At 31.7% G+C, this 72,089-nt stretch overlaps 1 protein-coding gene across 1 annotated transcript; it reads right to left on the bottom strand.

Annotated features, from left to right (window-relative positions):
• Nucleotides 1-18,062: 18,062 nt before the first annotated feature.
• LOC130444114 (homeobox protein CHOX-CAD) lies at nt 18,063-64,440 on the bottom strand. The gene is made up of 2 exons (XM_056779125.1): nt 63,618-64,440; nt 18,063-24,539 (listed from the first exon to the last, which is right to left on the bottom strand). Exons 1-2 carry the CDS (start codon nt 64,276-64,278, stop codon nt 24,133-24,135), a joined length of 1,068 nt encoding a protein of 355 aa, XP_056635103.1. The 5' UTR covers nt 64,279-64,440; the 3' UTR covers nt 18,063-24,132.
• Between the last annotated feature and the right edge of the window lie 7,649 nt (nt 64,441-72,089).

The raw sequence follows: 72,089 nt of genomic DNA, 5'->3' as shown, positions 1-72,089 counted from the left end.
ATTGCATAAAAAATAACACCATATTAAAATGCTTCTTTGATCATTTTTTTATTTCAGTACTAGTACAGGTAAAATAGGATTAAACTCGAAATAAAATTGGGCGCTTCTGATTTTCTAGATTCTCAGCGGTTGTAGGTGACTGAATATGCCTAGCAACTCTTAAAAAATTACTGTCACGAGTCCTCGAAATTTGGGAACTTGTAAACTCAACAAAATTTTGAAACACAAATAACTCAAAAACTAAAAGGAATTCGAAAAAACTGCACGAACTAAAAAAATTTTCTGCAAAAAAGATTTCTAATCATTGGAGTCGCTAATTTCTGAGTAAATCTTCCTGAACGCCGAAAGCCGGAGCATCCGTTCGCGAATTCCTGCCAGTGCGAATTCAAGCAAATTTACGTTCTAGGCGAACATGGAAACTGCTCTAACTCTTGGAAAACCACTTCTTTTTCAAAAATGCGTCATGATGGTCAAGATTTATATTTTCAACTAATTTTCAAAAATCTTGCGAGATGAAGAGGTGTATTGGCCACATAAGCACTTGAAGTTTCACGGATTATATTTCATCATTCGTCATAATACAAGCAAATTCAACGAGAAATTTGTTGTTCGTGTTAAAATTTATGAAAAAATAGAAACCTCTTTTTTACAGAATTTTGTGTTCTAAATTTTTTTTCGTGGCAGTATTTTCGAAATCCTCAGAATTTACACCGTAATCTGTGTTCAAGTACTCAAAAACATTTTGAATCGCGAATAACTCGAAATCCATGAGGATTCCGAAAATACTGCCGTGAAAAAAAATTTAGAACACAGTTTTGGCTCCGGCATTTTTTTCGAATTCTACTTAGTTTTCGAGTTATTCGCGATTCAAAATATTTTTAACGTTCAAACCCATTTTATAATGGAAATTTTGAGAATAGGAAAAAATTGAAATCTTTTTTGTACAGAATGTTGTGCTCCACATTTTTTGTCCCGGCAGTTTGTGTCGAAATCGTTATAGTTTTCGAGTTATACGACTCAAAACGTTTTTGAGTACATAAACCGTGAAAATTTTGAGACCAATCTGTAGAGAATTTTGTACTGTAAAATTTTTGCTCTAGCATTTTTACGGATTCCTCGTAGTTTTCGCGATTCAAAATATTTTTGAATATATAAACCCATTTTAAGGTGAAGCTATGGAAGAAACAGAAACTTACTTAAAAACAAAACTCTAAGTAAACAAAACACAATAAAAATGAACAAAACCCTAATAAGACCAGTAATCACGTATGCGAAGAATTTAAAAGAACCAAGAGAAAGATAATGAGAATTATAACAGGTCCAAACATAACACAGGAGGAAGAAAGAGCAAAGAAAAATGAAGAAATAGAGAAAGAGCTGAAGAAGGAAAATATAGTGGGATAGAAGCACAAAGACTCAACTGGGCTGAGTATTCAATGAGAAGAAAACCAATTGAAATGATCAATAGAATAACGCAATGTGGCCAAGGAGAAGGGGCAGACAGAGAAAGACTCTGAGAAACGAAATAGAGGAAGATATAAGAGCACTAAATATTGAGAACTGAAGGACTAAATGCCGGAACCGAAAGGATTGGAAAATAATAACACAAGTAGCTAAGACAAACGATAAATTAAAGAGAAAACAAAAATAGAAAACGAGAAGTAATCCACTTTAAAAAAGGATTTCAAAGCGTTAAAAGCGATAGCCATAATCTAAAGGATTGAAAGGCTAGATGATGAAGATGATTTTGCTCAATTTAGATATAATTTTAAAAGCATTGAGAATTTTTTGGCATTATTGTCATACTATAATAGTGAAAACGAATGGTCACTTTATGCCTGAACTCCATATCAGTTGACAATCAAAATTATAAATTTCTGCCCTCTAATGTCATAGGCTGTTGTTGAATTTTTGTTTGATTTTTTAGAGAATAGGGTACATTTAGTTTTAGATTCAGAGTATTCCATTTCGCGATTCAGCCAAGAATTAATTCTTCTCAATTTAATTGTTATTTCGGGGATATCTCATTAACAAATTTCAACTTAACAAGTTTATTACGAATAACCTATTGGTGTGGATTTTTCTCGGTCCACCTCAAGGGTAACCTTTTTGGTTAATTTGGTTTCTAGCTTCTTTTGGTTTTTCAACTGTATATATTATTCCATTCTATAACGGATTGTTTTTATTTACATTCGATTTTATCAGGATGTTTTTCGATGACGCAGTTCTAGTATAAAATTATTTTCAAACAGTATCGACATTTTACTAATTCCAATAAGTTATCAATTCTGGTAATACTCGGCCGACAAAGAGATCAAAGCTATGAAGTTTTATCTTAATCCTTTTATCATTCGTTCCATATTATTAGCTTCACTTTTATTTAATCATGGTGACAATGAACACATGAAAATATGACAATTTGACAGCTTTTATTATATAATAAAAATTTACGCGAGGAATCACATTTAAGAGTAGTTTGAAATTGGATAATTATTTTCTTTATAGAATATTTTTCAGTTTTCTGCTTCAGATTCATAATACAAGAAGGCCGTTTTTTCCAATTTTCTATGGTAAATAAATCGAAGACGTTATTGATTCGGTTCTTACAACATCTTGAAGCTTTCGATTGGTATAAAACTAAAGAAATAATCTCTGATACCTCAAATATATGATTGGGAATTCACTGTTACAGAAAAACCTATTAAATTAGGAACAATCGAACTTCAATCAATCAATTTTAAACTCCAAGCTGAACTAACAAGACCAAAACAAAATCAAACACCTGCAATGTGGAATATTCCAGGCATTTTCTATCCGTCATACTAACCATAGTAACTTGAGTATTCTTCAAAATAAAAAAATGAATGAAGACGTTGTTATTAAATCATTTGTTAAACAAGTATCAGCAATCTTCACCAATACGTAGAGTGTACTGTAGCATCTTTGACCATTCTATTTCCAATTTTCTACGGCATCCTCGAAATAGTAAGTTTTCAGAACCTCTATCGTTGGGCTGCTTTTTTACTTTGTGTTTGCGACTAATAGACAAATACCCTCGAGGTCTTAATCTTAAACAGGACAACCTAACAGTTCAAAAAGAAACTTTGATGTACGTGCTCGAGATTTTTATTATTATCGTGGTCACTGGACACTTCTTTTCTTTTTGAAGCTGTCAGTTGAATGTTGATAGGTCAATAGCGACTGGACCACCTTATTAAATTTTTTTTAATTTGTATAGTTATTGTAAAATTTTATTCATTTCGTAGTTGCATGACTTGTATGTATACCTTTTAGTAACAATCAAATGCACGAGTTGGTAGAAATTTGAAATATTAATTTTGTCTTATCGTATGCCTAACATACCTTGTGTTGAAGAAAACCACAACTTCATTTTTAATTTACCTTCTCGAAAAATAGTGTCGAATAGATACGTTTATTCCAAAGGAAATAAAATATTTATTGAGGAAAACTAAAGTACAAATCAAATAAGAAAAACGCAGGCACGTCATACCTGACAAAGAGCGTGAGAATATCCTCATCCGTTTTGTTCACTGTATTTTTACTACATTGGCGGGTTTACAAGTTTTCCGTATTCTTATTGTGTAGAACATGTTTTGCTAAATGAAGTGGCAACGTGCGCGGTTTTTGCATGGTTTAAATTAGAAGTTGAACAGAAACGGCCTCGTTTACATGGATACTTTATAATTGGCAGTCTTTTTCCGATGTTGCCCGATTTCAGTAATGAAGTCGGAAAGGAGTAAATATATATATATATATATATATATATATATATATATATATATATATATATATTGCAGGTTGTTTACTCGTCCTGTTTTTTCGGTTTCGATTATTAGTCCTATTTGTAGTTGTTAAGAGTTTTGTTTGTGTTCTGTGTCGTGCTAATATAAGTAACAATTTGTTAAAAAAAAGTTTTAGTATACTTTAATAACAACTTTTAATTAAATTATGTCTCTTAAAAAAGTCGGAAACCAAGGTGTTTATGTACATAGCCAGGGACGAGAAATTGTACATAACGTTAGTAACTTTATGAAAAAAGAAGTAGAGGAAAGAATTACCATTCCTTCAAAAAATTACAAGTGAACACCTAGATTTTTTACACAATACGGCCTTTTTGTAATTAAGTGTGAGGGTGAAAACATAAAATATAATACCTATTTTCCTTTTTACTTGCTAAAAAAAACAGGGCACTTTGCTACTACAACTTGGCCAACTTAAGTATCGTTTTTAAACTGATTTTAGTATATTTTGCGCTTTTTTAAAAGCAAAGCTAAGCTGATCAAGAGGTATTTCAAGTTTTATATTAGCAAATTTTACACTTTACATTACTTTTTCTAAAAAATATGAAATAATATTGCAGAGAAAGGACACTAGCTGCTACAGGAGTGTCCCAATCTACTTATCAAAAAATTAGTAAGGAAGCTCAAAAAATTGAATGGAGTGGGCCAAGTACGTCATTTAAATCGCCGAAGAAGACTCGTGAGGCTAAGAAAAGAAAACTTGATCTAATTTCTATAAAATTGGATTCAGCTAATAAGCATACTTAATTATTTACGTACCAAGTTTAACTTCATAGAAAAAGTTTGGGCGTTAGTAAAAGACTGGGTAGCGGCGCACAACACAACATTTAGGTTGGCGGATGCAGAGGCGCTTGCTAGGCAAAAATTTGCGGTTGTGACGGCACAGGAATGGTCTAGTATTTGTAGACATATAAAAAAAACTCAAGAATGAACTTATACCAAAAAGGAAATCTCTTTTAAGACGCCCTAGATAATTTTAAATTTACGGTGAATACAGGGTCCAAGGAAGAAAGTGAAGGCAGCGTGAATTTGTCAGAGGAGGATGATGATGATCTAAATTGTTTTCCTCTAGTTCTGATGATGATTGAATTTTTTGTAATAATTAATATAATATAATGAAAAGTTTATTATTTTTGACCTATAGCTAGGTCCCCTTCATTTTTATTTTCTTAAATTTGAAGGGCTTTATAAGACCATCTTAAAGCAATATGCTAAAAAATGAAAAGAAAATGATTTTCCCATCTTACCCATTGCTCCTATGTGCGAAAAGGAATCAACTGAAGAATATTTTTTGAAAATGTGGTACATATTACTCTCAAAGTAATAGAGTTTATTGGTAAGATTGCGACTTGTAATTTGTTAATTTGATTATCCGCTTTTGTCATAATCTTTAACCAATTTCAAGCGATCTACCAATTTTATTTGACATAGGCTCAAGTTTACGGTTAACAATGAACTGTTTGAATTTTTATTTGAATTTAATACGCTTTTGGTCTGACTATTCAGTGTAAAAGAGATGGGTATATGATAAAGAGATCGACATTAACTCAATACTGTAATTTGATATTAAACTGGCTTCCATCTTGGTTTTGAAACTAAAAACAAGATGTTGAAGCTAGAGATATGAGCTTAATTCAATACTGAAGTCACTTCTAATTATATTGGAGCTTTATAAAACATTGCGTTGCGTACCTATATCCAATTTTCATTTTCAATAGTATCACTTCTCGTGTTCCTTCTTATCATTAACAGTGAAAGTGTAAGTGAACACATAAAAAAAATTGTTTATTCTCAGTTAACTCAATAACAATTTAAAATATGTAATTGACGACAGAAAAAATTCTTAAGGGGCGATTAATGAACTATAATATCTAATTTGTTATCTTATTCAACAATAAAATGGTTGTTTCGTTCTAAGGATTAAAATCAAAACACAATCAAAATTTCATAGAGACAATTTCTGACAATAGAATCCATTATAACTTGACTTCTAGTTAACTCTAGATTGCGCTTTCTACAATCATTTTTCGCAAAATATGACAGATTAAAACTTCCCACTTGAACTCAGAGAAGTTACATCACTACTATGTGCTCTTTTAAATTTATGAAACCATGTCATATGAGAGCTGGTCTCTTTGTTTGTGTTATGCTCTTCCGCGACGACGTAGGGCCTAACGTTAGATTCCCTTTGTTATTATTGTTATCTGTTCCATCAAATCAACAATAAGTACGCATTTTGCATCTCAAATCATTATTTTCCTTTTGCTCAACTATTGTAATAATAGGTTTTGATCAAATTCCCATTGTTATACCGTGTGAGAAACATTAGTGCTGCTTTTTTTGACTTTCGCTCAACGTTTTTGGACACCCTGTAATTATACTATAAGATAACTAATCGTGTCTTTCAGATCATTTGTAATAGCAAAATTCCTACATTCCTGACCATTTTCGTCTGTTCGACCCTTGCTTGTTTCACAGTATTCACAGTATATATAGTGTACTCATTCTGCGACGAATGTTAGCATCACCACGTCTTTTAGAATGTACTTAGCAAACGAACTAAATATCGATATTCACACTGGTGGGAATATAAGTGATGAAATTAATCGGTTTTTCATCATGAAGTATTGGGGTAACGTCTCGAGTAAACTCTACAATTTTCACCAAATGAGATTTCAGGAATGTCTTGTTAGAATCAAGAAGACCTTTTATTTGGTAAATCATATTTCGAAACCGTTCATTTGTACAACAGGAGATTGAAATAGATACTGCTTGCTGGTCGATACAGCTAGAATACACAATAGATTACTAGAAGAATTATATGGAAACGCTGGTACTACATTGATCGGTGGCATCATTTATACTCTATCCTTCGTAAACGTTATTCTAGTAGTAACAAATCCATATTAGTGACATTATAAGTAGCAGACAATAACAATGAACATATTAATAATGGATAAAACTCAACCGAGTCTTTTCGCTCCTTGTAAATTGTGGTTAGGCTAAGAACCATTTATATATTTGGCACAGAGATTGTGGATGTATCAGATTAGCATATAACAAATATTTTTTTCTAGAATTTAATTCTATTATTCAATATACATAGTTGTCTTTGAGGATAGAAGATTATAGCAGCCATACAGTTTGTTGTAGTAAGATTTTTCTTCAACCGCAAAATAGATTTACGGTTCTTTGAAATTATTCTGGGGACTTTTTGTGTTTTAGTCGGTGACAACCTGTTAAGGGCGACTATTGCGTGCATCGTCCTCGGTCATCATTTCGTTTTGTTTAACCCGTAGTGGTCACACCTCCTAAAAACAAAGTATTGGTTACATGGGGTCAAAATGACCCTACGCATAAAAACAGCTGTTAATTGCGTTCTTTTTAATGTATCGATTCAAATCGGGAAAACAAAAATTAGGATTCATAATCAAATTTTTTTTTCATTTAGTTAACATCCGAAAATTGCTATAAAATTTTTTTTCAAAAATTGTGACTTTTTTACCAAAAAAATTCTTAGAATATCAATTTTTAGAATAAGTTAAAAAAATTTCAGGTTTGTACTCGAGAAATAGAATAGAAAATGCATTTTGAGCTGAAAAATTATTCTTGACCGGCACAATCAGTGCATATATATGCTCGATGTTCATCGCTTGCAAAGACCGCATCTTTTCCTGGTCGGCAACTCGATTCTCTCTTCATCATATACCTGAACATCTTTGTTCCAAATGGTATTGATTCCGGTTCGTAAATTATTTCGGAGCGTAAGCGCCGTGGAACGACGTACCAAATAGCAAACTACTTCTCAACGGTTGATTTTTCTAGAGTGAAACCCAATAATATCTTTTGAATCTAGATTTTTTACCTACATCATAACATCAACGTTCAACTGTCGAATAAATACAAGTGACGATCGGCTAGGTCCCCTCCTATAAAATTACTTCAACAGTCCTATGCACATGCTTTTCAATAACAAACAATATCTACGACGAAGTCTTACTCTCTATTGTGACTTATGGTAGAAGGTATTAGAACGAAAGATTTGAGTTGTACGCATGTCGCACTGATTTAGAGCGACTGCGACTGAATCAGATCTTGGATAAGAGTCAGATGACTGATAGAGGGTTGTAGAAACGATTGCAATTGAAGCTGATAATCAAAATTGTTCTTCACCCAAAGAATAACTGATATTTATGACATTGCTCCCGAAATCCCATAGATACGCTGATGACTGCTGTGGTCTCAGTTTATATCAGAGCCTGTAGACTAACTATAATGATTTTGTTGCCTACCGCCAACCAGAATTTGTAACTTAATATTGTTGTTTGTGTTGTTTTAAACAGCAACTCTAATTTAGCTCAATCAACTTGCTAAATTATCTTAGTGTCGAATTGTCTAACGCCTCTACTTCCTAGATAAATTCTTACTTGGACTTTCTACTTCACTCGAGAGAACGAAAACGTGAATGCTTAGTTCAAAGAGGAGTCAGATCATCAATGCTGCCTGTTGAAGTTGAATACTGCACACAGCAAGCTCTAAACTTTTGGAAAATTCGTTGTTCTTTACGATGAGTCAGAAATTTCTCAATCTCAAGCCCATTGGTATTATCAGATTTTTCAAATAACAAAATACTTGAGTCCAGCGACAAAAGATGCATATTTTATGTAACTAGGAGTTAACGTTCGTGCAAAAATATTATCATCTATCGATTAGATGGTTATTGCTTAACTCGGCCTAGGACAAATTCTTAAGCTGTTGGCCTTTCGCCATCATCAATTTTATGACTAACAATTATGGAGGTTCTGATTGAACTATCTTCTGACTATGACTGAACGAACGATACCAGCTATTTATAATTAGACAGCTGTGTCTTGAGATTTAATAAAGAAGATTCAGCAGCATCTAATCAGTAGAACTTTCCACTTAATCCAAGTGCAGTAGAGAAATATATTTAGCATGATAGGAGCCAAATAAAAAGAGGCTTCTTAGGGTATAGGCATTTCTGAAACAGTTTAGTTTAGTAACCTTCAATAACTGATAAAAGATTCGTTTGAAATCTGACGGTACCGTTTTTAGTACCGTTAGTTAACTTTCCAAAAGCGCATTCTATTCATTATCATTAGACAGATTTTCTAAACTTTTTTATGGTTTCTAATATGGGAAGATTTTAATGGATTTTTTTATGTAAACATAGTTCATGAAGTTGAAACAATTGCGATAAAGTTTATTCAAAATAAAGCGATTTGAGAACCCCTTGCAACTAAACCACCAGTAGTTGCGAACATATATTTTCTATGAACTTGTACTAGGGGATTTCAAAGGAATTTATCCCAAATCTGAAACGGTTACAAACAACACCCTGGGGATATCTCGATGCCGACCCCAACAGACAAACTAGACAGCATTTCTTTTACATTTAGAACAACTTAACAACTTGTTTCACGGGTATGTAGGAGATATTTTTCGTTTGCTTTCTTGTTTTAATAAGTTTCAGAAAATGTTGTGTTGTCCGCAAAAAAATTGGCTTAAAAGGGAGAAATTTTATTATTTGAGATAATGAATAAGGTATTTATTGTACTATGTTTTGAAACATAGAGTGTGGAACTTCAAATATGAAGTAACTTCTCTTTGGTTGTCACAGATTTATAACAAGATTTTTGTATATTACCAGCGACATTACACAGATGAAACTGATATTTTATCATTTGGATTGATTCTATTGTTTCGTATTTGTACTATATCAATTAAGGGGATTAAAATCGATCTTATAAGTGAGAATTCATTTCTCAAAAATCAGTGTTACTTGTAGCTTTAAGCTAGGTTATCTACACTAAAGTATTAATCTGCAATTGCTTCTTCATACTAAAATGTGATGAAAATTATGACTTACCACAGATATAACTCTTTCTTAGCAGATATTTAGATATATTCAAATTAGTATTTCCGATGAACGTATTCAAAGTTCAGTAAGTTGTACAAATTTAACCTACTAAGTCATAAATGAAGTTTAACCATATTATACTATATGAATAATCAAAGAATTTTGAGAGCATTTAGTAAAATTGCGCTCATTAAAGTTGTGGCTAGTCTTAATATCATTCAAAGACAAATTTTTTGCATGGAAGATATTGTCCGAAATTCTGGATAATCGAAAAAAATAGGTAGTACTTATAAAATTGTAAGTACATTTTCTCTTATTTTTTTTTAAATGATTTGACCATTTCTGTCATTAAAAGGTCAATAACAAAATATATGATACAGGTACACTTTCATTTTTACAATTTTCCTGAACTACCTCAAGTTCCTACAGTATTTCTTTGCACACCTGAAAAAAAAACTGACGCGGAGCTTGCACTTGTCTGTGACGCCTCGGACTTCTCAGTTTAAAATAAAAAACCGTCCTTCTGAGATTTCCGCTCTCATTAAAGAAACCGAAGCTCCGACGAGAAGCTAGAAAATTTTTGTCAGGATCTTCTTTGCAGCTGAAACAAATTCAAATACCAGGAACTAGTTACACGATACAGAAGCAAAAACTCGCTCGTACGTCATACAAGAAAAGCTGCCTTCGTATCTATCATCGTTTCTTAGTGATTCGTTCGGCTATTTGTCAAGAAAAATTGGAACTTGCAACGAGTGCCAGCGATCAAAAGTTATCAGACATGTACACGCACCTTTTGGGAGTTTTGTTCCAACGCAAGACTCAAGCACGTGCACATCGATAACATCAGCATATCGCTGAGAGAAAAAGGTACTGATTGATTTATATAGATCGTTTCCTCGTTAGCCAGTAGGTATCTCAACGATTTTTCAGAAAGACTCTTATCTTTTGAAATGGCTAGATCAGTAACTATGGAACACCTCTAAGATTAACCAGGTATAAGGGGAGTCAATTCGAATCAGAATTATTTCGCTAATTTAACCGGTTGACGGGCACTAACCACCTGCACATGACAACATACCTTCCGCAAGCAAACTGTTTATTTTGGAGAATTTAAAAGCATGAAATTATAAAAATGTATGCAAAATCTAACTTCTAATCACTTTCGAAATTCCTAGAGACCTTGTAATCCATCAGGTCTAGTAGGTTTTGTATTGATTTTTATTAAAAATTGGATCAGTAGTATCATTGGAATACCCCGTACAAAAACTTTCGCTCTATTAGTAACCACATCTTTCTGCTTAAGGTACTTTATTTAGAAATGCAGTGTTGTACGAATGTGTATACTTCCGAGTTAAATGAACTTAATACAGACCTGGCACTTAGGAATGACGAGCTAAAAATTGATGTAGGCTGGACACTAGCTGGAGCCACGTGAGCTACGTTATGATAGGTGAACGCAGAAAATCGAAGTCGCTACCCCATTAGGACAGAATTCACAACAAAATGGTTAAAATACTGATTATATTTATATACAGTAGCGACTCGTGAAATGGAGGATTTTAATTAAAAAAGCTTTCAATGTAGAGTATTGCGTTAATGTTAAGTGATAGTATTCAATAAACAAAAATTATCAAAGCTGTAAACGGATGTGAATAATGTACGAGGGTGGTTCAAATGTAAACCGGTATTTTTAAGGAGGGGGGGTATCAACAACAATTTTCATACAGAATAAAAATAATATGGTAACATTTTTGTATATTTAACATAAATATTATTTAGGTATAAATATAAAAAAATGTATAATATTTTATTCCTTGCCATATTTTCTTCACAAGAATTTGTCAAATTACATTTGACACATAAAATGACTTCCAAAATTTCAACTGATGTCTAATATTTGAGCTTTTCCTTATCAATATTTTTTTTACTAATGACACTTTATTAAGAAGATCATTTTCAGGAATATTGTTATTTTGAAAAAGTAGCGCGTAAGATTCTTAGAACGCAAAACAATTATTTTCATAAATATAAAATTTAACTTAATTCTAAATGTCGGAATTTTTAAAAAACGTCTCGGGACGCTGGACAAGTTGTGAAAAATCGGGACTGTCCTGCTAAAAGCGAGACGTCTGGTCACCTTAAGTATTTTGCTATAAAAATATGTATTATTAAGTTACAGAGCTGGGATTTTCTACAGTTTTTCAAATTAGTCTCTGTAATACTTATGCGCAATCTTTCCGGAAGCTTTCGCATGCTTTTTTTGTAAGGGTTTCACCCTGTTTTTTAGGATGTTCATATAATACTGGGCGTTCACAGTTCGTTGTACAGTGGGAAAATTATCCCCAATTACACCTCTCGTGTTCCAAAACGCTTTAACTGGTGCGTTAGCTTTTCTTCCTCCACTTCATAGATGTGCGCTTAATCTCCGGAAATCCTACAATGTTTTAACCAAGTTTCTTCTGGGGTGAATTTCTACTCAAAATTCAGAAGTCTTGGCAACAGTACTGCGCCAATTAACCGATAAAAAATGCACACATTTGTTGAGAAAGACTTTGAGTAATAAGTGATATGTGCAGTAAATCAATTGTTCAAGAAGAATCAGCCCTCGTAATTCACCATATTTATTTTGACACACTTCGTATCATTGGGATGTTTTTGGGTAAATGGTTTATGAATAAGAGAATTACTTAAAACATTGTTTATTGAACTTATAAACGTATGTACACAAAAATTTTAGCTCAGATATTCTAACAATTTAAACTAGCATCAATTTAAATTATTGATTTCTAAAACATAAAAAAATGTTCGTTTCTAATGGATTCGCACAAGAAAATGTAGTTAAAATAATTTTTATTTCCATAAGTTCGCAAAACTAGTAATAACACATCATATTGAAACAATATCACATACAGTTTTTTTCTCGGAATAAATATATATTCTTTCAATTAGTTTTAAAATTATGAAAATCGAACAACATTGGAAGATAGCACTTATCAATAATAAAAAATTTACCCCATTGAAAGTCACTATTATACTAAATTATTCTAAAAAATTGTTTTTTATAAGAAGGCAGTGTTACCATTGGAAGTGTCAGATATAATTCAGAGTAAATCTAATATGAAACCAATGCCATGCGATTTTCAAGAAAATGTAACATAGTATAGTTAGAAATTAAGTATTTCTACAAAAATAATTCGAAAATTTGAAAAAGTATTGGACAAGCTATTTCCAATTTAACAATTTCTTTATTTAAGAATTAAGCTAAAAAATAAGATTTTTTTTTATTGAAAACTGAGTATAATTAAACAATTTCATTCACATCCAAATCAACTCAATTCAATAAGTAGAAATGAAGAAATTATATAAAACCTGAAATATTGATAGTTCAACCCATTAGTGACAAACTGCAATTGAAATTGCGTGTCATTTCAAAATTTCTTGAAAAAACAACTTTAGACAAACTTTTAATGTTAAAGTGAACAGTGAACAGACTAATGATGAAACTGAGTTGCTTTAGGTAACTCTCTTTTTTGCCAGTTACCTGCTTGGCTTGGCATTGTGGGAAAAGGAAAATTATTTTCTTTATAATAGATTATAAATTTTATATTCGTGAATCTCTTCTTTTATTATTGTGAAAAAATGTATGTTCAAATTTTTATGGAACTTAAGATGCTTCTTTTTCAGAAAAAAACTGGAAAACTATAATATACAAACCGAATCCAATTTTACAACGATAATATGTAAAAAATAATTTATATTCTTGATATCTTTAAAAATGATAAAGTCGTTATAGTTTTGATAAATAGTGTTTTAGGGCTCCAAAATCTACTAAAAGGTTTTCTAAAAAGAATCTCGATTCAAATGATTCTGATGGAAAGAACCGATTTGATCGACTTTCCATACCCACATATAAGATTTTTTAATTTTTAATTATACCGTAGAATGAAACAAAAACATATTGAACGAAAGACTTTATTCAATATCTGTTCACTTCTAATTTATGCTTTTTAATTCAATAAATGGACGTAAATTTGTGGTTTAACTAGACTCAGTTTTCAAAAAAGCCGCTTATTTGGATATAGCTCCCCGATTTACTTTCAAAAAGTTGTTTCATATATATCAAGTGTTATCGAAGTGGGATTGTGGCAAAATTAAACACCAAAGTGTACTAACTCTAATATACTCCGAGCATTCGAATACTTAAGTATGCATCGCCATACAAGCTTAATGTCATTCATAAGCTAACCAATCAATATTCAATATCATTCACAACAACCTAACCTTATCTAACCTATAAAAAAATCAACGTCATTCATACTCTAACCAATGAAAATTAATAACGATTTCTATAGTAACCAGAATCGATGATAACCTTAGAAGATATTACAAAATTTATCACATAACAATTGATGTAAGTGATTAAGTACTTAACCATAATTTCAGTCCCAGACGAAGAATAAATAAATATTCGAAAGCTCGGAATATCTTAGAGTTTGAGTTTGTACACTTTGTTTGTTAATTTTGCCACAATCCCACTACAGAAAACTCATCATCTAGCTGACAAAGACTTCGTTTCAATTCATATATATAGCTTGTCCAAAACTTCATTAAAAGAAAATAAGAAGTACAGCTGTTGGCTTAGTAATTTAACTAGTGGCAAAAATATTAGCGCGTAGTTAATCACAAAAATCTCTAAAAATAAATTATATCAAGAATATTTTTTGCCAAAAACTATAAAAAAGTGTTGCAAATATCAATGTATTGAATTAATATATGATTATATTTTTAAATTTACCTCTAGAAGTGAAAAAAAACCATTAATGTTCACTCATTTCTGATTTAGAATTCCCCCATAAAATGTGAAGTTGATAGGGTCATTCATAATAATTTACCTATCGTCCATTAAAGTTATTGTGGCCAATAAAAAAAAGTTGTTTGATATGATTTTAAAAGTTCGACCAAATTATACGGGATACAAGAAAGTTTTAGTTTTGTATTTTATAGTTTATTTTATTGATTTCAAAAGTATCTGCTTATTCATGTATAAAATGATTGTAATAATTTCCACGATACATTTTGAAACTTTTGATTGATACTAATGGTTATTTATGATATAAGCGTTCGGAGGATGAAGCGACTGGAGCAATTTCGCGAGAAAAATAAAATTTTTTTTCGACACAAAGTTTCGATAATAAAAGTAAGATAAGTATTTCAATAAAATTACATTTGGACGTTCATTATTTTTTGTTATTTTCACAATAATTTCTTTCTCGGAATCATTTTATTTACCAACAAACAATATTGTTTGGAAATCTTGCTTTTTATTAAAAGATTTTGTTGTTATTTAATAAGAGTATCATACTATGAAGAATTTCAATTTCTGTTTTATGAAGTGGTGGAAAAGGGTAGCAGAAACACCAGTGAACTAGTCTTTTGAGCATACTTATATTAGTTTTCTGTAATCAAATGGAGTGTGCTAGTTAAGAATGGGATTGTTAAATACTAATATTGAGTTTTCTTTGCGGAAAAAAGTGAAGGTTGTGGTTCCAAAACACCCAAAGCCCCTCGAATGTTAAAACAAATTTAGAATTTTGTTCCAGATCAAAAATACACTGCATTATGCCTTTCCGCTAACGTCCATCCATGTTTTTCCCTGAAATATTCAAATTATGGATGTACTGTGAACGCAGTTCGTATAAATATGTCTGGAAAAATTCCTCTTTAATTATTGAGCTTTTAAACCTACTGGAGCCAAATAAGTACACAGATCGCTGTTTCAGAGCAAATATAATTGAAATACAAAAGCACGAAGGATGGAATATAGTGAGCTGAGTATCACATAGATCGTGAAATGGAAATTAGTGACAGAATTATCCTGACTGAAATCTGCGACGATGTATCTTCATTTCGTGAACTATGGGTGCTGATGCAATGTCACCATAGAGGACGTTTTTTATAACTTGATCACTGGAGAAGAAGAATGGGACCTATATCATAATCCAAAGTGCAAAGTCACATCTGTGTAACCTCATCAAATTAACTATGATTGATAAACTTATTATGGGGTTTACAAAGATAATATGTTACCAGTTTTAGAACTAATTTATGCTAAATTGTTGGATGTTCCTGAAGATAATTATGATTATTCAATGAGTGTCAGTAGATTTAAATACTAGAAATTGGATAATTGATTGGTGATAACGAAATCTCGGCAAATTTATGAATTTAAGAAGCATTTGCGTAAAACAAAAGGGTGATGTGATTAACGCAGAGCTATAATATATAAGTTAATTAGTTAGAGCCTACCGTTGCCATATAGCACGTCTTCCAGGTTGATTTTTTTTGCTAGAAGGATTGGGGATGGTTTTCCATAATCTGATTCTTTGAACTTTTATTTATGAATCGTTCATTTTCAGTAGAATCCGAAAAAAAGTATTTTGATTTGATGAAAAACATTCATTTTCGCGTGACTCTGATCGAATTAATAGATATCGAACCAGTGGCAGTTTCTTTTTCACTGAATATTAGCTCAAATAAGTGGGTGCATGATTGGAAAAAAAAACTAGTGGAAAAGAGCAGATTTCGGAAATACGACAATAACCGAAATATTCGAACAATTTATAGACGACGTTATTCGAGCTTTGTATTTGAATTGCCATCAAAATAATATTATTGATTACAACGATAAGGCATTGAAAATACGCCAATTCCTAAAAATGGTGAAAAAGAGGAGTATTGAGTATTTTATTCCCGAAACCGATCTAGCACATGATAAAAGCATCGTCAAATATTTTGAACGTCATGGTTGCAAGTAGTTGTTAATTCGCGGTAAGTCCATTAAATTCGAGTATAAAATAAGGAACCTCATCGTGAAAGATAGCTATCAAGCAAACTTTACGAGGGCAAGGGCTCAAATGCCAGTCCAGAGTATGAAGAGTTATTTGGCTAGAACTTATAGATGAGTTATTTTAAGAAATAATGAATTTGAAGTATGATTTATCCATGCACTATCTGTTTTATTCTGCAGCCCTATTTTCATTTTTGAGATTTTATTGTTAGCCATTCAATTAATCCCGAAAAACCACAAAAACAAGTCGAAAAGGGAAAATACATGGTTTCTTCTATGAAATATGGATGGAAAAGGTAGTTGTCCCCATCATTTCAACTTCTTGTGGTACCAGGAAAATCGCAAACGTCAAAATCTGGTCCTAACAGAAGAAAACATTATGATTCAGATATTAATTCATGGTAAAAATAGAACTGGTCTCTTAATTTATGTTTACTAGATGTAGCTATACAGAATAATTGGATCCTGTGCAACAAAACAAGAAGAAAAAAAGGTCTCATAACCTGAATTCAAGAGATAACACTATTTTAGAGTAAATAGGAGTTACTAACGAAAACATAAGAAAGGCGGCCATCCTCATTTGCTTCTTTTTTACGTAGTTGAATTTGTGATTCAATAGGGATTGATAGATTCACCATTTTGTGAATGATACAGAAGAGAAGAAGAAGAAAATGTGCACTTGAAGTTAATGTAAATCAATAATAAGAACAATGCAATTGCATTCAATCAAAGTGAAATTTATGATATGATGTGATTACTATGTACAAAAAATAAAAATTTTCCAAATATACTGACAAATTCCTTCTAAAATCCCTAAAATCCTGAGCAGGTATTAGCGTTTCTATTCGTATTTAGCAAGTGCAGGTTCTCCTCTTTTATATATTTTTTTCTCTTTTGAAACTGTATAAAATAGCAGAAAATGAAAAAAAACGATAAAAAGCTTAATTTTGGCTCTAGTGGTTCATAAAATTTTCAACAACTCATTTTACATGCTGTATCTACGGGACTTCAAAAACACAGACAGAATTTCGAAAAATTGGTAATTTTATACTTTCGTCGTCCTCTCGTTTTTTGGCACTAGAAAATCGAAAAATCATCCGATTTCGATAATTTTTTTAAAATCTTTGTTTTTATGGTGGATTTACGAAAAAAATTATGGGAATAAAGAAATTAAAACTCATATTGGTTTTAGGGCTTTAAATGTTCATGAAAATTAACTCATTCACGTATAATTGTTGATAACTCTTTTCCAAATAATCAAATAATTGTTGTTATAATCTTATTCATAATCTACACAAAAAAATGAACAAATTGAAAAAAATCTTCATACAAAAATGTTCATTTATCATGTTTTTACAATTAATTAATTAATAAAACGAGGGGGCCATGAAAGTATAAAGTTACCGAAAAATTCAATCATAGTTACGAAATTTTTATTAAAAACTTCTTTTCTACACCTATGGAATTATAAGGATGGTAAGGGTTAGGTAATTTATAATGAATAACACATTAATTAGAATTGACTAGATCAAGGATAATTGTTATATTATCATCAGTAATGACGTAGTTTAAATTATAGTTTTTTGAATAATACAATTAAGAATTTAAAAATCAACTTATTTATTTAGAATTTATCTGATTGATTAACGCAACACTCTTTATTTTAATAAATTCGTTTATATAAATATACACCTAATATTAAAGTCCACAAACGCACATATCATACATTATATTTATCTTCACGAACATTCATTGTTGTGTCATGAAAGGTGTTATTATAAAAACATCAATTGAGGAAGAAATATTGAATAGTGTTAAAAATCTCATAAACAACGATTAAATTAGAAAAAAATATATTACATCTCAACTTTTTTCGTAATTAATTAAATCTCTATGGTACCTATTCAATATTAATTTACAATACATTCAATATGAATGCGAATCAGTATGATAAGAAGTTCAAGATACTGGCGTTTGTGCAATAATAATCACATTAAAAAATTGCACTGGTAAAAGTAAAAAAGTTTTTTACAAATAAAATAATAATCTACATCTACACTTGGAAGATCCAAATTAACCAATATTCAATTGATCAATTTGGATGTCATTCACAAAAAACATCCTTAAAACAAAGCAGTAATTTTAGATATTAAAAATATAAGCGTTTCACTTTGGAATTTCTATCTTTGATTGTATGTCATCATTGAATTTGTTAAAAGAGACACACAACTAAATCGTCTTTGATTGTATTTCCACTTCTTCCGTTAAAGAATAAAATTCTAATGAAGTCACTAAAATCCAGCACTTTAGCTAAAACTTCAAACGAATATCCCAGAAGATAAAGCAGCTTAAAAATATTATCTGAAAATAGTCCAACAAAATCTGCAGAATCTAATCTATAACGACTACTTTTCATTCTAACCAACTCACTAGAATCCAGCACTGTAACTTTAGCTTCAAACTGATATAACAATGAAGCAGCTTAAAGAAATGATACAGTCGATTCCTCTACAAATGTTTTAAATACTCGTACTCTCAAATCTATGGCGTTGTAACAAATCAAAACAGAAAACATCAGGAAATTTTGTGGGATTTCACTGTATAATTCATCAGGAATCATTGGCATCCAAACATTTGAAACAATTAAAATTGTAAATTTTATAAGGAGCAGAGAACTAAATCACCGACAGTTCAGGCAATTTTTACAAGATTACATTCAAGCTTTCATGTTAGAAAAAGGCAAACCAATTGATTATGACAATGACTGGAGGATTGATCGTGCCTTTTCGGTAGATATGAATAAACACTTGACTGATTTGAATATAAAATTACAGGGTAAAAATCTGATTGTCGCTCAAATGTATTCATATATTTTAGAAATAAGTTGAGGCTGTGGGAAAATCAAACGAAAGATCAAATTTTGAACCATTTCCCTCATTTAAAATCATTTGGCACAAGGAACCACAAAAAATTGGATAAATATCTCAACTTCTGCAAAATTGGATTACGGAATTCAACAATCGTTTTGAAGATTTCACAAAATGAATGAAATGGAATTACCAATTTTCAACAATCCATTCAATTTTGAAGTTTCACAGGCACCAGTTAATTTGCTCATTTGTAAGTAGAGGACAGTATTTTGAAAGAAAATTTTAATGAGATTAATGCTCTTACATTCTATAGAAAATATTACAGAAGTTTGGGTAAGGGCGCACCTACGAATAAAAAATTTAATATATGGCTCTCTGCAAAATTGAGTTTGATACCTCTGCTCTAAATCATATCATATTTTGATTTAGATGACAAACTTATATTTCGTTATATCTAGTAGAACCTGCAAAATTTGTAAGATTTGATTAATCTATACATCATTCGACACTGTTGATTATGCGAAAGATATTTAGGAATTCACAAAGACCAACAGACAATTTATCAATAAAAGTAGCCGATGGAAAAAAGTACTGCTTTGAAAAGTAACCCAATTTCAATATCTGAGGGCAACAATTATAAAAAACCATACAGAAATTCAAGAAGTAGAAAAAATAATGGGAAAAGGAAGCAAGACAGTAGAAACTAAAACAGCAGTGTTAAATTCTACATTTGATTATCAAGAGTAGTAAAAACTAGAGGTATTTGTTCAAAATTTCTCTATGCTTCGAACTATAGATATTATCGGAGGAAACTGCAAATAAACTAGTGATGTGGGAGAGACATTGAGAAGGTCTGGAGAAGAAAGTTAATGATCCACCAACAAACCAGACACAACGAGCTACATGACTGGGACTCCCGAATTAATAATAATAGAAAACCTAAAAGTTATTGAAAGCAAGAAAAGTAGGAAATAGAAAAAGGAAGGAAAAAAGATAAATATAAGGTAATTTGGTATAGAAAGCTGAAAAGAAGAGGCACGGCATCAGATAAACATAGAGACGTGAGACCCGACAAAACATAATATGCTACTTTCTTTATGGTCCAATTGCAGGCTGACGCTGTATCAAGATGTGATATTGTCGAGATTGTCTCTCCTATAATTTTCTTCTTGCGTAACTATAACCAACTAAATACATTAATCGCTTGCATGTTGAATTGCTGACATTCTAAAAGTTTCAGATTTATCTAGATGTGAAGAGAGTAGCGGATAAACTGAGTTCGTGTCATAATTTAAATCCACGATGTACCCAGAAATATTATTCATATAATCTATAACGATAATTCAATATATAAAAGACCAGCTACGAATATTTTTCGCCTGATTTTTGCGATTCCAACTTAATGAATTAAATTTTGACAGTCAATAATCCACATTTAATTTTTATCGATTCCAACAATTGTTTTACATTATTTTTAAGTTCGAAATATATTGATAAATTATTATTTACATTTTATAATCTACAATTCATGTTTCTGAAAATTACACGTATTGTTTAGATACCTTGAACTACAGACGAATGATACATGGATACATTGACTATCGAGACTTTTATATATTTGTATTGTATTCAATCAATGGTGGTCAATTCTCAACAGAACTAGTCAAATTTTATACGAATCTCATGATATTCTCCTTAACTCATATAAAATTGAGCTTTTCTTTGATATACTAACTAGATTGGGTCGAATTTATTGGTTCCTCGGATGATAATGAAGAAAACGGGAAGCCGTAGCAACAGTATGTCTGATGATGAAGAATTATGATGTTCGCATCTTGTTTGTGACAAAGATAAAAACTTTTTTTATTAAAATCACAACGGAACTTTGTGCTCTGTATTGATTTCTACTTTACCAAATTCCCTTTTTTTGATAGTGTACAGTATGAGTATATGTGTTATCACTCAAAATCTAAAGAAATAAGTTCGAAGTTCGCTGCTTTAACTTATATAAGAATCATAGTTAAATTCTTTGATTAAAAATGAAATCAGATTTGCCGCGATATGAGAATATAGATTTGATTGGTAAAAAATTATTCTTCCTAATGGTGTCAATCGTTATAGCGGTTATCGAACTAAAGAGTTATTTGCTGAAAATTGTTATAATTCAATGTATATCCAGTAACTGAGCAAAGGAAAGGACAGCGCGGGAGATTTAACCACATTATTTTTACAGTTTCTTTTTGATTTTGGCTAATTTTTAACTCACAAACTAAATAAATTTCACTGTAACTAACAACTATGATAACCGTTGCCGATATTCATATACATACACAAGAGATCTTGCGTATAGTATGTGTGTATATATAAAAGTCTAACGTTCTAACAGCAGACCGCTTTGGAAAAACTGTATTGAACATGTTATCAAAGAAGAAGATGATCCTCTTCACAACTCTTCATAATTAAATCAAATGATTACTTTAGTTCAGACGATTCTGACTGCCATGATTATTTATAAAGATACTTAAGGATTGAAATGTTTTTTTGTTTTATTTGTAAATAATTTATTTTCCTTTATGGTTTTAGCTTTAAAATTTCGTTTTCCAGAAAAAAAAAACGAATGGGGTACAAAAAGGGTTCAGTTCACGTCTGGCACTCTGTTTAAACCAAACTTTCTTACAGGCAGGTACATTTTAGTCGTCTATTTACGTTTTATCATTTAATATTCAGTTGTAGAAAGTTAACGAGTTATAATAATGTTTTTTTCCAAGTTCTAAATAGGACTACAATTAAATGATCTGTATAAATATACTGTCGTCCAATTTGTAATGATTCGATTGCCTTTTAACGAATACTTTTTCGGTTAAGATATAAATACATATTTTTAAAAGTATTTATAGAAATGATAAATTTATTAAACGAGGTACGATTTCGGTAACACCCTATATATTTAGATATTTCTTCCATTAATTCTATTTTAAATTTTGAAATATCGAAGTTATTAACTTCTCCAAAGGTTTATCTTCTTTTATGTGATTTCCCTTGTCAATTTTTTTCTATTTATATCTTTAAACTCACAAAAATAATGTTTATTCATAAAAAAGTATGATATCGATAATATACTGTATATTTAAATATTTCTCCCATTAGTTCTATTTTAAATTTTTAAACATCGAATGTATTGACATTCTTCAAAGTTTTTATCTTCTTTTATTGCTTTTGTTTGTATTTGGTATTCTTGTTTTTCATAGAAACATAATGTGGTTCCCCTAGACATTTATTTGTTTATCGATTTGTGACGTGAATCACAACGACAGTTTGAAATTTTCTGGCGCGAATTTTTGAAACCTGATATTAAATACGATATACTTGAACATTTATTTATAGTAAATAATCAGAAAATAATCATATTCTTATCATTAAGTGCCTTACAACTTTTGCAGGTACAATCATTTAGATAGAAATTATATTGAATTATACTATGCAACAAAATTCTCAATTACTTTTGAGTTGAGGATGTTTTTTTTAATATATAAATACACGTAATTGGTGTTAAAAGCAACTGTTTTTTTGTACCAATATTATATGGTGAAACAAATCCGCTTAGGTTCAGTATCCACATCATTTTTTATTCACGTAAAGCACAGCATTTCATCACTCACATTTTTTACACATCAAAGTTCTCTTGCAAATACAATGATAAAAACGTTTTGGATATATATAAATTACAAATATTTTTCTGTTTTTAAGTCGAACATTTATGTAATGATATCTTCAAGATGGAATTCGTCTTCTTACAGTGAGATGATAATGATTAGAAAAACAATTTATAAAACGAGATTTTTTTTATTTTTTTTGTTAAATTTTTATATTTTTTTTGGAATTTTTCACTTATTAATATTTTTTTTTTCATTTTTTATACTAGAGGCATTCAAGAAATCCACCAAAAAATCACTATCAAAAATAAGTAGTACTACGATATCAATAACATAATAGTACGACTGACGATAAAGCTTAGTATTACTAATATATTGAACATAAACTATGTTTCTTCAAAATAGGTAAAACGGAGAATTAATAACACCTTTCTACATACAAAAAACATACAAATTTCATCACGATCAATCATCAATTTATTTAGAACAATCAAACCAGACATAAAAAACGAGTGAAGGATGCATCAGATTAGAAAATTCTTTAATTCTCAATGCTATTTTCGTTTAGGCAAACCTAATCAATTATTTGAAAATCTATTAGCTTTTCTTATGGCTTCTACTGAGGTCTCTAAGCAAAAAGGAAGAAAGTGTCAACTGAAGAACGCATACTTTGATAAAAAGTACATCCATTTTCATATTTTCTCAATTCTATATGCGTATTCTCTTAACAAATAATGTTTAATTCATTATTTTTGATCAAATTATTGAAGGAAAAAATTAGGAAGTGTTATCCCACAGACCAGAAGAAAACCCTACATTTTGAGAAGCGATCCATAACGATTGATTACAAATTAAAACTCAATATCAGCTATTTTAACAATGTGGATATGAAAAGACGACGCGGAAAGTCTTAACTCGAAAAAAATTAAAAAATATTTTTAAAAACGACTTATATTGAAGAGGAAAAACTGGATTTTACATTCTACTTCGTATGGTATGAATATGAAAACGCAGTTATTTACCTAATGCATCGATCGGCGTTAATTTGACTGTACTAATTTTAAGCATTCTCACTATTTTCTGATTTCAAGGGATGATTTGTATCGATGTAACGCTGCATCATAATCGAACTAGGTGGGATGTTAGCTAGAACTGGTTGATTATTATGCATATCCAAATGCTGTTGCATTTGGGGAAGTGGGTTCAGCAAATTTTGTTGATATGCACCATTATTCATGTTAAGTTGACCTTTTTCTTCTTCTCTCTTCTTAATTTGTTTTCTTTCTTTCGCCCTTCTATTTTGGAACCAGATTTTTATCTGTCTCTCCGAAAGTCCTAGGTCGGACGCCAGCTCCATTTTTCTTCTTATTGTTATGTATTTGTTAGTGAAAAGAAATTCCTTTTCAAGCTTCACCCTCTGATGATCAGTGTAGACAACTCTATATTTGTCCTTAGTTCTAGTTTTACCTGAAACAAAAACAATTGATTAATATAATATTACGACATTATGTCTAATTTAAACTAATTTTATTTCCAACTTTGTCAGAATAAAATGTTAATTTGCTCCTTGGTGGATTATGGAAACAACTACAAGTTATGGCTCCGATCTCTAGCAACCAATAAACTTTTTGGTGTAAATCCAATATACCTCTAAACGGTGTAAGCAATATAGTAACATGAAACTTGGAAAGTTAATTTATTAAAAAGTTATTTATCAAGTCAATTTTTTTCACGTATACGTGTTTTCAAAGTAGTCAATTACCTGTCCGTGTCCAGGTCGCTCTTCCACGTCAAAAACGGAACATGTTGAAAAGTAATCTGATTATTGGTTGAGGGTATTTGTACGATTTCTAATTATTCAGAAATTGAGAAACGCCAAATTTTCTAAGGCAATTTTAACATACACAAAAATGTATGTCAGTTTTTTATTAGATTTTTACTCATGATCCTAAAACCAAGCCAACTAAGTTCAACTGTACAAGCAATTATGATTTTTTTCGTCACAAAATTGTGTATCTTCACTGGTTTTCCGAAGATCGCGGATCCTCCTTCAAGACAATGCTTTGAGTACCATCCGCTTAATTCTCGAGTTCTTGCGACCTGCGATTTAGATGTATTTTCTAAGTTGAAAGTTACATCAAAAGGAAAATGATTTGAGTCCATTTAAGCTATGGCTGCTGAAGTTGGCAAAAAAATCTTCCAGTAAAGTTTAAAACAATGGTTCTAAGGAATAGAGGAGGAGTATAAATTTAAGCTGATAATCATTCCTTCTGCAAGAAAGCCCAGATCAATTTTACTTAAACCAGATAAATTGGAATATTTACCAGTTTGACATGCCTTAGCAAAGTGAAAATAGGTGAAATGATGACATCAGCTCAATTTGAATCAAATTAGATCATTTGCAAAAAGAGTTATTAATAAGTGAATATATGTGAATTCAAAACAAATTTATTTCATTGCGTCAGTGTTGTTATTTAGTAACCACACAACGTATTGACGTTTAAAAAAATCCTTAATCTATTCATATACATATTAAACGATATGCATTTTCTCGGTATTAGGAAAATTCCACTTTACAAACTATTTGTGACTGACAGACAAGTTTTGTTTTTGTTTCATATTCATGGGGCTCCAGGTATTGGATTGATACATTCCATATCCTATTTATTCATATCATTCGTTTCTTGGCATATATTTTTTATACTCTATTTTATATTCTTTTCTGTATTTTCTCATTTCATCATCCTCAAAGTATTCCTCTTGGCTTTTTGATTGGCTTACCTACTTTCAGTATTTTCTTAGCTATTCTTTATTGGGTTATTCTTATTATCGGCCCATACCATTTGATATGTTTCTTTAATTGTTTTAATCAATCTTTATACTGTCAGTTTCCTTATTACATTCTTTTTTTTCACTTTGCTTCACGATGCTCGTAATATTATTTGAAATTTTGATAAAACAAGAACTGTTATTTCCACGTGGTATTCAATATTTATTATACAAATAGAAATTTCGGAAAATATCAATTCTAAACATGAACAGGTGTAGGTAGAATTAACCCAAATACTTATTTCATAATTTACCCAATTACGTATTTGGAAATGAAGAATTTTGGTGTGTAACAACTTACTTTGTAACATTTTTTGTTTGTTTGTCAACAAATATTTTATCTAAACGAGCATTTATCGGTAGGAAATTTTTAGAAGGCGAAATTTTGCGATAATATCTAATATCAATATTTACAAAAGAGCGACAAATTTTTTTTATATAATTATCTCCTAGCTAATTTTTAGCGAGTGTAAATAGTTTTCTTTTTTATCAATTTTTTAAAAAAATTTGCATTATATATAAAATATTAATCCATTAAAGATATTTGACTGATCCATATATTGAAATAATATACTATTTTCAATTGTCTTCGCCAGAAATTATTCCACTACCATTAAATAAAAAATCTAAGTTCCAGACCTCGACCAACGATATCTGGGAACGATAGATATCTTTTAAAATATACCAAACTACTATGACTTAATACATCACGAATCCAAAAATTATATCCGTACTAGAACAAGATGGCAAAAAGATGGAAGAGCAAAAGGAATATCCAAAGCAGCATAGATTCGATTATACCAAACGACAATTAGGTCGATTAGACCGAATGGTTGGGAACCCTGGGTACTAACCCAGATGATTGTTGAAAAAATAGTGGTGTGGACGGTCCATAACAAGAATGAATGCTGGTTAGAGGGAATATATATGAGGAGCTTAATACTTCGCAATGTAGTCAGAGCCAAAAGAGGCAGGTGGTTGCGGCATGTGTACAAAGTAACCCATGTAGGAGCTCCCAGGCTTGAACGATTAGGCTTAGCTTGGGCCCAATTATTGGTGTGCCCGGCCTTGGCACACCAATAATGGCCCGGTCATTCCATAGCAGCCAAGTTTGGCCGAACTCTGGGTAACCCGACCACCTCGGCCATCCTATAGTCATCCAGGATTGGCAGAACTCTGATTAACTGTATAAATGCTGTGTTGATGCAAGTCATATTGGTTCTCGTTTGCTGTATGAAAACAATCCATAACCAAATTTATCTGTGAAATTCGCGTTCCTCCATTCATTAAACCAGTGTTGGTGTTTCAACGTTGATGTCGACTGGATCTCAAACAAACGGATTCCTCCCTTTATTGTTGAGATAAAAACATAAAAGTTTTCTTCCCAGAATTCTGTATGTAGGATTTCAAGTCTCGGGCAACGATAATCAGTACCGGTTGTTACTTTGGGTATTCCAGTTTTATGTCTCGCAACAGTTCCAGTTTCCTGGAAGCAATTAACCAACCTCGAAATGAAAATTAGGGACACATAGAATCGATTTACAATATCTAACCAACCTCAAAATAAAACTCAACCTCTTTTTCTTTAATTATAGTAAGTAATTTAGAAAATATAGTTTTTAATTCAGAAATATCCTTAACTTTTGAATAGGTGTCGATTTACTTATAGGGTTAACAACCAAGACAATAAATTCATAATGTCCAAGATATCAGCACTAACCCACGAATTGCGGAATATAACCATCAGAAAAAATACTAGATCAGGTTGGAAGCATTTAAAAATGACAAAAAGAGAAAAAAATAAAAGTAGGATGAAACCTATTGGAAAAAGACAAGAATTTAATAAAAATGATAGGAAAAATCATTTACGGGCGATGTGAGGTCGGGAATGGTAAGGGGGTAAAGGGTAAAAACGGATTTCTTAATCATTATGTTTATATATTTATAAAAATTTTTGACTTTAATTACTTATGTTTATCAATGCAACATGGAATCTCACATTTTTCGTGTTAGTTTTTTTGACTTCTCTGAGAAAATTTACCATGGTGACGGTAATATTTTTCCACGCCATCAGAAAGTAGAGATTCAAGCAAACGAAAAATTGGTAATTATACACTTTTACGGACACCTGGTTTTTTGGCTCTAGAAAATCGAAAAATGGATGGATTTTAATGATCTTGGTCTCAAAATGTTCCATTTTACGGCGGATTTATAAAAAAAATTAGTAGAAATAGCTGGAATGAAAATTTCTCATAGTTTTACTGTTTTAAATCGTAAAAAAAAACGATTTTGCAAAATAATCCTTTACAAAAAATTATCTCATTATCAGATAAAGTTCTTATATTTTTTTTGTATTCTACATAAATTAATAAACAATTTAAAAAAAATCCAAAAAGAATGATTTTTTCAGTTTTCATAACTTAAAATGAAATCGATGAAAAACAATCAATTTTCGTGAATAGTTTCGTACTATATTCTTCAATGTTAATAGTTTTTTGACCATTAAAAATCGAAAAATAGATAAATTTTATAAATTTGTTCTCAAAATGTTCCATTTTACGACGAATTTATGAAAAACACGGAAGTAGTGGCTGAATTTGCGGTTTTTAATAGTTTTAAACCTAAAATAGTAGAAAAACCTTTTTTTTTAAATATTCATTTTTTTATGTAAATTGCGAAAAAAAATATACGAACTTCACGTCAGAACCAGTTACGAAGGATTCTATGCAGAAAGTCATTTTTTTGCATTTAAAGTCATAAAACTGTAAAAAAATATTTATTTTTTTTAATTTTCGTATTTTTTTTTTATAAATCCGCCGTAAATGGAACATTTTGAGACCAAGATCATTAAAATCCATCCATTTTTCGATTTTCTTGAGCCAACCTAACCTAACCTAACCTAACCAAAAAACCAGGTGACCGCGAAAGTGTATAATTACCATAATTTTTTGCAAAACCGTTTTTTTACTATTTAAAACAGTAAAACTATGAGAAATTTTCATTCCAGCTATTTCTACTAATTTTTTTTATAAATCCGCCGTAAAATGGAACATTTTGAGACCAAGATCATTGAAATCCATCCATTTTTCGATTTTCTAGAGCCAAAAAACCAGGTGACCGTGAAAGTGTATAATTACCGAAAAATTCACCGACTTTTTAGAAAAAGCTGATATTTTGAAGGAAGAATTTTTGATTGAAAATTAGTGTAATTTTTGATATTAAGTCAAAAAGGAGTTCAAAAATAAATATTCTAAATTAAATGAATTACATTGTATTTCAGACAAAAGAAGGAAAGTTTTCACCAAATTTTGTGAGAAACATTTTTCGTAAAGATGAAAATAAAAAAAGTTTTTTTACTTTTTCACCTAAATTTTGAGGTTATTTGAAAAAAGTGTGAACACAAAAATTGTGGATCTTTTCATTACCTACAACTTTGCTATGTTTTTTTCCATAGGGCCTAGTTTTGCCGGAAAGAGATAAACCATCATTTACCTTTAAAAACTCATCCTATTATTTTTTTTTCAAAACTCATCAACCTTGGTCTATACGGAATAAGCACAATTTATGTATAATTTGTTGTTATATTTATGAATGGAAGTACTAGGTGAAAATACTAATTTATCCAAAAGCATTTGAAATCAAAAATGTAGCCGCCCGGGTTGAAGCTTATTCTATAGATTTACAGATTATAGAATTGTGTAAATAAGTAACATCGGTATATATATTCAGTACTTCATATCTAATTCAAAAGTGATAAGAGTCGATAGTTGATTAGAGAGGGATTAGTGTGTCGGTGAGATGACAGAGGGCGGCGTATTTATTAACGATAAGACTCATTTCCACGCACCTGACAGCTTATGTATTTTCCTAATACCTAGACAGAACACAGAGTGTTCTTTTTTTCTCCTTCGAGACTCTGTGTTTGTTCGTGGATTATATATCTTCACATCCGACAGCGAGAAATATATACTTTTTGAAATTAAACACTGTTTTATCGCTCCATTCAGGTTTATTTTGAATGCATAGGAGATGTGTTAACATTTAAGAAAAAAATGTACTCTACAGTTTTATGTAAATTATGTTCGAGGTAGACTATGTACTTAGGACTCGCAGTGGAAATTCAATACTTATGTAAACGAAAATTAACTATTTATTTTTATTACGTTAAAGTTCTTTATGTATAAACACTTATTTTAGATATCTTTAATTGAATCAAAATGCATATATTTCGAATTACTTTCAAATCATAATTTGAAATTTTACAAATTATATACGACTCCTACGGTAATAATTTATGCTATTTCACGCTAAAGAAAAAATAATGCAGACAGGCAACGATTAGTTGCACCAGCTATTGAAAACTTTTTTTTTTTTTAGAAAAATCAAGTCCCCTACAGAGATCGCTGTAACTAATGCGACAATATTGACAAATATTTGTAGGGTTCTCGGCCATGTGCTCTCCATTTTTCTCAAAATATGGTTTGTGTTGGGTTTGGTACACAATATCTATGGTCTGTGGGTGGCTCCTACATAGCCACTACGGCTATTGGGACATGCTTGTCAACACAGATGTTAAAGTTATACAATTGAATGAATCGGCTTTTAGACACGAGTCGTGATATCTTTTTATGTTGAGAACACTGATACACCTAAGACATCATAACAAAGGCTTGGAAGCTGTATGGTTATTCATTTTCAATAGAATGGTTGACAGCGATAGAATTAATGAGATGTAATCTGTATACGTTAGAATGAAGCCGTAGAACTTCAATTTTTACGGTTTTTAAGAAGGTCCACAAAGTATTTTTAATTTTTTTTTTGATTGTGTTTTATGTGTAAGTATTTTCAATAAATAATTACAATTTATAATAATTATAGAAAATCGAAATATCCTCCGAATTTTTTTTAAATATTCGTTTTTACTGCGGATTTATGACAAAAAATATGGGAAATATCTCACCCGGAGATTTCATATAGTTTTATGATCACAAACGCACTTTTTCGCATATAATCGTTCATAACTTTTTTACAAAGCATCAAACGCAGTTTATATATTTTTTTGTTGATCTACACAAAAAAACGAACATTTTGGAAAGAAAAAAAATTGTAAAATGTTTGTTTATTCATTTCTTATCTCACAACAGTCAACCTTAGTAAGATACCATTTTTTTAATGGTGAAAATTTTCAATTTTTCAAAGTTAACTTTCAATATTGTAAACTTGATTACAATAAGTGATTTTAGAATGTTTTTGTTCATATAACTTGATTGATTAGGTACTTAATGAAAAAGGTACAAACAATTATATGTGAGAAAAGGTCAATTTTAAGAGAAATTAATTTAATTTAATTTAATTGTAAAAACATGATAAATGAACATTTTTATATAATTTTTTTTTTCAATTTGTTCGTTTTTTTGTGTATATTATGAAAAAAGTTCATTTGATTATTTGAAAAAAAGTTATCAACAATTATACGTGAATGAGTGCATTTTCATGAACATTTAAAGCTCTGAAATCAATATAAATTTTCATTTTTTTTTATTCATATAATTTTTTTCGTTAAACCGCCGTTATAACGAAGATTAAAAAAAAATCGAAATCGGAGGATTTTTCGATTTTCTAGAGCCAAAAAACGAGGGGATCGCGAAAGTATAAAGTTACTATAAATTTTATCGAATAAAACAAAGAGTACCTTTTATCATTTTTGCTATCTTTAGATTGTACAGGTTGTCCCAATGAAAATTCATAATATTTAAAAGTATATCTAGAAAATATACTTAAATATAAGCTCTGATTTTGCAGTTTTAAAGCATATTAACTCAGAAACAAGGAGACGTATGAGAAAATTTTTTCATAGCAATATTTTCACGTCATCTACTAACTTCTGAATTTCATGCATTAAGTTCCAGAAGTATATTCATAACTTTTGCCCTTAGTTACATTCGTAACTGTTATACTTGTTTTGGTCACCCAGTACTAAATTTTTATTTCGTTTTCTAAAGGAAAAAAAGAAAATTGTACGCCAAATTATTCAGGAGCTGCCGCTGCGAATTATAAAATAGCATTAAACAAATAAAAAAATACGACAAGAGCAAACGCAAAGTCTAGTTAATTAATCGCACGTTTCGATAACCAAGTTCCCATCTTCAGATATTGAAGGTAAACTTCCAATATATAACCAATATTTTCCCTTCCATCCATATTCTATCAAACATGTTGGTTACTAACTGTTGCGTGTTTTTATTTAGTTTCTGGATGATTATATTGTCATGCCTAATAGCCTCCCCTATTTTTAAGTATTCCTATAATACATTCTACTTGTTCCATTGTAATTAATTCGTTTCTCTTAATCATTTACATTTCAAGTTCCTTTTCTACATTCAAGAATACTCTTTTCAACTACCTGTAATAATCGCTATATCTTCTCTTTGTTCAATACCTCCAGTTTTACAATCTGAAGTAAAACTGGAGATTGAAGTAAAGTTTAAATTATGGTTTAAGCTCTAGTTTAAATCAGGAATAAACAAGATTGTTTTATTTTACAGGTCAACAGTTAAACAGACATTTTTCTGCCAGTTGTCACTAGCGCGGAAAAATTTTGTGAAAACTGCAACTTATCTGATAATAAAGTAGTACTTTTGGTTAACCTTGTGAAAAAATCAAAGAAATTTGCTCTAGGATAATTTCTTCATCGCCATCGTCGAGTTCATCAAATATAATGTTTAAATCTTCTCACCAAAGTCCTTGTATTGTGAAAATGTGAATAATTTGAAAAAGTTAGCCGCTGGTAACGTTTAAAGCGTAATTTGTCGGTAAACGCCATCTATAGAACGTGAAAAAGTCTGTAATTTGTACTGACGTTTGAGGTTTAATTTTCAGTTGTAAAATTGTGTTTACAAAATAACAGTTTCGTAAGCTAAACATTGATTCCGAAAATAAGACACAAAATTATTCTGGAGTTATTCTATTAACTAGATTCATTAAGCTGTCATACTATATATTGTGAAAGTTCAAATAAAAATAAAAATATAAAATTTTTAAACTATTAACCGCGACCGTTCTCATGTAAATAAATTAATATAATTAAATGGACATTAGTATTAAAGCAAATTATTTACTTGGTTATAAATTATTCATTACGTATCATAATTAACTCGTTACTTCATTTTATTTGTTTGTATTCTACTGAAATTTAAGTACTTATATTAAGTTCAGTACGTAATCCTAAATGTTTTAAGACATTAAATGTTTGTTGTGATTCTGAGAAATCGACTTATTCAAGTCATTCAGTCTTCGCATGCACTTTTCCATTTTCCAATTACTTTTTGAACAGCCTCCCCAGTTTCGATGTGTCCCTTCATGTTCCTTACATTGCAATGATTTAATCCTTTATCAGAAGCCTTTTAAAAATTTGATATTTCTTATGTTAGATTTGAGATTTGTAATTTTATTAACAAATTGCTTCCCGTCACCCAAAATCAAATCAACATTGTATGCTTCACTTTTACTGGTAGTGGGATCAAGCGAAATTGGATTTGCAATGCAAATATTCTGACAATAAATCGCTGCCATTTAACGCTTCCGCGTGATGCGTTTAAATCTAGCCAATCAGGCACCACAACATTATGACGCGTACGGAGATAAATGGCTTGAGGAGGCTTTGGTTCCAATGTCATATTTCAGCGACAAAACTTTATAAAATTTAGCGTGTTATAAATCATTTCTTAACAAGCTATACAGCGGCTCGTCATTTTGAATTGGCTGGCCACCACAAAACTTAATATTGGTGTTTATTGTTATTTACAATCGATTATTTTTCTGAGGAAGAACGAATTGAGAATACTTCAACAAGAAACTTGTAATGATTTCGATAATCTATACCCTAACCGAAAACTCATAACAAGATATACTGTGAGTTGGTAAGACATCGATTCAAATGAGATCGTAGATAAAATGTATCAAGGTAATACAGGTTTTCAGGTGTTTATGTCATATTAGTAGGCAATCTAGACAAACTAGAAAATTTCTCAATTGTCTTATTAAATAATTTCTATTCACCGGCATCGAGAAGGCATTTTAATGGGGGTGGGGGGTGGATAGAAGAAGTAAATTTTCCCAACTGGTACTCAAAAAAATCCCAACTAGTATGTTACTTTCATAAAGATGATTAAATTCTTGTATTAATATGAGTTATTGAAACAAAACGGGTAATTCACATAACGTTTAATTAAAAGAGTCTGATAATTTTAGAAATATTAAAATACAAGACTAGGTCAGTTGTTTGAGGTTTTCGCGGTCATCGTCTTATGAAAATTTGATTCTCGGGTTTTTAGGCCGCCGTCTTTGGTTTACTTAGTACTCGACGTTTCGCCTGGTCCAGTACCTGGCATTTTCAAGAGAGATGTTGACTGTTGCCCGGTTTACAGTCGAGTACTAAAGTAAACCAACGATGACGGCCTAAAATCCCGAGAATCCAATTTTCATAAGACTAGGTCAATTAAAATTAAACTTTAATATGAAGGCGTCTCTCTTTTAATTTGGCCCATCTTGGAGCCATTTCCTTTAGAATCATCTTCATCAGCATCAAAAAATTTAGCCTTTCTTCGGCCATTGTCGTCCTGTAGGCATTTTTTACGAAATTGAGTTGGCTAAATTTTTTCTCATTGGTTGCTGTTGAATAGCCAGTAGTGAATACTAGTTTGCAAATAGTCGTGGTAGATTTCAGAACAGTTTTAAATTTAAGTGCTATATTTAAAACTGCTCGTATGGACTTTACACCATCCGATTCATTTCTGCAAAGGTCAAAAAATATTTCTAGTTCTCCTTTCAAGACACTTTCATCTAGTCTTGCAGAAATGGGACACAATTTTAATAGATCGCTGATGTTTTCAAAACCATATATTTTTATTTGTAATATTTATAGGCGTACACTGTACAGTAAACTGTAAAAGAGTGTAAACATAAAATTGACGATTGTATGGCTTATCTGAAATAAGGTGTTTTTAGCTTTAGCATTAGACATTAGAGAGCGAAAAATATGTATAAAAACATAAATCTGGCTTGTAAGTATCACAATCGACAATGGGTTCATCCGTTCATCAAGCAACTCAGAGAAGATATTCAAGATAGTACCTACCTAAAGCAATCTCGCACAAATCTGATAAAATATAATAGACAGATTTTACTTATTCATATAAAGGGCATGGTTTACTTCTTATGGATTTCTTACACCGTATTTAGAAAAAATCAGTATGCTATTGAGGAAGTTGAAAAAAGCATTGAATTTATGAAAAAACTAGACATGACACAATGTAATTTTCGTTTAACATCTTTTATTAGTATTGAAGAAAATAGTAAACCTAGAAGGACATAGTGGATGTGTATCGTTACACGATTACACGAGTAATTTCTTACCTATCCTAAATTTCCCAATTCGCCTAAAAATTTCTAACTTTCCCAATTGCCCACTGCGAGTGGGGAGAGGGCTCCCCCCTTACCCTCCCAACGCGACGCCGGTGTTTCCATTGATAGAGTGCAATATTTTTTACCATATACACGGCATTGTCGATCATATATACGAATCTGCAAACCAAAAAACTATTGGGCAGTTCTATGTTAACGTCCTGGAGTGGTTGAAAACGACCCGAAATCGCTGGAACTTGCGCAAGAAAAAAAGCGTTTCAATAATCCGTCCTCAATGTCACACCTCAATAGGTGTTTATAAATTTCAGAATCGTAGGAGCAACGTTGGAATCTTTGTGTAGGGTTAAAGGGAGTGAATGTTGATGATGAAATTTCATTTGCTTATTTTGTAAAATTCCTGGAGCATAATTACCACACCTGATATATACTGAGGTTTAGTTTTGTTTAGTGGTATTGAAAATTATTATCGATTTCCAGTATTCTCTATTCATCCAGGGCATAGTTTTTGTGATTTTTTTAACCTGGGTATCTTGGAATACTTGTCATCTCCTTGATTCAATCTAATTTTCTAGTATTTCTTCATTTTGAAAAAGACAGTTTCTGAAAACAGATATCGGTTGGTCTTTGAATAATACAGTTTCGAAAGATGAATTATTGGTTTTATGAAAGACTTATTTTATACCTTGAGATTGTCTTTTTCATAATATTTATTTTTACTAACTTTCTATTCACTCTTTCATCGTTTACGATTTTAAAAGCCTGTTCGTATACCTAAGAATAATTTTAACTAAAATAACGATTATTACAATCTTTCAAACTTTTCACTTCTTCAGGTATTGTTTAGATGGAGAATGAAAATTTATAGCGAATTTATTTCCATTAATAATCCATCACAGCCGAATAACACCAAATGCCACGATTTTTCTTTAAATGTTGGCGGCACGAGGGCCCTAGTGAAATGTGCCTTTCCACTTGTATCGTTCGATAATTGTCAGGGCTGTATCTCGGCCCTCACATTTTGCGGTTATGTTTCCCTAGGGCTCCATTGCCGCTATTACATTGTCATGGTTATTTCCCCTCAACTGCTTGTAGTAGCTTTTCGCGCCCACACTAATTTTACACATACAATTTATGTGATAATACCCCTCTAGAACAGTTGGATTGCTTCTAATTTCAGCCACAATGGAACTAAATATTTAACTATCATACAATGTGATCCAATAATTCGAATTTTTACTAATGCAATGTTAAATCTTAACTTATAGTATCTAAATCTTTATACTAACCAACTAGTAAAAGTAAATCTCAAAGTCAGAGTCGTAAATAATCAGGTACCTACATAGACCATCCCACCAGTAGGTAATATTATTTGTATAAATATTATTTACAATAGATGGGACGCAGGTACTTAAGAAAAGATTTGGAATAGGGGTAACTTCAGCAAATTTCTTACAATATAGACAACACAGAAGGCTTTTATTGTTAAATATTGAAATGGCATTATTGTTACTAAAATATGTAAATTTCTTTAGAAATAATTTTCTGTTGGTTTATTCATCATTTGTACAAAAAAGTGTATTAATTTTAGATATTTTTCTCATTCGAAATATATTTAATCAAATTTTATCCATTGTTGTGTTATAATAATCAATCAACAGCGAAATAACACCATATTGATACCAGCACTTCACAGAGATGTAAGGCAAGATTTGGGAATTGACATATCTGTTGTCACACTTCAAAATTTCTAATATTCACAAGTTTGAGAAGTTTTCCCGGCAACAATAAACTTCAAGCAATCAAACCTTCCAAAAACTTTATACTTAATCTAGACGAAATCAGAGTTTGTCTTGTGAGTGAGTTAGTTATGTTTGCCTTTTGGCTGGTTTCACGACTGAGCTGGCAGATATAGAAAAAGTTTGGGAGTTTGAATACTCCAGTTGTATTCGGTCAAACGCCTTTTTCAGATCTATACAACACAATAAAACCGTCTGGGCTTGAACTTTTTCTGCTCTTAAGTTTCATTGATACGGTTTCTATATCTCTTTCTTCTATTTCAGCTACTTCGTTAGTTGTGGTTTCTGGAGTGTCCGGTATGCTTTCTGTATCTTCTTTTTTATTTTTTTCAAGTATGGTTTCATACAAAAAAATAGTACAATCTCTGCAACTTTTGATTATTTTTCTAACAAAAGCTTTAATTCAAAAAAAGATTGTTGTTGTCGATTTAAGCATAGCATTTGATGTAGTTAACGTAGATATACTTTTAATGAAAATGTTCAATATGGGCTTTAAAGATAAGTTTTTTTGCCGTATAGAATCATATTTAAAGAGACTTAGCCAATATGTTGAATAGGGTAAAACATGTACCGCAAAGTTACATAATAATTACGGGATACCACCGGGTGCAGTCCTTGGACCGCTGTTTTATTCTTCGTATGTTCTTAATTTACAATTTATTAATCTGAATCATAGTACTACACATTTGCAGATGATACGTTATATTTCTTTTAAGAGTAAGAAGCAAATATACACAGCTTTCTTTCTATCCCATCTGAAGTATCTTTCACCCATTTGGGGAACCTGTCGGAAAAATAATAGAATGCAAATCATGCAAAACAAATTGTTGAAAATTTTGTTTAATTATGAGTATCTCACAGCAACATTTGTTTTATATGAATTATTGGAAATGCCTAAATTAGAATGCAACTTGAACAATGTAAACCTGTTTGTAAAATATTAAATAACCTGCAAAAATCAAATAAAAAATTCAAATAATGAAATACTGGAATTCAAAATGGTTTAAGTAATGAAATTAAATTTAGCAGCTCTTAACAAATCTTTATTAGAAAATATAAGAGCTTCTTAAATACTTACTAGATGCTGGATTAATGTTATAAAGTGCGTACTGCAACAACTTAAGACTGTTTACTCTAAATTATATAAGTTTCGAGGCCAGAGCTTGAAAGTACTGATTGAGATTCAAACAATCATTAATACTTCTGTAGTGTTTAATCAATAAATAAAATTATAAAATACGAACAAAACAGCGCATTTTTTATAAAAAATTATTGAAAAAGAAAATAATGGGTTTTAAAGGCTTACAGCCCTGTTTTTATGTATATTGGTTTCCATGGAGACTTGTAATATCAATAAAAGCCATTTAAAACTTACCCCTTAATTCGAAAGAATATTTTGGAAGTATATCATTGTTTTATAGTTTTAACTTTGAACAGTTTTGACGATTATAATGGGAAATAAATGAGAATAATAAAATTCGTAGCTCCCAATTTTTATGCTAAGTCATTTGACATATAAAGAAAATTTATGATCATGTCACACATAAACCTTACTTCTAAAAGTTTAATTGTTTTTGGATTTCGAGGTGGTTTAAAGATTCATAATGCTTGATTCTTTTAATACTATTGCTAAAAGTTAAAATAACTACAAAATAATAAAATCTGTTTAGGATTTACTAAGAAAGCAAATGGTAAAATTAATTTATAACTTGACATTATCTCCAAAAAGTGCAAAGATTCCCATTTTGTGTATGATTAATGAATTTAAATAAAATTAAATTGTTTTCCAAAACCGATACAATAAATTTTCATACAGAAATGGTGAAATTGGATGTCGATTAGGAAACTGTCTATCAATATAATTATGCGAGGTGTTACTTCGTGTAAAATAATAAATATCTGTTTGCCTTAGTGCTTTATGGTGGGTCCATACGATACAGTCCGAGTATGCATGTAAGTCTGCTAAGAAATTTAAACTGTGAGACACTCTTTCCAAATATATGGGTAAAAGTCTGTATCGTGTGAACCCACCATTACAGTCCCTATATAATCGAATATATTTTCGTTTTTCTATAGACAGAGCGGGGTCTATTGAGCCACGGGGTCTAGTGCTACACCTATAGTATCTCACACACGTTTTGTGAAACCCACGAACGGGCGGTATAAGACGAAGTAGGGGTTGAGGATCCCGCGTCACTAATCGTTCTTTTCACTACGACTAGTTTTTTAAAACTAACTTACTGCGTTTACAAATCGTTTATATACCTAAATAAAATTCTACAAAGTTCTAGAACAAAAAGAAATTGAATAATAGACTTTCTTAGAAATTATTTAAAAAAAATACTGGAATAAAATAAAAACAGATTATAGGCGCCGCGCAAATTCGCCGAATTTTAAAATTCCATTGTAGCTGGACAGAGCAGACCAAAGGACCCATTTCGTAGCTATAAGAATAAAAAAAGATTTGCGATATAACACCTACTTTGGATTGTTAATGGAAGACATCAATTTTCCATAAAGGAACAATTAAACTGGCATTCACGGGATTTTGCGTAGTAATAAGTAAAAATTGCTGTACCGTTAAAAATACTATATTGCTTAGCATAATCCTTTTTCAAGTTGAAAAACATATTACAGCGATTTTACAAGTTTCCCAAAATACACATTTATTTGTTTGAAAACGCTTAACGGTTTCCAGTTGTTTTTTAGAAAAAAAAATAATTTGAAACATCTAAATCAAGTTTATTTGGCAGATGTAGAAAATGTTATTTAACATATTCAACATATATTATTGTTTCTAGGATATAATGATGTACGCAATCTTCATCTATTATATAAAAGTTTCACAGATGACATCAAAAACATGGAAAACTCACTAGATAATCAATCTCTGAAAAGTCCCAGTCAAACCATCATCAAACCGATTTTATTATTTTCTTTAGAATAATTAACGAAAGCTTCAAAATTTTCAAAATTTGAACAGTAATTATGACATCGGTTTTCGGTTACAAACGCACGGAAGGAATTTATATTTTCCTTAAAAAGAATAAAACATTGTCGAGAGAATAGCCAGGGTATACGTGAGAGATTGCCATAAAGAGACGGTTATACACTTTATGGCCATCCTAAAGATCTATTTGATTATCGATTAAGCTTTTAAATCTATTCAAATTATCACTTTTTATAGATAAATAATTGTCAGAATGTTCTAGATTTTATTATTAATTATTTGTTGGTTACACCTGTTAGTTATAACCATATTTATGTTGTGTTATGCAAAATTTATTAAATTTGATCGAAACTTTTTTGTTCCAGTCGAAATCCAATGAAATCAATTAATTTGAAGTCATCTTACTGAAGACAACCAATCAGTACAACGTTATACATATCGCATAAGTTTTATCATGTTGACACTGATTTATTTCAATTTAATATTTCATAAAGTCACCATTTGGTTTTAATACTGACGAAAATATTAATGAAATTATAGAATCAAACATACCAAAACATATCGTTTACAATTAAAATTGTGTGTGGAAAGTATTTGTGGACTTTTGAAATGATAGAAGGTATCAATTAGATGTAAATCGGACTTCGGAAGAATTGGCGTTTATTTCAAAGGATTGGGCTGTGAACATGAGAAGAAAAGATGGTACAGAGTTGAAAGAAACTTCATGTGGAACCTAAAATGCCAGCTATTACGTTTCCAAGCAACAACATTTCGAAATCTGTTATAAAATTTTTTCGAACAATTATCAATGTCCTTGGGTTATTACTACCGATTATTAACCTTTTCTTACTTCGAAAGTATTTCTCCGTTAATTTTCATCCATCATGCATTGTTCACTTATTTCTGGACAAAATAAAACGGATTACCATGAAGAAAGCATCTATTTATTTTTGAATCATTGTAACAAAAACGAATTATTACACCGACAATAATTATACTCTAGGATATATATTCTACAAAGAAGTTCTAGAACAAAAATATATAAATAGATAAATAGACTTTCCCAGAAATTATTTAAAAGAAATACTGTAACAAACCGCCTTCTATAATGAAAACTTCAAAGGCGCGTCCGTTATTTATAAAAAACAAATTAAGGCGCCGCACGAATTCCCCGAATTTTAGAATTCCATTGTTGCTGAACAGGGCCGACCTAAGGACCCATTTCACGAACTTGTTCATAACAATCATTCATTGTTCACCTATTTCTAGACAAAATAAATCGGATTAACTTGAAGAAAGCATCTATTTATTTTTGAATCATTGTAATAAAAACGAATTATTACACCTACAATAATTATACTCGAGGATATATATCTGTTGGTATTGCATTTATTAACTTTCATTTCGATGAAGTTTTATTAGTCTCTCACATATTATTTTGTTGATAATTTACGACACATGTCCATATTAATATCAAATATGTTAATATAGTTGTATTAATGTCTTTTTAACATTAGTCCTGTGTTTGTGTGTTTGAAAATGATATTCAATGTGCGTTTTCATATGGAATGCATTTTTCATATGGAATGAATTTTTCATATGGAATGAATTTTTCATATGGAATGAATTTTTCATATGGAATGAATTTTTCCAAAAAGCCTAATCAAAACTTGTATGTTTAGGATTAAAAATAATTTTTGCTCAACAATACAAATTTTTTGTTACCCTGATTGTTAATTCGATTACGTACCAAGCTTTATTTTTCTGTTTTATTGATGGGAATTTGACTAGTAACATTCTAGAACTAGATAGAAAAAATAATGGAAGATGATGCAGGTATCTATGGAAAGTTAGTTTTTTTCCCAGAAGACTTATAGTACGGGAGCCGGGTGAAAATTTGGTTAATTATTTCCTTTCGAAAGATAACTGGTGATATGCATCAGAGAGTTATGTAATAAACCCTAGTGAATGTCAGCTGCGGCTCGGTGGGTGGGATAAGCGGCAGTAGTCTCCCAAACACGACAAAAAAAAAAAGAAATTCAGTAATTTCGTTCCAGCTGAAAATTTGTAAATTTATTGTTAATATACTGCTGTGATATATAGAAAAAAACGGCTAGCAGTGAGTCGAGGAAAACCTGATTAGCTGATGCAATAGATTCTTCCGCTAAACTCTTACGTAATAACTTCCAAAGTATCAGCTGACGGTTTTTCCACCGAAATATAGACAGCTCACTTATATATTTATTCACATCTATATATACACTCAAAAATAAGATTTTTATTTGAGAGGAAATCACTGAAAATATTATTTTTTTTTCATGTTCGAGGTGCCAAATGACGTTTATTACACTATAGTTTTGTCAGCTGATTATTTTGTTTCCTAGAGATATTGGGATAGCTACAGTTTAACAAATTTTTAGTTGGGAGGAAATGACTAGGCTTTATTATACAACTTTCTGATGCATTCTACTAATTATCTCTTAAGAGGAACTTGGTCGTGTATTTCTGTTGTTGGCTAACTAAGAGCCCAACTTTTTAGTTCGTTTTCCTGTGTCTGCTAGCGGTGTTGTAGTTCAACCTTTTCAATAGCTTGATGGGATATCCGTTTTTTTGTAGGTTGGATATGACATTTTTGCGATTCTCATTCCTTTGTATAGATAATTTGATTTAATGATATCTCGCCGAACTAGTAGGTTCCACGTACCAGTCAAGGAATATCTTATTCTCATTGATTCGTATTCGTTTTATGTCTAGGAATAGTACACATCTATTAGATTAGATTGTAACCATCAAATGTTTCAAGAACAGTCTCTGGCGTATCTGCAGGTACACTGTGATGATGTGAACTACGTATTTTTTCAGGATAGGGGTATTGAAAGGTAATCTTCGAATTATCTTCAGCTCTCTAGCTCTAAGATTTAGAAAAACTTCTGTCTGAAGCTCTCGACTGCTAGAACTTCTTTTAAAATTTCCCAAATCTCGAAGCCATGTATAAACAATAGATTTTACATGCCTCTATAGGTAGAAGTCAGTGGAGCTATCTTTAATAATCCTCTTCGACTAATCCATCTGCCAGAAATTTCATCATTTAGCCGCTGCTTGAAGAATTTAATGTGGTGGGACATCATCTTGTTTCCGAGTAGATATTCGTATGGGATTACCGCTTGTATACATCCGGACCTTTATTTGGTGTAAGTTGTATCTGCCCTACACAGTAACCACAATTAGGATACTGAGAAAATGTCATTCCAAATGAAGAAAAAGTCAATCATGTTTGGTTTTTTCTCTATTATGACCTACGTTGATCACTAGTGGGACAACTCAATTTTAAAATAAATAATTAGTCTAATTGGACTTTACCACCAAAAAAATTATAGAAATTATTTACCGACGGAGCCCCGCGAGGAAAAACCCAACCGCAAAATGAAAAACTGTTTTTATAAAGACCAATTGCAACTACAAAATGTATCTTTAGTATTATATTTTGTCACTCAAATCAAAGTTATTTACATTATATATATTTATAAATATATTTTGTAATAAATTTTGTAAATATTATAAATAAATGTTCCAAAGTAACTTATTGATTTCTGTTTAAAAAAATACTCAATAAAATACCAAAAAGACATTAGAATCAATGTAAAAAGTGGTGAAGTGCGAACACCCGTCTTCTTCAAAGAATAAAAAAACTTGTACATGTCTACATTGTATTTATACCATTGATATCGTGGAAGAACCTACCTATATATAGGGCCAAATCCCATCCCATCTTGGGTCAGTTAGAGATTTGAGTGATTTCTCAACTGGAACCTAATTGGTTTAATTAAAAAATTTGTAGTCGAGTTGGTGATTGAGCTCTTCTTTCAAAGTCATGTTACCAGACGTATCAATTTGGTTTTATAAATTAAATGTTATTGAGGAATAGATCTCACTTAAATACACAAATAATACCAAAATCGATATCACGAACAGCGAAAATTTTCCTTGCACACATGCCCAATAAGAATAAACGTACACTCTTTAGCGAAGCAAAAGATTCCAGTCAGGATTACTTTACAAAATTCGATTATTCTATGGAAAACGTAGTGAAAAAGCTGTCGAAGAATTTACATTTTATAATACTAATTTTTTTTGTAGTAGTGTTTTTCTCACTATTTCGTGAGACATTTTCAATTTGTGTGATGGTTTCTGCAGTAAGGTTGCCTTAATATTATAAAGGTCGGCCAGAAATTTACATTAATAGAAAAAAGGTCAAAATTAATGTTCAAATGTCCATCTTGATCAACGCACTTACGGCAAAGGAGAGGCAGGTTCGGCAGATCCGAAACAACTAATGCCGACCTCAATATTTGTGCTCCTTCATCCCAAACGTAGCAGTTTAATAAACGCACCATTTTTTTTATAAAGGAAATATTAATTGTTTTTATCATTTTTCGTATTTTAAATATAAAATATTTTACTTTCCACAAGAATATTTTCTGTTTAAACCGAAGAAGGCGGCCGGAAGTGCATTTTCACACCTGTACGTCAGATTTCGATTATTGTATTTCTTCTTTCTAAGTACACAACGGATGATGACGATAATATCTTATTGGTATTGTTAAAACACTGAAACTTCTCACCAATGATATTCCCATACAAAAGTTTATCAATAGTCGAGATTTCAAATGTTTTTAACAAGAATTTTCGATTTTGATTGTTTCTATTGTTTCTTATAGAAATGACAGACAAATTGTATTAAATCTATTTTTGAATTTTGGAAAATATTTTTTGATCACATGAAATATTGTAAACAGCAAGTGATAACTCGAGAATGTATTAATATATGAAAGGTTTGTTCCAACCTGATAATTTGGACTGTTCTTGGAACGGTTATTAGAAATATAAACTGCGAAATATAAATGAAATGAATTTGTGGAAACTATGTGGATTGATCATTGAAAAAACACAACAAAATGAAGATAAAACAACTTGTTGTTGGTAGCTCTTGACTTGATTCAGGTAGAACCGAAATCAATATAATTGGTTTTATCACCTTTAAAAGTAAGACATTTCACATTAGAATTTATTTTTTACGTTTTTTGTGATTTATCGCTAAATAAAATTCACGACACTAAATTTTTTTTGAAATTTTATGTGATCATGATGCTTTTTCAACATAATACTTTCGAAGAAAATCGTTCAAAGGTAATAATAAAAGTACAATAAAATGACTTATACTGTCCATGACCTCCGTAAAATTATTAATGTCTTCACGGCATGTGACACCACTATAAATAGAATCCTCAAATTTGTAGTAGGAGGAAACGTCCTTTTTAAACTTAAAAATATACTCAACGTTTATTGATTTTTGGCGAGCTTTAGGTATATGAACGAGCGTCTCTTGCTGAAAAAGGACTCGAGATGGATCATGTGATAAAATTGTTTGTGAGTGGTGATCGGCTACCAATAGTCGCCCAAAATGTTACACCAACAATCCTGCACACGTGCCTTTTACCAGCAAACCTAATACATATAACGTTTCCAAGTAATCAAATGTACCTAAACAAAATTTCTGATTGTTGTTGAATAGGATATTACGCCTTTCTTCCTACCAGTTTGCGACCTGAACCTTGCTATGTTCAATATAAGCTAGAAAATATATTTGTGCATGCGTAGAGCGATTCTTATTTAAATTTGAGACATTTTGGACGCTTAGTTTCTGTTCGAGAACCTCCAACTGGAAAATATTGAGAATGATACTGTCGTTAAATATTTGTTTTTGATGAAGAGTACTGAATACACTAAACATTCACAATAACACTGTCTAACTACACCAACACTCACAATTACACTGTCTAATGCGCGTTTCGATAACCAAGTTATCGTCTTCAGGTAAACAGTTTACCTTCAGTCTCTGAAGACGATAACTTGGTTATCGAAACGCGCATTAGACAGTGTAATTGTGAGTGTTGGTGTAGTTAGTTTTGATGAAGAGTAGATTGACACTTTGTACGGCGACTCTGCACCATGAATTACGACCGTAAAATTTTGATTAGCCTGACCGGTGACGAGTGTTCGAGATGGCTAAAAAATGCGACAATCAGCGATATCATCGAAATGGTGTACGATGTCCGTTGGATTAAGGTTGTAAAAATAGAAGAGAAATATTAAAAACAAAGAATTTGCCATGTACCTAAATTCAATCAAAATTAGTCCAGTTTTGCGTTGATTTATAACTATATATGAACCATGAATCCACCACTACATTATTGAAATGAAACACAGCGAATTGTGAGGGCTAACTTGTTCCGAAAAAAGGTAAAGACGATGTTATCTACCAAAAAAGTGAGTTCAGAGCGTTTGTTGGGATAGTCAAGGTGAAACTATAACAGAAGATTATTATTCATCATTGTTTGATTAGGTAAAGGGAGAAACTGTAAAAAACGACCGCATTTGAAGAAAAAACAATCAAGAACAGCACTATTGGTATTATTTCGTTGATCTTGCGTATATCTTAGTCAAAAATTGCCCAATTCAGCTCCTTGCGCTAGCTTCGAACCATCTGTATAACAGAGATACATTTAGAGCTTTCGAAAGATCTTTATTGACCCATGATTCGTGATTTCTAGCTTTATAAATTCGAGAATTCTGTCAAAGCAGCGTTTCTTAGTCTATGGTGTGGCAAGTTGACATTATCCCTGTTATACCTCATCAGCCTTTGGATTTTATTGATTTTTTTCGGAGCTGTTGCTTGTTCAGTTTTCGACAACCGAACAAATGATGCGTAGAAGAAACAGTTAATGGAGTAAGTATTTTTATGGTAAAATTCCACAGCCACTGTTTCCATTTACAAATCCATGTACTCTTGTTGAATAAGTTTTTCCAGAATTATATTATAAGAAAAATGCTTAATTTCAAATATAATACCTTCATCAAGTCATTAGGAATACTAGATATTATACGAAGATACACCAATTTTTTTGTATTAGAATATATAGTTCTCGATGGAAAATCTACATATCGCAAAATATATTTTTTTATATTATCAATATTGCTCAAAAAATTGCGACATACAAGAACGAAAATAGAATGTTAACGTCATCTGTTTGTGTTTTGTAACTTGTAGGAACAAAGTAATTTAATGTACCTCCACCTCCAAGTACACCGAGTCAGTTATTTAACTAATGTGATAAGAAAAAAACCAATATTGGATTAATTCGTTAGTTTATCTCCATTATCTTCATTTTCGAGTTATAAATCACCACAATAAGATGTATGGTTATTAAAATGTACAGTTTTTTCAACCTAATTTAATTTTAAATTAAAATGACATTTATTCTTTGTATAACAAAAAAAAGTAGTAAATAAAAGGAAATTAAAAGCTATACAGAGAATCACGATAAAATTACCTTTTCTTAGTAGACCTCTAAAGACTTCATAATTCTTAATTCTAGGCTTAAAAACTTCTGTTTTATAATTTTAATTTATTTTGTTCACAGTTTGCTACAAAAACATCTAAAAAATTCATAGAAGTACCTTTTTATTGATTGAAATAGAATTGAGCGAATTGAGAAAATTTTGTATTTTCGACTATATTTTAGATTCGGTAAATGATAGAAAATCATCGCGGGAAAATGTATATAATGTGTCATATTTGACATATTCATATCGGTGTTGGCATACCTCAAAACTTACATATCAACCCTCGTATTAGAATTTGAAATATTATGTAAATTAAATGAACAAAATAGTTGATGCCATTTGAATATTCTTGTGGTAAATGATCTATCAATTCAAATAATTATTAAACTGAATAATGTCAGATTATATTGAATAGAGACCGGAACGAAACGTTGAAAAATTTATTAAAACAGATCTGAAATCAAGATCATTTATTTACGAGAATGTATAGAAGGTCTAAAAATGAAAAAATTATTTAAATATAAAAGCTTTCATTCAATATTTATTCAATAAATTGGTATAGTTTTTTTTTTGGTTATGCTTCTGGCTTTGGAATTGATTGAACTGAACAACTAGCTAAACTTGCAATTTTTTTGAAAAAATCGTTTAATACTTGATGAACAATAACATGAGGGTACAATCAAACAATGATGTCTCAAGTAGGCACTTTATTGAAGTAAGTTCGTTTATGTCACTCAAATATATCAATTTATTTTTAAAGAAATAAGCAAAAATAAAATCAGTATCATAAAGTATAAATTCCCGTTAACGTCAATTTGACTATTCAAAAATAAATATCTTAAAGGGACTTGTTTGTCATCAGGTCGATTTCACCAATACAAATATAGAACCTCAATGTCTCAATCGAGTAGGTAAAACTGTCCAAACAAACAAGCTGCAGTTTCATGGAATATTTTCTGAGGATTATCTATTCAAGGTTTGCTCTGATGTTTGCCGATCTTTTCAAATGACCCTCAATAAAACCCTTAGGTAAGGGCGAGAATATTGGCTCCGGACACCTCCAATAAAACTTTGATGCCGATATTCATAGAATTTTTAAAAGATGGATGTAATTAACACTCAGTCTGAATGCATTATTGAACTGAGGGGTATTGAATTTTATTGCACTGGCAAATTTTCAACTGGATTCTATCGGAAGTATTCAGAGGCAGTTTCTACCAAATTGTACATATAAATATAAATCACTTTTTTCTTGGTAGAAATTCCACATCTTTAATATTCATTTTCATCCGTCTCGATAATAGTTAACTGTACAAATGGATTTTAAATTAAATTTAATTTTTAAGTATACTTCAAATAAATTCAAACTTGAAACACCGATTTAAAATGGATTTATTTATAGTTTCTGATATTCTATTCTATCAATTACAAAAGAACTATAATTTCCATGTAAAAATTAATCAAAATCGAATGTTTCATTTTGAGACAAATTTCATTATCCAACTAACATACTGAGAGAAAATTTTTTATAAATTACCATTTTAGTAAAAATTCGTCGTAGAATTATTTTCACGTCATCTACCCACTCCCGAATATTTTGCATCAAGTCCCTAAACACCCAGTTTACTTTTGAAGTTGTTAATAATTTGATTAGAACATCCTTATACTTATTTATTCTCTCGAGTTCTACGAGGTGTGACTATTAAATAAATAGCTTAACGATGCTATAGAAAAAGTGATTCTATACTATTCTGTCAGCTGAAGCCTTTTTTCACGAATGCAGTGCATTTCGCTACTGTAAACAGATAAGTATCGCGAGTTGTTTTTTGCCGAGAAGTGTATGGAAACGCATTGTTGTGAAATTTCACATGAAACTTGGAAAACTGCTATTGAAAATTATAATTTATTTATATTACAGGGAATGTCTAACGCGTGATCGTGGTTTGAGCGTATTCAACACGACGGGGAATATTTTCTTAAAGGGTTTCCAATAGGAACTTGACAATTTTGAATTTAGTTTGTGAACGCAACTTTTCAATTAACATCGACCTGTCAATATCAGTTTATTCAGTAGATATAACCTTTTCATCATGGTCAGGTACACGAACGAACAACGTCTGCAAATCTTAAAAATTTACCACAGAAATTCGGAGTCGGTGGCCGCTACTTTAAGAGCGTCAACTCCCGATTTTCGGTCATAATTCTCGATATAGAAGACAGGCAGTAACAAGTTTAGTGGAAAAGTTTGAATCTACATATTCGTTGTGTGATGTTGCCGTGACAATGAGATTACGGGCTGTTCTAAGTGTGAAAATATCGCTGCCGTTGAAACATCTGGAGCAAATTATCCAAATCAGTCAATTCAACGGCGTTCTCAAGAGTTGGGCATTGCCAAGACTACTTTATGGCGAATTTTGCGGAAGGATCTTACTTTACACCCATACAAGATCAAGCTCACTCAAGAATTGAAGCCGATGGACCATTCGAAGCGACGTACGTCCTCCGATTGGGCTCTGGAAAAGATGCGCCAAGATGATTAATTTCATCGCAAGTGACGAAGGTCATTTCTGGCTTAATGAGTTTGTCAATGAAGAAAATATGCGGAATTGGGCGGGTGAAAATCCACATGTGCTTAAGGAAAAATCACTGCAACGTTACTGTGAATGGTGATCGTTATCGCTCCATGATTATCGATTGTTTTTGGCCCGAATTGAAATATATGGACTTGGACAGCATGTGGTTTCAACAGGATTGCCCCACAAGCCACACAGCACAATCGATTTATCGAAGAACAAGTTTGATGAGCGTGTTATGTTAAGAAATGGACCAGTCGATTGGCCGCATCATTCGTGCGATTTAACGCCTCTAGATTTTTTCTTTGGGGATACGTCAAATCATTGGTCTATGCTAATAAGCAGACGACGTTGTAAGAGCTTAAAGCCAACATTGAACGCGAAATAGCAGCCGTTTCAACCCGATAATAAAGTTTCTGAAATATCTCAAATGGTTTTCATTTTATTTTGAAAAAAAGTTCTTATTAGAAAATCCCTTAGTATATTCCTGTCCGGTCTGCTGTTTTACGGACGACAATATCGAAGAAATCAATAATCTGATTCCTTCAGACCATCGATTATGTAATCGAGCGATCACTGAAATGAAGGAGGCGCTAAAAAATGGATGGAGCAATTCATAGTTTGAAACAATAATGAATTTTTTGATATTCATGGGATTATCTACCTTCACTAGATTTGTAAAAAATTTGTAATCAAACTACGTGATTAAGAAAACCACCCGAGCTATGGAAGGGCAATTCATAGGCTCTTTGGCTTATTTTGCGTTATTTGTCAAGAGGTTTCTACCCTAGTTCAATATCCCATTGCTAGACTAAGCAACTTATTCACAGTATCTTTGGTAATGCTATTTCTATTTTTTTCCTTTTAGAGGACATTACGTGATTTTCTATTGATAAGAGAAGTACAATTGGTTGAGTTCCTCTATCCCTGCAATGATATGCAAGTAATGATCCTCAGCGCGATTTGTGGTACGTTGTGGTCCTCCATCTCGAAGTATGAAGCTGCATCATTTGTTACATAACGAACTATCATACTTTGTAAGAAATTCAATTAAACAATTTCAGGTTGCGGCGATTTGTTCTGAACGTCTTTGGGGCATATTTTTCAATAAAAACGAATACATCTGATATCTTTCAAAATAACTGAATCAAAACTAAAGCAGAGTTTGGTTCTCAACTTTTTGTTAAAGGTTATAAAAGCATACAAAAGAGGAATTACATATAACGAATATTATTTATTATCATCCGAGATATAAGTACCTACACGAGGTACGGTTTTTATTTACCATAATGTAATTTCGTCTATCACAACATTTATATAAAACTAATGCAATTTTTATTACACGCACAGAAAACTATTTACAACACAATAACTAAACTTGTTTCCTTAAACTCTTATACTGTTCGTATTTACTGCTCTGATTCTCGGTTAATTTATAAACTAAAGACAATAAAATGATTAAAATAATGTAATAAAAGAAGTTCATAAAATTATTAGGTTTATAATGGCCATATATAATGTAACACTAAAGAAAACTGATTTAGGGTTTTATTAACGATTGTAATATTATTATTGAATTGTAATTCACTTACAACGGAGTGTGTGTATATTGATATTGTAATTGTTTTATGATTAACGAAGTGTATAGAAAAAAACAAACATATAACGAAAGATATTGGATAAATTAATTAGAAAAAACAATCATTACTTCGTTGGTAGGGGTAATGGTTGTCGTTTCGATTCACATCTTTGAAAAAATTAACGAGATCGGAGATTGAGAGCTTGAGATATTGTGGAAATCATATAAACATTTCACATGGACTAGTAGTTCCATATTAGGATAATTACTTTGATATGAGAAAGATTAGCAAATGCTAACAGTCGACCACAAATGCAACTTCGGAGCGTTGTTTATCAACAATCTGGCAGCCTCGTGGGTCATGGATCTATCAAAACACATCAGAAACCAAGCATTCATCAAAACAGTGGATTTGTCGAGTTTATAAGCACCAAAAAAGGCATATATTTTTTAGACTTATGTTTCGCATTGCATAACAAGTTATCTTACTTCATGTCAAGCTAGAGTTATTATGAATACGAATTTTAATCATTCCAAACGAACGTCTGTTTTCCAATGAGATACCAATCACTGGCAGTACAAGGATGGTCCCAGAAGTACCTGGCCTGACCTAGAGATGACGGTAGTTGCTTGAAAAATATATAGCATGATTGTCATAAGATTGAAGACGACATGTTGTTTAATATTTGTTTGGCACTGAACGTTTTCGGTGAATTTATAAACATGGAAAAAATTAGTCATCCTTATGTGATACAATAGTTTTATTTGAAAAACTTTAGCCCAATCAATGTAAAGTTTGAACTCGATTCTACTTTGAGTTTTCGTTATCAACAGTAAAATATTAGGTAACAGAGTTTGAACGGGGTGAAGGCCAATATCGCAGTGGTCGATCAAATGAGGTGACAACTCCGGAAATGTTGAAGAAAATCCACAAAGTGGTACTGGATGATCGTCGACTGACAGTGCGCCAGCTAGCAGACACAATAGGCATTTAAAAAAATGGGATACATCGCATATTAACTGAAAATTTGGACAAGAAAAGCTGTGCGCGTTTTCTCAAAATGGAACAAAAACCGCGTCGAGAAGATGTTTCCATCGAGTTTTTAGCAATGTTTCACTGAAATAAAGCCGAACATGAACCAAAAAAACAATGAAAACAAGGGACTGAAAATGGAGAACCGGCTTCAAAGAAGACAAATACTGTTCCATATGCAGGCAAGGTCATGGCGTCGGTTTTTTTATATGCGCGTGGAATAATTTTGAAAAAGGAAAAACTATCAAAGGCAAGTATTATACGAACTTATTACCACGTTTTACAAAAACGCCCGCATTTAGCTAAGAGGAAAGTGTTGTTCCATCAAGACAATGTACCAGCTCATACATCTGCTAGTGCAACGGCTAAAAATAATGAATTGAAGTTTGAATTGCTACCTCTTGCATCCTACTCGCCAGATTTAGCCCCCTCGGATTTTGTTCTGTTCCCAGACTCGAAAAAAATGGCTCGGTGGTCAAAGATGTTCCAATAACTAAGGGGTTAAGTCGGCAGTTAATGGCTATCTTGAGGAGCTTGTCGATTCTTATTATGTGTTTTCTTTGTTGGGCCAAGTACTTTTAGGACCACGCTCGTATAAAGCATATCTGAACAAATAAGCGTTCAAAGGATACTTATTGGTTGTCGCGACTTTTATTTTCCCAGTGGTAACGATGAATCGATAAAAATTACGTATTATAACAAAAGTTTGTGGTATATGAAGTATAAGAATGAACATAATTATAATTATAATAATATTATAATAGTCATAGAATTCACAACACATAAAATGTAGAATTCGCTAGAAAAGTTTCTATTTAAGATATATTAAGAAAAACAATTACCAAAAAAGTCCTTTCAAGTACGAAAGCTTCAGGTCAAACTGCGATATCCTTAGTGTAAGTATATTAATTAGATTTCAATCATTCATGGACAAACTGTATGTTCGTAAATACACCACAAGGACAATAGATTCAAATTAGAAAGCTCTATTTGCTTGTTGTCTTACGTTTCAAATACAATGAGATCAAAGGGATTAAATAATATGTTATTTAATACTAGAAGACTTACTGTATTATAATCATAACCTCACTTCTAAATTGTTAAGTAAACATAGAACAATTGTAACAAATAGTTATCTATATACCGAATACGCTAAATTCGAATATTGAAGCTAAAATAAGTCATGCAAACTTGTTAGTAGTAAAAAATGTCTCTTTTCCACTAAATTTGATCATACTTAAAACTGTATTACTTAAACCAGTGGCATCCAACCTTTTTAGAACCGCGACCGATTTTCTACATTCAATGCAATCACCAATTCCCAGCAGCTAATATTAATAGAATGAAAAATGAACAAAATAATTAGTTTGCCGTGTTGTAATTATCATCAAAAAGTTCAAATTCTTGAACTGAAATGATCCACAAGTTTTGCTTGTTTCTGACGTGAATAATGTGTGTGTGCGCCATTACTTCTTGTTCGTTGGTACATCGGTATAGAACGGCAAAAATCTTTCAATTTCAAATTCGAAAACTAAGGTTAGAAATTCCGAATCTTCAGTTCAAATGTACATATTTTTCGAACAGTAAATATTCCACACATCAAACGGTTACCTAAGATGTTCTTTGGATCCTCGGATGCTTTATTTCTTTTCCTTTTGATAGTTCATGTTAATGTTTTTCCTTAAATAGTATAGTGAGTACTGGATTTTATATAGGTACCTAATTCTCAATTGCGACCAAAAGTCTTTCTTGGTAGCAAGTAAAAATCTGTGAACCGTAGAGGTTAGGATTGAGTCGCTTTTGAAACTATGAAATAAAAAGCACCCAACTAGCAAAAACTGATCGTAGCTTCCCAAGGGACGGAAAATAAGTTGGTTTACTTGATGAGTAGGTCTGAATGATTTTACTTTCAGACTAATGTTATAATATCCATCGAAAAGTATTATACTAATCAAAATGGTCAGTCGGAGACATATTGTTCAATCCGCAATGAATCCTTGGTGTGAAAGGAGCCTTAGGACGAATAAAGATCTAGTATTTCAAGTAGCTATGATACGTTTAATTGTTGATGTTCATGTATGTACCAAAATTAATATCGTCGGATCGGGAGCCCCAGTATCCAAACTGTATGTTTTCAGCTAGTATTCTTGAGCGATGTATAATTTGTTGATAGCGAGACAAGAATGAAGAAGCAATCGACTGTTTGATTATAAAAGGTCCGGAATAATTAAATTCTACGTTCACGTAACGTCTTTTACTGTAGTACCCAAATTATGTTATAAAAAATAAATGGCACTCAAACTGATGTCGTAAATTGTAAGACATGTTTATTTTTCGTATTTATTTCAGTAGCTATCAAATATAACCTCAAATTTAGGCCTAGACCGCACTACGGTTAAACCGCTGTGGTTTTTAATCGCGTGAATTTGTGCCCCTAGAAAACTAATACAAGCGGCCGCACCTGCGGTTTTTTCCCGCGACTGATTTTAAAAATGTGATTTGCTACAAAATGCTCGCGGGTAAAAACCGCGGCAAAATTTGTAATCTATAGAACTTGGTGGACGCGCACGCACTGGCGTAAACGCGGGCGGTTTTTTGGTCAGTATTCGGTAGACCGTAACAGACAGGCGCTCCTCTGGTGAAATACAATTACGAAATTTTGTATCCATGAAGGTGATGTACGGAAGCACAATTTGTGAAATCTTATCGAAGCTGGCTACTGACATCCTATAGTAATTAAAAAATTTATCAGGATGGTCTCTTAAGCTTTGATACTTCTTATGAAAGAAACCTTTCTCAAATCTACGCCCAGTAAGTGGATGGATCCAATATTTTTCTTCTTTTTCCATTTCTTATTATCAAAGCAACATACTGCTACCTTGAAATCCATCTTCAAACTGCGGGTAGTTTCGCGATTTTTTATCGTGGTGTGTGCGTCTCAAGCGGTTTCGCGGTTGTAGCGATTAACCGCTTGCTGAAAAAAATCGTAGTGCGGCCTCAGCCTTACACAAATTAAGGCCGCTTGACATGATGCAAGACAACGTGCAATAAATTGCATGCAATAGTCAATATATTGCATTTTATTTAATATTTTTGTGCGATTTATAAATGAAAATAACAAAACTAGGTAAAGTAAACAAGATAAAAGTGGTCAGTGCATCACTGGCAATCAAAATATATATTAGAACGGCTGCTACCTTACTTTTGGAGTCTGATGGATAGAAAAGAGCACCCAGGCGATGGTGGACCAGGGCTTGGCTAGATAGAATAAAGGGAAACGTGAGTTTATCACGAGAATTAGACGAGAAAACTTACAAAAATTAATTGAGAATGGATGAAGAAACATTAGAAAAACTACTAAGGAAAATAAAACATAAGATAACTAAGAAATTCTTGGTGAGTAGTATTAAGGAATCGGAAACTCATTTCTCCTCATAATTGCAACGTATACGCAATAAAATTGGCATGAAATCGATAATGTGCAAGTGCAACTTCAACTGCGCATCAAGAAATATTGCGTCTTGCATTGCATTGCACGTTGTCTTGCGTCAAGCCAAGCAGGGAGTGAAGTTGAGAAATTACACTCCTTTTTCACCGGGTTTTGATGAATTAGATTCATTTGTGTTCTTAAGGCCGGTTGATATGATGCGAGACAACGTGCAATGCAATGCAAGACGCAATATTTCTTGATCAAAAGCATTTATTGCACGTTGTCTTGAATCATGTCAAACGGCCTTTACATACAGAAAAGAGTGACACATTTAAATGTCCGAAACAATTAAATAAACTCAAGTTTAGTACATCGTGTTAGTTATTTTATCATAATAGAAAAATATTTCTGATCATAATGAATCAATCTTCTATTAGAAAATCGCTCGTTAAATAACGAAAGTCGAATGAATTTGAGCAACAGATTTTTTAAAAAGAGATATCAAACGTTAACTGAATACAAATAGAATAATTTGTATTTCAAATTCAACTTCCCGGCACTACAGAAGTTGGTTTACCTATGAATAATCAACGAAAAAAATTACTCAGCCGTTTTATATGTTTAATGTATCAATTAACACATTTAAAAGGTATGTGTACCGACAGATGAAGACAGATAAAAAAACATATATAGGTACACGCGTTATATAGTGGCTCGTATTTCAATTTAGAGGTAAGGATTTTTTTGATTGCATTTTTTATGATATCAAGCAACTTTTGTTCTATTTTTGTTGTTTAATTTAAAAATATATCGAGTGCATACGGGGGCAGTTCGACAAATATAGAGAAAAATGAATTTCGAGTGTTTACATTTTACGTGGGAAAGCGATGAAATAAACAAAGGAAAAGCAGTTTACGGTGTTATTACTCACTAGTTTTCGATAAAACAGCTATTTGATGTTTAGCTTTATTTGTGATTTTGATAAAAATTAAAACAATAACCCAATTTTGATATTGTAGTAAATGTTTTTCAATAATATAACAAAAATACAATTTAATATTAATTTAATCATGATTAATGTCGAGTGTTTAGGTAAATATTTTTGATAAATCGTGTATACTTATACTTATAATGATGTAAATTCTTTCGTTCTCATTCATATTGCATCAATATTGTTTTTCTAAATGAGTTGTTACTTAATGTATTACGAAATTAATATTATTATATTATTTGTATTAATATGAGTTTGTTATTGAAATTGTGTGAAATGATGTTTTCATTTGATAAATTTGATATTAACGTATCAAAACTATTTGACATTTTAGAACCATAACTAATATTTATGTTAGGAGCAATATAATAACCATCTCTTCTTTGTTGAATGAGCGTAACATAAACTAAAAATTTGTTTCATTAAGTGATTCCACTAAGGGGAAGTACGGGATCTGATTCACTTGCTTATCTGGTTTTCTTTGTGTGAACTTATTAACACCTGCAGCTGTGGCTCCCATTTGTAAGTAAGTCTACTAAAATTACATTACATCCCAAATTAGCATGACCTTCAATATTGAAGGTTGCTGGTGATCCTCGGACATTTCCACTTTATACTCGGCATTTTGGTCTCTACATTATATAATTGGTTCGATGACTTCAAATTTGAATATAACTATACCGCAGCTGTTAACATTCGTGGTACCCATCGTATACAATTTATTCATGTTTAGTTCATCTGTAAATATAATATATATATACTACATGATATGAGAGATAACTGTCTTCAACAATCAGCCTAATAGTCACAACTCTATTTTACAACACAATATCGTGAACTTTATTAGATATATGGGGGCAGTAGACGGGGCTCCACCTGCATGTTCCTCTATACTACTTATGACACAACCTTCTCAGTGTATGTGATTCTATAGGTTCTCCCAATCTTCGTGGATCAAGTCTTTTGTGCGCAATCGCCTAGCGTTGCTCTACACGATTTATTTTGACTTGCCTTTCGATTACGAGCTACGATTACCGTAGACACGCTTCAGCACATTTTTATACAACAGGTTACAATGTTACGTGATGATAAATAATTCTTTTGATTTATAAATGAGCTTGGGGCGGAGATATCGGCTTAGTTTCAATGCTATATGGCTGGCTAGTGAAAACATTAAACGTGAATCTTAGTAAGTTTATGTATCTATTGCGTGATTTTCGATTGAAGTTTATTTTGTGTGAAGCTCTAGCTTAAGTAATGCTCAATAATTTGAGTTTCATCTTAAGGTACTAAAAGTACTGAATCCCCAATGTTTTTGTCAAAATTAATTTGTTGTTGAAGCTCTGCAAACAAAAGAAAATGAATAATTCACGCCTAGAAATTGAAAATGTGGTTAATCGTATTGTTGAAAAGGGTATATCGAGAAACTAAATCCAAATATTGAAGTCACTGTCATGAAAAACCTATGAGTAAAGAAAAACAATAAATAAAGAAAAAATATTCGAACCAAGGGCGGATCCAGGGTCTTAACAAAGGGGGGGTCATTAGTATTAGCAGGAGCCCTCCTCCAAAGACGTAGTATTCTAAGCCTTATACCCACAAAATATAAGTTAATTACGTTATTTTTGACAGCATAATGACGATTTTTATGCAATTTTTACTTTAAACCTCAATTCGAGTGAGTCGATTCTCAAGTTTACTAGTTCTTTTCCAGAAATTTGATTCTTTCGACTAGACCAACTCCTAAGTCGTTTACCCATAGAGCCCTAAACTGACTCCCGGTTCTTTTTTCGATTAGTTTGATTTGATTCATATTAATTAGTTAATGTCAGGTTCTTCTACTTCTTTGTCTTGAATTTTCTGAGTATTTTATTTTTGTTTTATTAGGTATTGTTTTGATATTCGAAATATTTGGGGGTATTGGCTAATTCGTACTTACGCCCTTTTACAATAAACAAAAAACCAAGTTAATTAATCAGGATTTAGACCCCCATGATTCCCCTGGATCCAAGCTTATACTCCAAAGCATGCTCATAATGTAGTTCAATGATACCTAATTCATTCATCCTCAAAATTAATATTTGAAATTTTACAATAAGAAAAAGATGAAATAACTATTGATTGATATCGTTCAAACTTCCAATGAAATTCTATTTTTTTATCTCCTTTTTCTGGATTCGACTTGATTACAAAGATTTCGAGATTTTTAAAATTGAATATATGATTTGTTAATAAAGTTTTGTATTCGTGGGACTTCGACGGTAATAAATCAAACGTTGCTTGGGTGACCTCCTTAACAAATTCATCTTCCATTAATTAACAATTAAATGCATCATTCTGAACATCCATTTTATAATAAATGTCACGTTTTTAACTAAACGTCGTTTTATAGTTTTAAATATTACAAAACTCGGTTACTATAGAAACCCATTGACCACTATCTTAGACTAATTATTTTATTATTCTCCAACCATCAAAAAATGTTGACATTTTTGTACTTACAATTTTCAGGTGCAAAAGCAATCAATTCCCTTACCGTACAAAAATTTTCTCGCTGCTTAGCAACACTTTTAATCCTAGGATTAAAAACACTACTTTTAATCCTAGGACTAAAAGTACTACTAAACTACTACAAAAATTATATGATTAGAATGTCTACTGCCGTCTACTAGACAATAGATAATTACCAACAATACCAGATATCCATCATTACCGACTTGCTATCGCTGTTATAATTAATAGGTGTTCAAATTTATTTCCAAATTATTTTTGAATAAAACTAACTTTATTTTAATTTTGACTTGGTTGGAGAAAAAATAGTATAAATCATACGGACTAAGGTAATTAAACACTTTCACGGTCACCTGGTTTTTTGGCTCTAGAAAATCGAAAAATGGATGGATTTTAATGATCTTGGTCTCAAAATGTTCCATTTTACGGCGGATTTATAAAAAAAATTTGTAGAAATAGCTGGAATGGAAATTTCTCATAGTTTTACTGTTTTAAATCGTAAAAAAAACGGTTTTGCAAAATAATCCTTATCTCATTATCAGATAAAGTTCTTATATTTTTTTTGTATTCTACATAAATTAATAAACAATTTTAAAAAAATGCAAAACGGCGGATTTATAATAAAAAATACGAAAATTAAAAAAAAATATTTTCAACAGTTTCATGACTTTAAATGCAATAAAAATGACTTTCTACATATAATCCTTCGTAACTGTTTCTGACGTCGTGGAATCAAGTTCGTATATTTTTTTTCGCAATTTACATAAAAAAATGAATATTTTGAAAAAAAAAGTTTTTCTACTATTTAAGGTTTAAAACTATTAAAAACCGCAAATTCAGCCACTACCCCCGTGTTTTTCATATATTCGTCGTAAAATGGAACATTTTGAGACCAAAATTATAAAATTTATCTATTTTTCGATTTTTAATGGTCCAAAAACTATTAACATTGAAAAATATAGTACGAAACTATTCACGAAAATTGATTGTTTTTTATCGATTTCATTTTAAGCTATAAAAACTGAAAAAATCATTCTTTTTGGATTTTTTTTAAATTGTTTATTAATTTATGTAGAATACAAAAAAATATAAGAACTTTATCTGATAATGAGATAATTTTTTGTAAAGGATTATTTTGCAAAACCGTTTTTTTACGATTTAAAACAGTAAAACTATGAGAAATTTTCATTCCAGCTATTTCTACTAATTTTTTTTATAAATCCGCCGTAAAATGGAACATTTTGAGTCCAAGATCATTAAAATCCATTCATTTTTCGATTTTCTTTCAAAAAACCAGGTGACCGTGAAAGTGTATAATTACCCGGACTAAAAGTGCCTATTTTTACTCGCAATTTTGCATTCACTCGGCTGCGCTGCGCTCCAACTGCAAATATTGCTCGTAAAAAAATATGCACTTTCAATCCTTATAATATAATATACTATTTTTATATATACTTTCGTTTTCATGTAAAATATATACAGAAATAAAGCAGCGATAACTTTATGAGAAGAGACCACTTTGTACTATATTTAAGATCTACTGGATGTCCATAATCAAAAATTTTTCAAAATTGGTAAAGTATAATTTACATCAATATAGACATTGTAACTTAGAATAATAAAAAACTTAAATAAAGTAAGACAATAATTATTTGTTCATGAAATTAATTATTCTAATTCTTTATAAAAATGATAGGTATTTGTACTAGGAGAGATTATCAGAATGAATGGTTAAAACATTAAATTATTCTTGAAACCTGTCTTTTTTATCACATAAACTGTTTTACAGGGGAAAATGAATGTTAAATTGAAAAATTTTCATGTTTTTATCAATGGTTAACAAGCAGTGATAAATACTACTGAAATTATTATTTTTTAATGATATTTCATTATTGACATGTAAGTTATTATGAAAAAAGAATCTTTTTATAATTTTATTGTACATTTAAATACCGAAATATATGAAAAATATATTAATTTTTTTAACAAATCTACCTATCGAGATATTTTCTATCTACATCAACTAAAATAATTAGTACGATCAAAATCGCGAGCTGTTTTTCATTGTTAGTAAGTTTTCCTCTTCAAATTAACAGCTACTATCACATAGACCAAAACACGCTTTTGATTATATTTTCATTGCAAAGATTTGTTTGTATTTAATTTCTTCCCAAGTGCGTTTGGTTTTTAGTTATTTTCTCAAGAAGCTTTTGCTAATTATACCTACCTACTATTGTAGATAAAGGTAAACAAGTTTTTTCTATAAAACAGCCCAATAAAAACATAAAATATATCATGCTGTTAATACGATTATTATCGTATCTACATATGAAAATGATTTTTGCTTCATAAAAACGTATATTTTGTATTTCTTTAATGAACAGATTTTAGTAAAACATTGTTTCAAAAACGTTGAAATAATCCAAAATTTAAATTATTTATACATAAAATATCCAAATTATTCAAGTTTAATAGGTATATAAGTAGTACAACATCTACGATGTGTGACAGCGATCGGCAACTTTGTGCGAATCATCCAAAAAAAGAAGTTTCTTCATATTGTAGTAAATATTAACAATATTTTTTCAATTTGAACTGTCTACTTGTAATGTCTATGCAAGTTTGTTTTCGAATTTGAAATGTTTTTGCCATATTCCTCAACATTGACATGTACGTTGATAATTTCTCATTTGCTCTTGTTGCAGGCTGTTGGTCTACACGTTTTTTATATAGACCTACATGGCGTTCGCCAAACTTAAATTCACTTTTCGGGAAAGTTTTAGAGTGATTTTGAATACGTTAGTATTTTCTATAAATAATCTATATTAATTTTCTTCAGAATGTCTCTTTGAGGCGAAAATTCATTTTTGCTATCCTTAGATTGTACAGGTTGTCCCTGTAAAAGTCAACCATTGAGCATGAGCCACCCCTGGCCTTCAGATAGTAGTGTAGAATTATTTATTCCATCAACCACACTGGGTACATTGACATACGTCATTATCCATTGAAAAATCATAAAGTTCGAAAGTATAATTCAAAAAATATACTTAAATATAAGTTCTGAGGTCGGAACTTTAATTGACTATAAAATTATTTTCACGTCATCCACTTACTCCCGAATTTTTTTGATCAAGTCCCGGAGCACCCTGTAGAGAAATATAGGGGCAGTTGCATTTAAAAAATGCTTAATTACAAGTGATTGATGCTTAAAGTAGGTACCTACTTTAAGAGGTGATTACTCGTCAGAAAAATATCAAAATAATCATCCAATTACTTTGTTTCAGTTAATTGGGAAAAAATATTTATATGAAAAATTAAACTGGCCATAAAATTTGTTCATTCTTCGCAGAGACGTCTTAAAGCATAGGTCCAGGAGACCCAGGCTGTGAGAGCCCCCTTAAGGACCACGTAAAAGTGAAAAAAAATTATGAAATGAATTTTTTTATAAAATATATAAGAGGGTTACTAGGAAAGAAACTTGCAAATGCTGAAAAAGACCTCTCTCCGGTACAATTAGTCACCATTATGCATAAATAGATCCAATAACATATTTCGATTTTAGATAATTTGGAAGTAAGACATTTTTTTTATTAGTTGATATAAATCAACAAATCAATCCCAAAATTTTCGTGCCTAGTCTCTAATATAATCTTTGAATTGCAAACATTTAGTTGTCAAACAATTTTTGGATAAATCATCCCTATAAATATTAGAAATATCAGTGTTCTATATCAATATGAATCTTAACATAGATTAGAAAGAAAGTACTTTTTCTTTACGTGAAACTAGATAACTTAATGAAGCTGGACTAATTTATTTGTTTCTTCCAAAATATTATATAATATTGTATACTGAGAACCTTTTTTTTTTTAGAAAAAAGCTCAACTCTATGTTAGGCTTGGGGGCCCCTTGTCTTAAAAGACGACCCTGATTTATGGGACGTTATTAAAGACAGATACCCATAGTAATTTGCTTCTATTAAGAACTGTTTGAACGATTTTTAAGCATTCTAAAATTAGTACTCACCAGGATTTGGTTGCGATTGGTAGGAAGGTTTTTTGATCCACTCGTAAGGACTTCTAGCAGGTTGCGGTCTGCTTTGATAGTTTTGATTCATATTCAACGATAGTTGTGCTTGCAGATTAGGAGCTATCTGTCCATTTAGATTTGGGGGTAAATGCCCGTGCAAATTTGAGGATATATGCATATTAGGGGATACATTTCCTTGCATATTAGGAGAAACTTGTCCGGTCATAATCGGAGATACATTTCCAGTCATATTTGGAGATACATTTCCTGGCATGTTAGGCGAAGTGTGTCCATTCATATTCGGAGATACATTTCCATTTATATTCGGTGATAAATGTCCGCTGTGTCCACTGGGACTAGGTAAAGAGCTAGCCGATGTTGAAGGCGACGGTATTTGATGTTCGGGAATCAACGGATGTTGTTGATGTTGCGGGTATTGCAACGCATTAAAATCTGCAAATTCGTGTTGAAACATTTGTTGATACCCGGCATGAGGATGCCATAATGGTTGTTCTTCGCAAAAACTAGTCAGTTGCGCCGGTTGGCGGAGACCAGTCGCGGCATACCACGAATGCATAGACGTATTGGGTTGGAAATGTCCAACACTATTTATTTGTTGTTGATGGTACATTGGTTGTGGATAGTAATAATTCACCATACTAAATATAGGTAAAGCACACCTATATTCCTTAAAATTGTCACAAAGTCACTAAAATAACAAACACTCAAAACATCACTATTTCAAATAAGTTTTACCGAGTAGTTATCGGTACGATTGCAACTTACCGAATAACCAACCGAGTTACCTATTTTGAACGATAAACAATAAATAAGTTGACAACAAGATAGGAGGAGCTAAGGGGTCGTAACGCGCCAATGAAACCGTCCCTTGCGGATCATGGCTGCAAAGTTCGAGCGCTACCAATCACAACGGCGAACGCAGTCAACCTGGAATATTAAGCAATATTCAATTGGGAGGTCTTAATTTAGACGCCTACATTAGGTGGTTTTACGTTTTTTTGTTATTCTAATATATTTACTATTGACTATTGTTATGTAAATTTCGTGAAGCTTTAAAAATGTTTGAATATGTGGGCGAGGGTAGGATAATTTATTATAGTAGAACGTAGTTTTAAGGATATAAAGGAGGAATAAATGAATTTTATTTTCACCTATATTTTTTTTATTCAATTTATTTGCTGATATAATGAAAAGAAAATATTCAAATAATGTATAAAAATACTTGATCGATGACAAAAAATACTTTTATCAATCGAATATAAGGTAATTTTATACTTTTTTGGCTCTAGAAAATCGAGGAATCATCCGATTTCCATGATTTTATTTAAATCTTTGTTTTTACGGAGGATTTACGAAAAAAAATTATGTGAATAAAATGAAAACTTATATTAATTTCAGAGCTTTAAATGTTCATGAAAAAGCACTCATTCACGTATAATTGTTGATAACTTTTTTCCAAATAATCAAATGAAGTTGTTACATTTTTTTTCATGATCTACACAAAAAAATGAATAAATTGAAAAAGAATTTATACAAAAATGTTTTTACAATTAAAAATAATAACAATTTCTCTTAAAATTGAACTTTTTTTCACATATAATCGTTTGTACCTCTTTTATCAAGTAATAATTGAAGTTATATGAACAGAAACATTTTTAAAATCATTTATTGTAATCGACTGTACAATAATTAAACTTTGAAAAATTGAAAATTTTCATCATTAAAAAAATGGAATCTTACCAATGTTGATTGTTAGAGATAAAAAATGAATAGACAAACTTTTTTTGTTCTCAAAATGTTCTTTTTTTTGTGTACCTAAATTAACAAAAAAAGTATATGAACTGCGTTTGATGCTTTGTAAAAAAGTTATCAACGATTATATGCGAAAAAGTACGTTTATGATCACATTTAAAGCCATAAAACTATATGAAATTTCCAGGTGAGATATTTCCCATATTTGCTTTTATAAATCTGTCAAAAAAACGAAGATTTTAAAAAAATGGCGGAACTTCCGAAAAACGAAAATAAAATTTTACAGGTAACGACTATATTTTTGAAATTCCCGCGATCTCACAAGTTCGAAACTGGCGGTCATTTCGTGGGCAGATTAGTAGGAACAGAAATATCTGCCATTTTGCTCTTGCATTGAATTAGTGGTAAATAAAACATTGCAAGCTTAAAACATTTTTTGTGGTTTGGTTTTTTATAGTTAAAATTACTCTACCACACAAGTGAAGGCCAGCCCCGTAGTTGGGCGGAAAGAAACTTCAAGTTGCGTATTCCAAAAGGTAACAAAAATTAAGAAATCCGTTCCCTTCGGATGCTAAGTTTCAACTGGTTAGGTCAAGTTAGGTTAAATTAGATTAGGTGCGTTTACTATCGTATTTCTATTTTTCTTTCCTTTTTTGACCGAATTTTTAATTCACGTTTTCCGCGCCTACGCACGATCCCAGATATATTTTCTTAGTCCTTATTTCATTGTGACCATTCCCTATCATTTTTACCTTCCAATTCTTCTGGCGTTTTTCGGAAGTTTATCTAAAAAAATTCATCGAAATCGGATGATTTTCCGATTTTTTAGAGCCATAAAACGAGGGGACCGCGAAAGTATAAAATTACCGAAGATAATATGGAAATTATAAAGATTGTATAGAAATGAAGATATTAAAAATTGAAACTTATTAATTGAATATACAGTATGGTGCAAATGAAAGGAATAAATTCGTTATTTCGTAAGCCGGCGACTTTAAGGAAAAATCCTGAAACCCGTCGATTTTTATTTTTAAACAAGCCATTCGTAAGGATACGTTTTTATTTTCGACGTCATCTATATGAGCGTTATGACATCATCGCGAAAATTTTTAAATGGAAATGTGGGTGTTGTAATACATATTTGAATTGTCTTTTAAATACCTAATCAGCCATATCAATATGTACAGTAATTGATTTGCGTATTGTCACAAATATTATTTATGAAATTTTAACAAATTTCTAAATAAAATGTATTAAGTATTGGTATGATATACGAGGGTGAATCAAATATAAACGAGACTTTTGGACCTGCGCGCGCAATAGTGATGGAAGAACGTTCCGCTGTTATTGGCTGTTAGGTTGGTTTGTCAGGAGTGGGGGAAGTGACTCATCATCATAGACTCGCTCAGTGTCCATCGTTACGATGTCCGAGCAGGAGGTACCTCCCTCTATTGCGCAACGTATTGTTATAAAGTTTTTAGCTGCAGAAGGTGTAAAACCGGCCGAAATCTTAAGAAGATTGACTGCACAGTTAGGGGAAAAGACGCTGTCGCGAGCTAGAGTGTTTGCTTGGCATAAACAGTTCGTGGAGAGCCGTGAAAGTGTTGAAAATGAGAGCCATGACCGCAGACCCCGCACCAGCATTACAGCGGGCAACATCGACAGTGTTCGTCAACTTGTTGAAGGTGATAGGCGTCTAACAACTTCGGATATTGCAATTAAGGTTGGAATAAGTTATGGGAGCACTTACTCTATACTCTCAGAGGAGCTAGGGTATCGCAAGGTGTGTGCCAGGTGGGTTCCTCGTCTTCTGAGAGTTGACCAGAAACTGAATCGTTTTCAAGTGTGTGAGCGTCTTCTTGCTCGATTTCGGGAAGAAGGAGACCCATTTCTTTCTCACATTGTCACCTGTGATGAAACGTGGGTGCATCACTAGACCCCTGAGTCGAAACAAGCGAGTATGGAGTGGGGGAAGAAAGGAGAAACCGGACCAGTGAAAGCCAAGTCACGATTATCGGCTGGCAAGGTTTTGGCTACCGTTTTTTTTTGACCAGTGTGGCCTGCAGCACCTTGATTTTTTGCATGAGCGCAGAATAATTAATGCGGCGTACTACTGCAAAATTTTGACTGAGGTTAGACTTGCATATCACCGCAAAAGACGACACCTTCCAATGAGAAAAGTGATTCTCCTCCATGACAATGCTCGCCCCCATACGGCAGCCCTGACAGTACAAAAATTGGAGCAACTGGGTTGGGAGACACTGGAACACCCTCCATACAGTCCAGACCTGTCTCCCTGCGACTTCCATGTCTTTGGTCCTCTCAAGGAAGCTTTGGGAGGGGAAAAATTCCACAGCGATAATGAGGTTGAAGCATATGTGCGCAATTGGCTACAAACACGACCTGACTCTTTTTACCTGGAAGGAATTAAAAAATTACCTATACGCTGGGAAAAATTTGTTTCTAAATCAGGAGATTATGTAGAAAAATAAACTATGATTGTTTGTGCGTTTAAAATCAAAATAAATATTTTAAAAAATAAGTCTTGTTTATATTTGATTCACCCTCGTATTAATTGACACACAAAAATAAATTTTGTAAAGACCATCCCTGGTAATGAAAGGTCGTATCTACCTCTTTTAAAAATCTAGTTACCTTATCAACATCAACATTAACACTTGGACATAATTAGCTTCCTGTCAAATAATTGATAGTATCTATTATTGTATTAGACGAATTCAAAAAGTCTTTGTATCTATCAACAAGAAGCTGACTGAAACGCAAAGAATTGAAATTCTAATAATGATTGGTTGTGGAGATAAAGTACGTACGCCGAAAGAAGTACGTACGTTATTTAATAATAAATACCCCAACTGAGAACCAATTTCACATTCCACTATAAGCAAAATTGAGAAGAAATTCAGAGAAACGGATCATGTCAAAGACCTCCCCAAAGGTAGTAGAAAACCAATATCAGAAAACAAACAACTAGATGTTCTGTTAGCCTTTCAAGATAATCCCCATACCAGTTCACGGCAAGTTCTTTTAAAGGAGGAAATGTTGCATCCCTGCAAAGTAAGTTTAGTACAAGAGCTTATGGAAGATGATTTTGATAGACGAATTGAGTTTTGTGAAATTTTGATGGAACAAATAAACAGAGATCCGATGTTTTTAAAAAAGGTTCTTTTCTCGGATGAAGCTACATTTCTACTAAACGGTCATGTTAATCGTCAAACTTATCGGTACTGGGCTACAGAAAATCCACACTGGATGCAAGAGTACCGTACACAATACCCAGAGAAACTTAATGTTTGGGCGGGAATAATAGATAATAGGATTATTGGGCCAAACTTTTTCGAAGAAACCTCGATATTTAGAATTATGAATAGCTCGTTTTAAAATAAAAATCGACCGGTTTCAGGATTTGTCCTTAAAGTCGCCGGCTTACGAAATAACGAATTTATTCCTTTCATTTGCACCATTCTGTATGCGGTATAATAAGGTTATCAGAAGAATATATCAGATAATTAGATTCGCAGTTCCTCCCATTGGTTAATTATCTACATATATACTTTCCCCATGGCTGATTGAAACTCCGAGCATTGACACAAGTTTGAATATCTTTAACAAGGCGGAAACGCCAGCCTCCATAATGTATCAGAACTTTCACTCGAAACTCTCCATGTATTCTAACTTCCATAAAATATACACTGATGCATCCAAAACCTCCAATGGAGTTGGGGCTGCTGTTAACACCTCTCATAAACGTACCTTGAAATACAAATTACCTCACGTAAACTCTGTATTTTTGGCAGAAATATACGTTTATCCTACTAGCTTTGGTCGAAATCCAATCATCAAACCTACAAAAAACTAAGTATAACACTCCTTAAATGCCTTGAACTCCTTGAAAAATATCTATACAAACAACCCTCTTGACCTATAAATCAAGAAACAATTAAATCTAGTACAAAACAACAACTTAGATGTCAGGAATACAAGGAAATGAAGATGATGATAAACAATCAAAAGATGCGGTATATAGTGGCGTGAAAGCATATTTCAAAATGATAAATAATTAATCTTCAGTGGTAAAGATCATTTCAAAAACTAAAACAAATAAAGGAAAGTGTTGAACAGTGGCCGCGAATATGCAGTAGGGTAAGTCCGGGAGAGTTGGCTCCGATTTTTTTAAAATCAAAATCAAAACGAATATTTAAAAGCAAAATATGTATTACATATAAGAACCAATAAAATCAAATATTTCGAACAACTTTCGTGAAACCATCTCTGGCAGTGTAGACATTGAATCCAATCATCGGCTTTCGTGGTCACATTATATTTTTCACCACATCCAAGGCATTCTGTTGCATCTTCGTCCGGACTATCATCAGACTGAGTCACTAACCCATCTAATGCATCAGTATCATCGTCTGTTGATTCATCTTCAATTTTTTTATTTTTTCTTTTATTCTTTTTTTCATGCAAAGCCTTCCTCTTTGATGTTTTTCTCTGATCTTCTTCTTTCTTCTGTTTAAAAGCAGATCTTTTTTTTTTCAATGTGACTTGGGGATGTTAAAACGGCTGCCACTTGCTCTGCCTTCTTTCGTACTTTCTGAATGCTAGCTGATGAGGAGCTGGGCACCGGAAAGAATTTGTTAAGAAGTGTTTCGGGAGTGTTTTTATCGGTATTTATCAGCTCCGGTTCAGGCTGAGGTAGAGGGCATTTTATCGTCTTTTGTTTGAGTGGTATTATTAGATTCAGTAGCGTAAACTAAAAGGTAAAAAATTAGTTTAAAGAGAGGTCTCTAAATTTACACTAACCTGCAGAAGTATTGGGATCTAATTTTTCATCTTCAGAATCCAAGCAGGCATACTCTGGTATAGCACCAGGATTAAATGGGCAGATTCCTGTAGATTTAAAAGCCGACACAGCGTTATTAACAGTTGCTGCTTTTGACCACGCCTCCGACAACAATTGACCAAATTGCATACGAGAAATTTTCCTACCAGGATTTGCTTTTACAAATGTATTGCAAGCTTTATTCCAAAAGGCTTTCAGGCTTTTAAAGAAACACATGTCCAAGAGTTGAAGGAACTGAGTAGTATGACCAGGTAGACAAAACAGAATAAAATTATGTTCATCGGTATATTCCAGCATTTCTACCAAATTACAATGACTGGCATGACCATCTGTAATTGTTTCTCCCTTTTCTGATGATGTTATTGCGGCAACGTTTTTTGAGCCTTTCTGAGCAATAACATAACCTGGCTTATTATTAAGTTGGAGACCCGTCTCATCCATACCTATTAAATATATGACCAGGCTTGTTTACTAAACCGGCCTCCATTAATGTTGTTTCTAACAGATTAAAGTACGCCGAGACCTTTTCTTTATTCATACCGTTGCATCGAGCTAGTGATACACCCTCACTCAAGTCTGGATGTCGTTGTAAAAACATATGTAACCAGTCATAAGCAGCAAGTTTACTGTCTCTATTAAAAGGGTGTTTAATTTTAAGCTGATCTGCCAGGTGAAACGCGCCATTGCTCTGACATTTTCACGAGTTGGCGCAAATCCGTGTTTTTGTAGCTTTTGTATTTGAAACCTAATTTTTAATTCATTCTGGATGCCAAGGATACAAGGCGGCCCAAGAGTTCTTTTGATAAAGTCATTATTCATCATTCATCACACCATTTTTAACTGCTTCTGCAGCCCGGAGTAGGTCGGCATCAGTCCATTTCCCCCTTTGCACTGTCCCTTTTCTAATATATATTGTTGGCATGATTCTAAAATCTGCAATAAATTATAAGCACTGTAATAAGTACCTACACACTTCGGGATAGATGGCCCGTGAGCCAACTAACCTGAATGTCCATTGGGCCATCTGTCCTAAATGCATGGGAGTGATGGCCCACTTTATATCTCGCATGTGCTAGGATATAAAGAAACTTTCGTCATCTTAACATAACCTCAAACAATCCCAAACTTAAGATTTGCCATAAATAAGTCCGGAAAAAACTATGTTGGAGTTAACAATTATTCTTAAAACGAACCTTAATTATTTTTAAGGCATGCAAAATAAAATTTTTGTAATAACTTACCCAAAAACTCACTAAAATTATTCAAAAATGGAGCACGGTATGCACGACATGAATATTAGAAGGTGGCTAAAGTAACGCTAAACGTAAAGTTAAAATTTGCGGAAATATTGGAATGGGTCATCTTACACGTTGGGCCATCTGTCCCGGACTTACCCTAATCGCCCAAAATAAGTAATAGTAGCTAGACTAAGAATACGTCACAATAAAATTACGCACGAGTATTTTCTATTTCAGGGAGAACTTAACTATATACTTTTAGAATATACCTACGCGTCGCAAAGACAACAATATAATTTTCCAAATGAATCCTAGGTACTGGGAAAGAAGTACATATCTGTTAAATACGTCTTTTATTAACAAGTTGTGGTTATATTACCATGTCCATCGCTAATAACCAACATGGTTGATGGGAAATAGGTAAATATTTAGAAGTGGGGCTCCACCCTAAACGAGGTACTCCAAAAATCTTTTGCTGCGCTTCCGATTCTATTAGATGTTAAAATAAGTAATGTCGAAGTGGGGGAAACATTTTATAAGAGGTGATCGTAAAAATATTTTTTTAACATAATTTTAGTTCACTGTTGAATGAAT

The sequence above is a fragment of the Diorhabda sublineata genome, chromosome 5 (assembly GCF_026230105.1).
Source record: "Diorhabda sublineata isolate icDioSubl1.1 chromosome 5, icDioSubl1.1, whole genome shotgun sequence".
Classification (NCBI taxonomy): Eukaryota; Metazoa; Arthropoda; class Insecta; order Coleoptera; family Chrysomelidae; genus Diorhabda; species Diorhabda sublineata.
Note: the sequence above shows the minus strand (reverse complement) of the source record. Positions and strands in the feature narration are given on the sequence as shown.

Bases quoted from the DNA above. Each gene is read 5' to 3' on its own strand.
- LOC130444114 (XM_056779125.1), bottom strand. From the start codon at position 64,278: ATGGTGAATTATTACTATCCACAACCAATGTACCATCAACAACAAATA. The intron at 24,540-63,617 runs GTGAGTACTAAT...TTTTTGTTTCAG, and splicing joins CCAATCGCAACCAAATCCTG to GTAAAACTAGAACTAAGGAC.